A 72089-nucleotide genomic window follows, 5' to 3' on the forward strand; every position below is an offset into this window, starting at 1 on the left:
TGTTTTCAATTTGAGTTAAAACATTCAACAGTAATAACATATTAAATTTCAAACAAAAGAGAAGATAAATTAAGAGAACACCACATTATGCTACACATAAAACAGAGCTCAATATATGTGTTTTGCACGTGTTAAAAAGTGATTAGATCAAAGAACTGTAGAACAGAATTACCTAATACTTTATCAATCATTAAGTAATGTGATAAATTACAAAAATAAAACGACAAATGCTTTAAAAAACATTAATAAAATTTGGTTTAATTAAAATTAAATACATCTACAATGAAATTTTAAGTGGAAGATGAAACAAGAAAAATGCAAAACAGAAGAACCAAGAACTAAATTGTATTTAAGTTGCCCTTAGAGCAAACAAAGTGGAGAAAACAATAGACAAGATGAAATTTTGAGAGAAAGAGTTTTAGAGCATTAATATTCAGGTTTTTATTAAAAATATACTCGTAAAGAATTAAAAAAATGTATGAATTGAATAAAAATTGCTTCAAGTTGCAGTGTTCCAAAAAAAAAACTGAATGTTACACTATGACATTCCACAACACATACATGATTATACTAATTTTTGTATCAATGTAATTTTACTTGTTATAAAAATTATTATCATCACTAAAATATATTGCATTTTCAAGTCAATCTAAATGCTTATTGAACAAAAAATAACAATAATAAAATACCAAATGTATGCATTAAAAAAATGCATAAACAAGACTATATATGAAAAGTCAAAAATGAATAAATAAACAAAACAAACCTTGAAGCCCTTTTTCTTTTTAAAAGGACATGGAAAAATTTCGACATAAATAGTGTGTGCATATTTCTGAGCAGTAAAATGACAATAGATGCTGTACAGTAAACACATTTTATATATAAAGCTAACTAGCACACCACTCTTTGGCACTTCAAATGGATCACCAATGATTTTCATAAATCACAATTATTCTTCACAAAATTATTATATTCTAAAAACAAAAAAACATATGAAATAGTGCTAAATTTAAAAGTTAAAACTAAAATATATCAACTAAAAAGGATAATTGTAGTACACATTAATAAATAAGCAAATTTCCATATCACAATATCAAAATAATATATTTATGGGTGTGCCTTAAGCAATTTATTATAAAAAAACAAACGTGACAACTAGCAACAGGCTCTAGGCCCAGCTAGGCTGATTTTATTTTCATTAGTCACCAATGAGAGATAAGGCCCTCTTAAAGCTATCTACCACCGTGCTCATTACAAGCTCTTCCGGTAAGCCGTTCCAAGTGCCCCCACACACAACCTTACTAAAGTAGTAATTTTTCCTAATTTCCAGGTTAGCCTGTGATTTAAATAACTTAAAACAGTGACCCTTCGTCCTACTTTCCATCCAAAACTGCAACACCTTAACATTTTTCATTTCGACAAATTTAAATAACTAAATTCAACATACTAAGTCTTATAAGTCTGGTATCTTAATTTAAATCTGAAGCCCTTTTTGGAACCTTTTCCCATAAAGAAATATTTTCTTGAGAAAAGAACAAAAAAAAAAATTATAAATACAAGGATTTTTTCATTTAATGTTGTTGTAACGAGAGAGATGTGGTTTTTAAAAGAAACACGATTAACTATGAAACAAATTTACTACGAAATAACAACTATGAATTGGGGATATACCCACTAATTCATGCAAAAGAGCAGATCAATTACGCAATGAAACCAACATCATAGCGAATGTGGACTGTAATGGAAAGTTCTATAGCAACCCTTTTTGGTGCGCTTGGTGAATGCGGATCCACTTTTATCATCCCACTGGCAACAACAATTGTAGTGTCAAAGTAACAGAAGTCCTTGGTTCTGTTTCTTAAAATTCATAACTTGAGAAACATAATCAAATTAAATATTTCAAAAGAAGACACACCCATAAAATTTGAATCTACGATTTAGAATTAAGAAAATGAAAGAAAAAGTATATATACTAATTGAAATATCACAATTGTAGCAAAAAGGCAAATTTAAGCTTTAATAGTACAGCAAACTCCTGATTATCCATAAGTGGCTTATCTGCGGTCTTTCACACATTCAAAAAAAAAAAATTACGATGATTAATTGAATGTGGTACAAGTTAAGATCAGGGTTCTCCGATATTTATCATGATATATATCACGATATATATCCGATATTTATTTTGAAAACATCATGATATTTTGATATTTATTTTTTCAACTACGATATTTTCAATATAAAAATTATATCAATCATAGTAATAATGTTCATTTACTATTCAAAATAACCAAAAAGTTATGCACTATATTTTTATGATGCATTAATACATCATTAATGTAACAAAGTAATATAATATTCCTTTTCATAAAAGTATTAGTAATGTAACAATTCTAATTCATATTACAAGAGCCTAATTAACTACTAAACATTAGTCAGAAAAAAGGAAAGTGTCTTATGTCTGTGCACTAATGCATATTTTTTATGTCTGAATCATGTAACTGTGTAAAAGTAACTAGCAGAAGAAAAATGAGTAAAACAGCTAATGCTAAATTAACTCCATTAAAATTGATTAAAATGTTAAATGAAATATTAGATATAAATAATGAAAGAAACCATAATTTGAAGTCTACATATTGTAAAAACAATATGAGAAAATAAATAGTGATTTGAGGATGCATTTACTTTTTTGAAGACTTTAGTTTGTGCTGATTAAAAATATTGGATATATATCAAAATATCGGACATTTTCACTTTTTTCGAAAATATCATGATATTTTTGAACCCTGGGTTAAGTTAACATGCAAATTAACTCAACAAGTGCAAAAAAGTTTTTGGACATTCCTATCACTTTCTTTCCCCTCGCTTCCAACAACTTAAAACTTTTTAAGGTCACCTAACTGAACCTGACTAGTTGAAACTTGGTTTTTAGATCTATACTATTTACTGCTTTAGGCTTCATTACTTGTTGATTTTTAGATCTACACTACTAATCTGCATAAACGAGTGACCAGATCCGTCTTTAAAAAAATCCTCTCCCCTCCCCTGTAATCTAGCTTGATTGTTGCAATTAATCTGCTTACACGATTTGTTCGTATTTTTGTGTAATTCGTCTTTAATAATGCGGGATCCTTTAATAGCATAATCCCTCTTTAATAATGAGCGATCCTTTACTAGCATGCACTATTATTGTAGTGTCTGCAAGTGTTATTGAATTTTTTAAGCTATTGCCATACACAAGCATCATTTTCAACTATTTTGTGGATCATAAGGGACTTTGCTTATCCGCAGTTATCGTGCCACCCTATTTCGCGGATAATCAGTAGTCTACCGTATTTAAATATTTGAGCAAATTTAAGCTTCCCTTAACTCCCAGTCATTCTTTAGAAGAAAGGAAACTGTCTCTGACGCATCAACATTACGGTAATAGGTATTTTCTCATTTATTTCAAATATCTTTTTTACTTTGCAAAATACCAATATGACACAAAATATGCAAATAACATGTTTTGTTAGAAATAAAAATAAAACATTATATCTATCAGCAAGAACAACTAAAAATAAACAAGGACCAATTTTTATGCTTAACAGAACGTTGATCGGGATTTTTTTTTTCTTTTTTTTTTTTGGTAAGATTTAAATAATGCATATGGCTGACTTAATTACTTTTGGTTATTGAAGGACAGCATACGACGTTTTTGAGCACAACAAATGATTACCAAAAGATCTCATATTATGTTCCCGGTCAACAATGTGTTAAAGTATCACAGAAATGATTCAAGATCAGTACAAAATATTACAAAAATACAACTTATAATTACTCACAAATAATTTTGAAATTAAAAAAAATATATGACAGGTTCAAGAAATTACAAATTTGGCACTTTTCCCTTGATATTTGAATTTAAAATTGTAAAATATACCTCTTTAGGAGGAAAAGATAATAGGATTATGTGTATTCCTATTTTCAGATTAAAATTCATGATTAAAATGAAAAAAATAATAATAATAACTATTATTTTCTGTTTTTTGGTTGACCTTTTAAAGAATTTCTCCTACAAGCGTTAAAAATTTACTAAATTTCTTCATTTCAATGCCTACATAATGCAACAATGTAATAATTAACGATTCCATAACTTATCATGATTTTGCATGATAATTACATGAATTCAGCAAGTTTAGATTAAATGCAATGCAAAGTGCATGAAAAACATTTCTAGTCATATATTGATCACTACATAATGTTGAATATAAAATTCAAAGTAATTAACTCTGTCCAGAGTTAATTTGCTTGGAACTGCATATACAGTTTATATACCGTAAAAACAGACACAAGCATACACAAGTTGTATTTGTGAACTGCAGTTTCTTATAAAAATAAAAACAAGACAAAATTAATGAGAAATTATATAACAAGAAAATTAATCACAGTCAAAAGCAATAATATGGTCAGATGAAGTAAAATACTTCTGTAATAAATGGCTTTTTCCTCTTTTCATGTCTTCAAAACCCAAGCATAAAATCATCTCTGAAGGTACCTTCTCTTATTCGATAAGTAAATATGATTTTTATTTTTATTAAACTTCAACTTTCCATACATCAGGGCAGATCCATTACAAACAGGCTCGTTGTTTTCAATTAGTGGACTACAAAATAAAAGCAATTTGTTAGAATTTGTATGAAAATACATATAGTCACATTAATCACAAAAAAAAGAGGAAAAAATCTTTTTTGTTCAGTAGATAAATAGTTCAAAGAATGTTTATGAAATGTATATAAATGTTTTTATGACATAATTTTCAAAATATGAATATAAATCAAAATCTTCACAACTGATACAATTAAGGATGAATTGCACAAAACAGTATTAGCAGTACACAATCTGTCATGCAAAGACAAAAGTAGAACAAGTCCAACACAAAATTCAAAAACAAAGAAACTAAATAAAATTTGAAGTGCAAAACATAATTTTTGACCAGCTATTGGAAATAATAGCAACCAAATACTAATAACAATAATAATAGTAAAATAATTAACGAACAAATTTTACCTTTGAAATAAAAATCAACATTTTACAATTAGAAATGCAAAACAACAGTATTTACTCAGAAAGTATAATCTAAAAGCATAAATCTCATGAAGCAAAAATCAAATAAATCATTACTTCTACAAAGACTATCAAATAATTAATCATAAAAAACTTTTCTGGCTTACTGAAAAGTAAATTTGTTAATAATTTTGGTGAAATCAAACTTTCGTATATTTCGGATTTAACAGAGCTAATAGCCACATTTGAAATCCTTTCAAATTTTTCTCAAGTAACTTTTAAAAATTTTAAATTTACTGAAACTGCTTTCATCTAAAGCAGCAGCGCCCTACCTACAACCCGCAGGCCACACCCAACCCTCCAAGCCTAAAAGTGTGGCTTGTTGTTTTGTTCTATGTTGCGAACTGAAAAGCGTGATCTATCAGAATGTTTCAAACATTCAGAAATAGGGATTTGAAAAACAAATGCATTTAATAAAAGAAGCATAGTGTTGATAAAAACAATTTATGACTTAATTTTCTTTTCCATGTTATTAAGAAAAAATTTTAAATATTTTGAAATTTTATAAGTCTTCCGGCTTGCAAGAATCATTTAAATATGAGGTGTGTCCCTCTGGTAGAAAAAGGTTGGGCGCCACTGATGTAAAGCTATTGAAATAGGTACGGTTAAAAATACTTCTTATTGTTAAAGCAAAATTTGGAAAACATGGAATACAAGTGGAAGAATTACTCTGCCTCAAATGTTGCAATTGTAGGGGACCCCCATGACATAACGTTCCCAAAAAGGATCTTATACTGCATAGGAAAGAATTTTTATATTAGGCTAAGGGGCCTCCAAAAAGTCGGTAAGACAGACCTCCAAATGTATAAATCCACCACTGAGTAATGAGATCATTTTGAAACTTTGTAGTATCACATGTTGTAATCAAATTTACTGGTGAGTATTTTTCTTTTGAAGTGGAAACAAAAGCATAAGAATAATGCAGTTTGATAAATAATTTAAAGCTGATAGGTTCTGATTCATAGAGCTAACTGATACAATCACTCTGCCAAAATTTGGGATGCAAAACAGAGACGAAATTATGCTTTTATTTCAGACTTGTGGCACCTGCAGGGCTTTGCCCGTAATAGAAAATTAAAAGGTCTTTTGGTTTGCCTGTATATTTACAAATAATGTATGATGAATTTCTGGCCAATTGGCTTGCACATGTTACGGTTCCATGTTATGATTTCTTGGTAATTTACTCGTTCATCTTATGATAATTTCGCTCGTGAAAATGTTCTTAAAATTGGAATAGAAAAAGGAAAAAATCGAATTTTCAAAAAATCGCTTCGAGGTGCACACCCTCATGCTACAAACTAATTCTGTGCCAAATTTGGCCGAACGGTGTAGGCGCTATGTGCATCACAGAGATCCTGACAGACAGACAGAGATCCGGACAGATATACAGACAAAGAGACTTTCAGCCTTATTATTAGTAAAGATGGAAGTTTGTATTTCAAACATTCCTGTTGTAATAATTTACATGTATATGAGTGCCCCTACCAAAACATTCAGTTATGTAAATATATTGAAGCAGTATGAACTTTTAAGACAATAAAAATATACAAAAAGAAAAAGATTTAATCATAATATTTAATGTAAAAATAAATGAAAAATTAAACTAAATGTTTGTTTTTTAAAATGCAAGTATTTTATTTAAAGTTTTTAACTACTAGCAATTTATTAAAAGTTTAAATTTAAAAGGAGTAGTAAATTTAATTTTTAAAATTATTTTTAAAAAAAATGATGTAAGGTTTTCTTGTTTCTTGAGAAACAAGAGATCTGCAACTTTTGTAACATAAAAGGTATGCTCCATTTATCATTTTGCAATAAAAATTAAATCACCCATGCATTTAGGGGACTAGAAATAAATTGAGGAAACAAAACAAAGACTTTGTTCATCTTTCATCCATAAATAGCTGAGAATATATATATATATATATATATATATATATATATATATATATATATATATATATATATATATATATATATATATATATATATATATATATGTAAGACCACCGCTCGGTTCTTATTACGAATCTTGATTTTCGCAAGTTGCAGTGTTGTGCCGTGATAATCTACCACGTAGGAAGAGGACAAAGCTACATTCACAATATTCATATCTTTATTTTTACATAGAATATACCAGCAGGAACTTCTCTTAACCCACTTGTTTAGTTGTGCCACGATTTTTATATAAGGAATATCATTAAAAGATTACAGATAATTATCCCTCGATCATGTGATCTCACGTGATCTATATAGGAGGAGCAGATTGCAATAACGAAATATTATTGGGCTTTGCGCCGCAGACAGAGGCTGGCTTAAGTCTGGAGGGAAAAAAAGTGTCTGGTAGGTACTTTAAGGGAAAACACATCTGAGCCTAGAACATAACCATATATGGTATGAGAAGCATTTAAGTGTGTAATAAATAATGTCTGTGACTCATACGCCCTGACATATAAGTGAACAGAACTTAATATGGAAAAGGCCTAGCAAAGGATTTTTCTTATTACATATATATACTATATATATACCACTATGTAGCAGATGCATTGATGATATATTACATATTAAGTTTTCAAATTTTTGGCAAAAAAATCAATCACAACTCCTTACACTGAATAAGATCAGTTTCAATCTTAACTTTTAATTTTTGGACATTAATGTCGTATTGATTCCTTATGCAATACTACGATTTATGACAGAAGACGTGAATTTCAATTTAAAGTTAACTGCCTTCAAGATTTTTCCTCATGCCTAAGTAAAAATGTTTTTATTGGTACTATCGTCTTTGAGTTTGTAAGAATCAAAAGAATTTTCAATAAAATCACAGCCTTCAACCAAGAAATTTCTTTGCTTAGAAATAAACTCATTAAAAATTGTTTTCCAATTACAGTAATTTCATCAAAAATATTTTTTCAAGTATCGCCTTTAGCGAGCATTTTTGCTTCTCTGTAACCATGAAACTATTCAAGACTATGAAATAAACACGAGAAACCACACACATAGATTGTGATTATGGATAAATCACATGATGCTGTTCTCAGGGATGACCCAGCTAGTTTTAGGAATGTTTTTATTGGATTCTGCTTTTTTAATGATATTTATGTTTTTTTAGTACAACTGGATCGAAACTCTATATGTTGACTTCGGATTGGATTTGTTTACTAAGAATTTCAGGTAAAATTTTACATTTATATTGCATGTGCTGGTGGGTTCAGTGGAGTGTTATCATTGATATCCTCTTGGCTTCTAATAACACAGACTAAATTCCCAGCTTTACTTTTAGGTATGAGCTTCCATGAATTCATTTGCAGTGTAGCAGTTGGTTAGTTTGCTCAGTGCTATTCTGTTGTACAGATATATTCTCGGTACTTATACACTCTTCTTTTGGTAAATAGTGTTAAAAGTGTTTGGTTTTCCAACCATAAGATGGAGTTTTCTATTTACTTTGTATTGCTCTCTTAATTTTGTTCCATTTTCATTTTTTGTTTCTTTAGAACCCTATTTGCCGTAAACTCCTAATTATCTGTGGAATAGGGTGGCACGATAATTGCGGATAAGCAAAAACTTCGAAATAGTTAAAAAATATTAACAACACTCTCTCATACATTTAAATAACTAAAAACATTGCTACATTGCATTTACTAACATTTAATATGAAAAATATATGCAAAATCTAAAAGCGAACAACAACACAATCTTCAGTTTTAAAAAAAAATATATGAAAAGACCCGCCAATAATACGTCCACTGGTAATTGTAATCGGGAGTTTGCTGTACTTAGCTTATTCGGTTGCCTGCTTTCGTGCATTTTTAAGCTTTAGGTTTGGAATTTTTGGAACTTTGATTTTCTTTTTGTATTTATTATGTATATAGACAAGGTGTCCACTAGCGGTCAAGGAATTTGGCATTTTTCCTAGCATTTTGGGTGCCGGGAACTTTGGCCGCTGAGAATTTTGGGTGGCAGGAACATTGAGCGGAAAGCATTTTGGGGGCCTAGCACAAACAATGTTCCTGGCGCCCAATCTTCCGATTTCAGTCCACTAGGGTGGAGCAAAAAAAAAACGAATTTTTTTTTTTTTTTTTTGCGAGTTGCTATAGCGCGGAAAAGTTACAATTGGTGAGGACTTTTAAAAAAAAGCAAAAAATTTTGAAATCGGATATCTTTTGGTTGTGCAACCAAAAATTCGGCATTATCAATGATTGAAAATAAGCTCTAAGTTCTATTTGAGATTAGAAGGGGTTATTTTATTTTATTTGCTTGTTATTTTGTTTTAAGAAATATCTAATTTTCATACAAGAATTTGATTGGAAAAAAGACTTTGCATCTCAATTTATGTAAAAGGTTATCACTGTATTTCAAATTACAGTATACTGATAGAGAAAAAAATAGTATATTTAAAAGAAAAGGAAAATCGTAAATGTTTTAATTATTTAGAACTTCTGTTATGCTACTTCAGCCGGCAGACTATATTTTTGTAATGCTAAAAAAATGTTTTTTATTTGAATTTACTAGGACGTGAAATTATATTTTATAAAACAAAGCAACAAAACTATAGTCATGTATTTCTTTACTAATTAGAAAAAAAAGTCTCTAAAAGTGTAGTAGTGTTATGTTCAATTCAAATAGCGTTATATACAAAGATACATTTAGTTTATAATAAAATATTGCATTATTATTAAAATTAAGTTTATACACTTACTAAGATATACTGTAGAATACATAATAACAGAGACAAAAGCCTCCCAACAGCAATGAACCAACAATTATGCAAACTATAACAGGAACAGGCTGGATCTATAAAATGTTTCAATTTTTCAGTTTAATAAATATTTTTATCATAATACTCAACAACAATAATAGTAATGATAAAAATGTTTAACAGGCGGAACCAGTGGTTGGAAAAACTAAATTTTTTTGGTAGCGAACTACAACTACAGCTACTTTCTTACAAATGTAGTTAACTACAACTACAACTACTTTTTTTAAAAAGTAGCAACTACAAACTACTTTTGAAATGTAGTCGCTACTTCGCTACTTTTCAAAAAATAAGTAAATAAACAAAAATAAAAAAAATGAAATAAAATAAAATAAGTGGGTTTAGTGTGTCCCACAAAAAATGAGTCGATTTTTCAAGTCATACCCTCTTATATTTTTCCAGTTATGTCAAAACAATTTGAAAAAATGTTTCATATAATTTGTTGAATAACGGCAACCCGTGCCGACTTGCGTCTGAAAGTGTAAACCAGCACTTGTATGCTAGCTCACCCCCCCCCCCCCCCCCCCCCCCCAAAGAAAAAAACTTTTTAAAAATTCGAAATTCCTATTGATAAAACGTTGTCCCTAAACCGTACTCCCCACATGTACCACAAAAAATATTTATTCAAATAAAAAATCATTTGGATACCCCACCCTTGGCCTAAAAACTATAATTTTCTTCAAATAATTGATTTTTTTTCCTATTTATCTTTTAAAAATTTACACATGAATTTAGATAAAAAATCAAGTTCAAAAATTATTAGCGAGCTCATTTTCAGATCAACATTTTTAAATGAGTAACAAAAAAATAATACATTTAAAATGAAAAATTCAACTTAACCTTGAAAAAATCCATATCTTTGAGTACTATGTGGAAGACTTCAATATTGCAGGAGAGCAAAAATTTCTATTTAACGCTAATTACCTACCTTACTGTTGATATTTTTCAGCTTGGTAATTTCGTAAAATTTACCATAATTTTTAAAAAATATGTATCGAAAAAAAAAAAAACAATTTTTTGAAGAAAGTTATAATTTTAGGCCAAGTGTAGGGGATACCTTAATGTTTTCTAATTTGAACAAATGTTTTTGTGATGTTGTTGCAAATCTCCGGTGTTTAGCAGCGCTAAACCAGGTCTATGAAATTCGTCACTCTCAAAAAATCCAACACCAACATTGGATCAGCCGAAAGATCCAATCTTGAAAGTCCCAGACAATTCAGTATATGTTCGGGGGTGGCCTGATGGTCGGCACACTTCACACAGATTGGAAAAGTCTTTTTTCCATTGCAATAAGTCAATGATTTTAGGTGCCCACTAATGAGCCTAGTGATGGTCGTCTGATCTCGCCTACCACACTTGAGAGATAATGCACCTCCCGGGCACTTCGCCTGGGTACCAATTATGGGTAGCAGGGACAGTTCAGGAGGACTTTGCATCTCTTTTAGCCTTAGAAAATAGCTCCAAGTAAGTCAAAGAATCAGGTGTATATAATGGTTCACCAGTCCCTTTTTTAGCCAAGATATCGGCCATCTCGTTACCGTGTACATCAACGTGAGATGGAATCCACTGAAAATGCACCTCTCAAAAAGAAGAAATATGCTCCAGTTTGTTAATAATAGAAACACCAGTACCATCACTCACTTTATGATGCATGCGGGGTATAGGGGGGGCAACGTTTTATCAACAGAAATTTCGAGTTTCTATTTTTTTTTTTTAATTTGGTACTGGTTGCAGTTGTTCAAATTATATGAAACTTTTTTATAATTGTTTTGATGTAAGCGGGAAAATATAAAAGGGTGTGCGACTTGAAAAATCAATTTTCGATTTTTGGCGGACACCCTAATGCAAACACACAAGGTAAGACGATTGAACGAAAAAAGGTTTAGATTGACAAATTAGCTCATTTGAACATTGAAAATTACTAAGAATTATCTATTCCCCCCCCCCCAAATGTCCGTTATTCTTCTCTTATATAACACTGTAATTCTCGTATTCATTGTAAGCCGGCAAGGGCAATTCAATATCATCCTCATCTATAACATTTACAGTAGCTTGAAAATTTAAGCTTCACGAAATATAGATATTATATATATTTTTCTTTTCAACTTTAGGTTTGTTCATATAAAATTAATGAAAAATTTTTAATTCGCAAAATCATCGATATCTTCATTTTTGCGAAAATAAATGTTTTTGCAATGTTGGATCTCTTTGAAGTTTAAAACGTTCATCCACGGGACATTCCCGACAGTCAGAAAAAACAAAGGAGTTACTAAATTGACGGTTATCGCTAATTCATATATACTTTTCTTTTTAAGTCAAGCTCTATTCAATACAAATTTTGGCGAAATATGAAAATTACAATTGCAAACGAACTAATGGCGTCAAACAGATAGAACATATGGCGTCAAAATGATATGCCAGAGGTCATCTCGTATTTTTATAAGTTTTATTTCTCATTGCATCCATTGATGTACTCGTGTAAGATTTGCACGAGTCAAATTCGTTTGAACCGAATTGTTTCTTAAAAAAAAAAAAACTTTATTAAAAAGTAGTTTTCAGAAATCACTACAAACTACTATTTTTTGTAGTGAACTACTCACTACACTACTCTTTTTTAAAAGTAGTGCGCTACACTACAAACTACTGAAAAATGTAGCTACTACAGTAGCGTCGCTACTTGTAGCGCGCTACTTCCAACCACTGGGAGGAACACATAGGTACTTGATTCATTTCGTATTATTTACCATGATTTTGAAGAAAAAAAAGCGACATTTGGGTAAATTAAATAAAAATAGATAGATCATTTTAAAATTTCTGGAAATTTTGAGGCGGAAAAAGAAGTTTTTTTCCCGGTTTGTATGAATAAAAAGTTTGTTTCGAATAGAACACAGCAAAATCAAAAATTAATTTAAAAATGAAAGCTATGAATTACTTTAAACATAAGGTAAACAGTAAAGAAAAATCGGAACAAATATTTTTAAAGTACACACAGTAGAAATTTGCACTGCAGACAAGATTTACAAGTCAATGAATTCACATTGTACATTAACTTATTTTTATTTATTAATAAATATATGTTAACATTTAACATTAAATAGTGAAATTTATGTATACTACGCAAAACTTTACATTATTGAAATTTTTTAAAAATCAGTATAAAAGTTAAAATTTTAGCAAAAACAATGGCAAAGTTTTGTAACTTGCAGAAATATACTAGAAGTAGTAATCCATTTTATGACTTTGTTTGATAGCATGTCATTTAGGGAGGGTAATGGCACACACTACATCATTGAAATTTTTAACGGTGGATTTTAAGGGGTACTTTCCTCTTATTGGGGGGGGGGGGGAGTTCTTGCTTTAAGGATATCCTCATGTAGTTTGGGGGTGCACCATTTCTCCTGGGGTATGGTTGGGCAACCATGAATTACAATATGATACAGTGTAAGCAAAAGTTAGGTACATTTTGAACAGCCCTCAACCCACATGAATGCATATTTACAACCCTTACAGATGGCAGGGGTTTAAGGAATATTTCTTCCAACACAACAAGAAACAGAACTTTTACTGTCTGAAAGGTAACATGAGATATAAGATAATAAGGGAGGGAGGGGAGGGAGCATACTGTGTAGGAGGGATGAGTGTGTGGGGAGGATAGTTTTAGAGAAAGCAGTCCATTAGTTGAACTTTGAGCACTTTCTGGAGAAGGCTATGATTTCATCATTTCGATTTCACATGCACGGGCAGCAGCGTTTTGTATTTCGAATCATTTGCTACTTGGATTTTTCTCTGGAACTAGTTTACTCTCAAAGTGTATCAGTGTCCAAATGGATAAAAATTTACTAAAATAAAAGAAAAGTGAACGATTCTGAATCACAAAATGCACTAAATATTATTAGCACACCTATAAACTCCTTGTTAAGTTATAAAATCAATTATATATTGATTGAAAAATTAAGTGGGGTATAAAAGTTTTTATACATAAAAAATTATCCTCTGAAAAAGAATATTAATCATAGCTAAGATTTTTCAATTGCTATGAAGTTTAACAAGTCTTAATGGGGATTATGTCCCACCGGGCCACCGATAAATGTTTCATTGTGGGAATGGGACTTGAGCCATTTTAAGAATCAACATTGTGTTCTTTTGATGGTATGTATCATTCTTCACTATTATTATTTCAAATTTTAAAAATTAATATTAAGCGCTACATTGGTTGCAAAACGTTAGGTTAAATTTGAAATTCAATTATCAACTGCAAATGAAACACATTAAGGCATCTAAGAAGATATGAAAATGTATTCATTCCCCAAAATATTTTAGCACTTTGCTAAAGCTTTTTTCTCCATTTTAGCTTTTGCTAAAGAACTTTTGAACTCAACTTAAACCCTGCTTTAAACACTATGTCATGGTTTGAGTATAAGCATGTTTAATTTCCCATATTTACATGCCTGTTTCAATAAACTAGCAAAATATAATAAAAATTAATTTTATTTTATTAAAATCTTTGGTCAGCCTGGTCGGAATTAAGACAAAACAGGAAATGCGGACCAAAATAACTTCTTTGCAGAGCTGCGGAGTTTCGTTATTTTTGCGGAGCAACTCCACAAAATGAGGAGCAGCTGGCAACCCGGCTGAATATTAAGTAAAACCAAACACTTGGGAATACAGAATGTTGGGAAGTTTTTTAGAATGTATAAATATTCAGCTGCTGAATAATTATTCCCCCCCCCCACCCTTTACTTGCTTCCAAGGTAAATATTCTTTTTAACTTTCTAGCAAGATGCAAGTATATTCCTGACTTGTGTCAAAAATTCTTTAAAAAGAGGGAGAAAAACATGAAATGTTTGTGCATTTAACATAACTCTTTCAGATTTGAATCCTATTATTTGATCTTAATGTTTATTAATTAAAAAAGGCTTGTTGAACAGGGTTTGAGGGGGGGTCTCTTTCTTTCTTTTTTTTTTTTTTTTTGTAATCAAAAAAGTAGGATTATTTTTATTTGAATCATATTTTTTTAATTGAAACTAATTTTTTTTTTATCTTCAAAAATTTGTAGTCATTAATTACTTTATACAGTGAAACCTCCCTTAACGGACACTCCCGAATAACGGACACCTCTAATTAACGGACATTTTTGCAAGTCCCAGTCCCTCAATATAGGCCATTCCATGTAATTCACTCTGAATAACGGACACTCTGAATAACGGACAGTTATTTCACAAAAAATTTTCCTTGAGATTGTAGCGCTTCTGTTTTTTTTTCTTTTCACAGAATATCTTAGTAACTGCTTGCCTTACAAAGCTTTTCATCCTCCACAACTGATATTCCACCCCCACCCCCGTCATTTCCTTATCACTGTTTCTTGGAATTAAAAAGGGTGGTAAGGGGCAGCGGCAGCGATTGGGGCTTAAAAAATGGGGGGTGGAAAAAAAAAAGAACTAAAAGGCATGGTACTTTTTGCGGGCAGCAAAAAATCAAAAAGAAAAAAAAAGTCATAATTTTGTAACGGCTAGTTTTGAGAGTATTGAAGCAGATAAGTGAAAACTCATGTCAGCCTAACAATTAACGTACGTTTTTCTTAAGATTTTAATGAATTTTTTTGAACAATAACTATTCAAAAGTTAAGATAAAAAAGAAGAAACTGGGCGCTTTTTCTAAGTGGGGCGCCGGTAGTAGTCGGCTTTATGGCGCCGTGGGTTCGTTGGGTTGTTTAATTTTTAGACATGAAAAAGATTTGCCCATATTCAAGGTCATATTGCCAACTGTATATCATGCAATAGTGATACTCGAGATAAAATAAATAAATTAACCATAAAAATTGTGTGTGTGGGGGGGGGAAGGTGGGTTGCGCCGCCGAATCGCCGCCGTTGGTAATGCAAAAAAGAGATGTCAAACTGTTTTAACTGATTACTTTAATTGATTAAATGCTTTTTAAGACAAGTGTGTGCTGTCAGTATACCTTTATTAAGAAAAAACAGATTTATTACACGACGTAAAATGTAGTAAACCTTTCGCAATTGTTTCGATTGTGTTCTACAAAGGGAACAACAGCCCATTTTGAAAAAGGTAAATTAAGTAGTTCCTCCTAATAGCGGACACCTCCCAATAACGGACAAAACTTTTAGTCCCTTGACTGTCCGCTATTGGGAGGTTTCACTGTATTTATAAACATAATAGATTGACAAAGCAACTTTTTAGCTATTTTCATTTGATGGCAATAGCTATATTTTTTCTAATAATAGGTATAAGTAGACCGTTTTAATACAAATACATGATTCAAATTAAATTTAACATTTAACCAACTGATTTTAATCAATGAATTTGTTACAAAAATCACTTGATACAAATCTATTGATTTAAATCAAAGGTTTAAAAAAAATCACCTGATGTAAATCATGGTTTTAATTATGATTTAAAATAGGATTTCAATCATGGTTAAAATCATGATATAAATCAATGAACCCTGTTGTTGAACCATACAATAATTAAATTTTATCAAAATGTATGGCAACTGTTACTAATTCATACCGTCATCTGTTTCTTCAGTAAGCTCTCATTCACCCTAAGGGTTTGAGACAGGGGGGTTTTCAATAGGTTTTTGACAGTTTAAACCAGTATTATGCCCTAGTCACTTCAAAACCCAACAACAGTATAGTTATAAAGTAGAAATCAAAAACAAAACTTACTATTTAGCTCACATATTAAGATTGAAATAAATGGCTAAACAAACATCGTTTTATAAATAAAGTATTTCTTAAAGCTTCAGTGAACAAAAGGCAAAAATTATTAGGGATAAGATGTGAGCTCACCGTTTGTAAAGATCCATCTAAGTATTTATTGCAAGTTAGGTATGAGCATATTGCAACATTGATTTCATCTGAAAGGAAAACAGAAAAAAACAATAATTAAACCAAAAACAGATTTCAACAAAATAAATTTCTGTGATTTAACTAAAATAGAACAAACACTTCCATAACAGTAGTCAACTTTTCACATAAAATATGCAGTAAAATACACTTGAAGTATGTTTTACCTGAAATTAAGTTTCAATAATTATAGTTTATATAAGAGTAGCATTAGTTAATAAATTGAAATGTAAGAAAGAAGGTGTCAGGTTCTTATTCCTGAGCTGCAATTGCTGCTCATTATGTTGCATAGCTTTTATGAATTTATCCAGCTCAATATACAAATTTAGGGCATACATCTACCCGAAGAAAGCAATTTTCCTTCTGCCAAGGTTTTTTTTTTTTCTTTTTCCAATGGCAGATTACAACATGATAATAACAAGAAACAAAAAAGAAAAGAGGAACAGAGAACAAAAAATGCTGCAACAAAGTTCATTAATCCATTTTGACACTAGCCTCCTTATAGCGCTCAGCGAGGGAGGTCTTGCAAAGCGCAGTACAGTGCAGTAGGTGGGCACGGTCCATGTCCTCTCCAGAGCCACACAGATTACATGATGAGGAAGGAACAACTCCGATTCTGAAAAAGTGTTTTCAAAGGCAGTCGTGGCCGGTGGCCAGGCGGAATTCTGCAACTGCTCTGCGTCTTGGGCCATTACGTAATATCAGAACAGCATCGCGCCAGTTTTTATGGAGTACACGGGTATTAAGTTCGTCTCGTGTACAGGCCTTAATTGCATCCTTAACAAGTTTTTACTTCCTTTTACAGAAAAAGAAGTATTGTATGCACCTGAAAAAAAAATCTCACTCAAAAATCTGCCTTAATTTCCATTTTGCTCACCCCCGAATGAATGTGAGTTTTCGACCCGACCACACGTGAATATATGCCTAGAAACGTACAACGTACGGACATTCAAAAAATCCATTTTGACGATCCTCGAGTTAATTACAATGAGTTTTCTCCTGACATGCATATTGTTACAAATTCTGTAATTAGTAATTATTGTAGGAACGTAACCTGTAAATAGTTTCCCGTAATGAATATACAACCCCTTAACATATGGCTAAAGTATACAACCCCCTATTCTTTTTTTTTTATTTCATTCACTGATTTTATCACTGGAAGTGTAGTTGTAAAACGGTCTACGCATTTCTGGAAGCAGAAAGAATGTTGTGGAAAATTCTTCGATGTTTATAAAAGCCGTTAGCGATGGATAAACGGGGGAGTTTCGATTGATATGTCGAACTGATAGCATTTTGCTCTGTTTATAGCGAGGCATTTCGCTGTGTTGTTTTCGTATTTGGAAGTAAATACGTGTGTAAACGTTGAGTTTACGGTGTTGTGTGATAATTGCTGATGAATAATTTATCAGTTGTTAACGGTTTCTCCTGTACATAGTGTAAATAAATTTCCTGTGTTTTTATCAAGAACTGTGTCTTCATTTCAAGAAAGTGGAAGTCGCACCGAATCCGTTACAATTGGCGCCCAACGTGGGGCTTCTTCTGGACTTTCTTGGAGTAAGTGTGACTTTGGACATTTTTTCATAAAGACTTTTTTTGAATTAGGACTTTATTTTTATGGTGATTACTCGCGCAATGGATGAACAATTAAAACAACTTCTTGACGCAATCACCTCTGTGAAGAGTGATATGGCGGCTAATCAAGAACAATTAAAAAGTGACTTGACTGCAAGTTTTACAGCCAATCAAGAACAATTAAAAAGTGACTTGACTGCAAGTTTTACAGCTAATCAAGAACAATTAAAAAATGACATGGCAGTTAATCAAGAACAATTAAAAAATGATATGGCAGCTAATCAAGAACAATTAAAAAATGATATAGCAGCTAATCAAGAACAATTAAAAAATGATATGGCGGCTAATCAAAACCAATTGAAAAGTGATTTAACGGTGCTGAAAAATGACCTAGTTTCTAACCAAGAGGAAATTAAAAACGATCTTACTTCGGTAAAGACTGTGATGGAAAATAAATTTAATGAGATAGAGCATCGAGTTGATGCTATCGAAGAGAAATTTGAAGAAAAATTAAGTTCCGTGGAAGGCCGATGCAATGCTGTAGAAAATAAACTGGAAGAAGAAGATAGAAAATTTCATCAACTTAAAGAAGACATCTTTAAAGACCTGGAAAGGAGATTGGTGGCGGAAAGCAGCTCTGTACAGTTTGGCGCTCCCACATCGGTTGCTCGACCGTCCATTAAACTTGCCACATTTGATGGGAAAACTTCGTGGCAGGTTTACAAAACTCAGTTCATGATAGTGGCGGAAGCGAACGGATGGGACTCTGCTACCAAGGCCTGCCATCTTGCAGCATCCCTGAGAGGTGACGCAGCGGACATTCTTCAGACCCTTCCGGACAGCCAGCGCCTGGATTTCGCCGCCCTCACATCTGCGTTAGAGCTTCGCTTCGGTGAGAAGTGCCAGAAAGATTTCAGCCGACTCCAGTTGAAGTCCCGTTTCCAGAGAACCGGAGAAACCCTGCAAGAGCTCGCGGCGGACATCGAAAGACTGTCTCATCTTGCTTTTTGCGACTGTCCTGCGGATGTTCGGGACAACCTGGCACTCAACTACTACATCGACGGGGTTCGAGATCCGGAAATCCAGAAAGCTCTACGGATGGCGGATGTCAAAGACCTGAATTCTGCTGTTGTGTATGCGATGAGATACGAGGCCGCCCAAGAAGCAACCCGTGTGGATCGCCATCTAATCCGGACTCAGGAAGCTGTTGAGTCCGATTCCAGGTCGTCCCACCTCGCTGAACTTGAGAGACAACTCGGTGACTTGACAAGACATCTGAGCAGCATAACAGCCCAAAAGAAACAAGAGCAGAAGTGCTGGAAATGCGGTAGTGAAGGACACCTGCGAAGGAGTTGTCCGGCTCGCCAAGCTACGCGAGGGAAGGAAATCACCACCACTAGAGCTCTGCAGATTTCCTCTTCTAGTAGTGGCAGTGATGGACTTTTCATTTACGCACATGTAAATGGGAACCCCTGCAGACTGATTGTCGACACTGGAGCCAATGTGACAATCATTAGGACAGATGTGGCTCGTGAATTTGGATTGAAACTGCTGTGGACATCGCCACGCGTAAGTCTCCAGACTGTGACAGGTGACAAAATTGAGATTGACGGTAAAGTGGACTTGGAAATAGTGTTTGGGAATGCCACCTACCATCATACGGCATTCGTCGCTAATATCACGGACCCCTTCATTCTCGGATTGGACTTTTTGAAGAAATATGACTTCACTCTCGACTTCAAGACTAATGAGCTGCACTCGATGAGAGAAGACATAGCCGTTTTCCCTGCAGAAAGTGATGTAAAATCCGCTCATCAAATAATAGCCCAAACAGATTTATCGATTCCCTCAAGGTCAGAATCATTAATACCTGGCTCCCTTGAAGAAAGCAATAGTTTTCGATTTGGACTCATTGAATCCCCCAACTTAAGCAATAGCCTAAAAGGAGTGCTGGTAGCATCTACGCTTGTGGACCTTTCTAAGGATGTAATTCCTGTAAGAGTCGCCAACGTGAGTGAAAGGCCAAGGAATGTTCGGAAAGGTGAAGTGTTAGCAACTTGTACTCCAGTAAACTGCATCATTAGAAGAATCAATTCCCCCGAGACTGTGTCTTCTGAGTCCTTGACGTCGAAGTTAATTGGGAGTGCGCCATTATCGAAAGATCAAAGAACTGCTGCGGAACAATTGGTGGACGACTTCAAGCATCTGTTTTCATCTACATCGGAGGATGTTGGCCGTACGAATTTAACGCAGCATAGGATCTACACTGGAGAACACCCCCCTATTAAACAGCATCCAAGACGACTACCGTTCGCCAAGAAGGAAGAGGTTGAGACCCTCCTGAAAGAGATGCAGGAGAATGATGTCATCGAACCCTCATCCAGTCCTTGGGCCTCTCCCATCGTCTTGGTCCGAAAGAAAGATGGCTCCACCAGATTTTGTGTCGATTACTGACGGCTGAATGAAATCACCAAGAAAGACAGCTACCCTCTTCCACGGATAGACGACACCTTGGACACTCTTTCCGGACACAAGTGGTTTTCGACCCTGGACTTGAAGAGCGGCTACTGGCAGGTTGAGATACACCCTGATGACCGAGAAAAGACAGCGTTTACAACTGGACAAGGCTTATGGCAGTTTAAAGTGATGCCCTTCGGCCTCTGCAATGCACCAGCTACTTTCGAGCGTCTTATGGAGACAGTGTTAAGAGGACTTTCCTACGAATCCTGTCTGGTCTACTTAGACGATATCATCATCGTGGGACGCAGTTTCGAAGAACATCTGGCAAATCTTAGGAAGGTGCTGCAAAAGCTTAAGGAAGCCAATCTGAAGTTAAGCCCGTCCAAATGTAATTTGTTCCGCCGGGAAGTGAACTACCTTGGTCACATCATCTCTTCTGAAGGTGTACAAACCGATCCAGAAAAGGTATCTGCTGTCAAGAGTTGGAGTCGTCCCGAAAACATCCATCAGCTGCGAAGTTTCCTGGGGCTCTGCACCTACTACAGGAAGTTTGTAAAGGGTTTTTCCAACATTGCACGACCTTTGCATAAGCTGACGGAGAGCAAGCAAAAGTTCGAATGGTCCAAAGAATGCGAAGATGCATTTCTACGACTGAAGGAGGCTTTAACATCAACGCCTATCCTCGCCTATCCTCAGCCTGAAAAATCCTTCATCCTGGACACTGATGCGAGCAACGAGGGCATCGGAGCTGTTTTATCCCAAGAAACCGACGGGAATGAACATGTCATCGCTTACTGGAGCAAATGCTTATCAAAGTCGGAGCGAAATTACTGCGTCACCAGAAAGGAGTTACTGGCCATAGTGAAAGCTGTAGAACACTTCCATCATTACCTCTACGGCCGAAAATTTCTGCTTCGGACAGATCATGCCTCATTAACTTGGCTTTTGAATTTTAAAAATCCGGAAGGCCAGATAGCCAGATGGATACAGCGGCTCCAGGAATATGACATGGAGATCAAGCATCGAAAAGGGTTATCTCACGGTAATGCTGACGCTTTATCAAGGAGACCCTGTCCTGAGAACTGCCACTATTGTTCCCGAATCGAGAAACAGTATGGAACGACTAGCCCTACCGCCTATCAGGTGACAGTGACTCCAACATCATCAGAACCTGATCCATGGAGTGATGACCAAGTTCGAAAAGATCAACTTGAAGACCCCGACATAAAACCAATTTTAGAGTTCATGGAAAGTGACAGTCGACGCCCTAGCTGGCAGGACGTTTCCATCTTCAGTCATGCAACAAAAAGATACTGGGCTTTATGGAACTCGCTCCATTTACGGAACGGCGTGCTACACCGAAAATGGGAATCTGACGACGGCAAAACATCTGGTGGCAGTTACTACTTCCCCGATCAAGGATTTCAGATGTTCTGAAAGAAATGCATAGTAGTGCGACTGGAGGACATTTTGGTGTCTTGAAAACCCTCAATAAAGTTCGGGAGCGCTTCTTCTGGAGCAAGGCGAAGGATGACGTGGAGAAGTGGTGCCATTCTTGTGACGCCTGTGCTGCTCGTAAAGGACCGAAGAAAAGAAGCAGAGGGAAGCTACATCTGTACAACGTTGGAGCTCCTTTCGAACGAATTGGGATCGACATCCTGGGTCCTCTACCAAGAACTGCTGATGGGAACAAATACATTCTTGTTTCCATCGACTACTTCACCAAATGGCCGGAAGCATATCCCATTCCAGATCAAGAGGCTACCACCGTAGCAGAGACTCTAGTTCAACATTGGATCTCGAGATATGGAACACCTTTGCAGATTCATTCCGATCAAGGGAGGAATTTCATCTCTGCTGTGTTTAAGGGCCTATGTCAAATTTTCGGAATTGAGAAAACTAGGACAACACCACTACACCCACAATCGGACGGCATGGTGGAGAGATTTAACCGCACAATCTTGAATAATCTCTCACTTATGGTATCCAGAAATCAACAGGATTGGGACAAGAAGCTACCTTTGTTCCTGCTGGCCTACCGCAGTGCTGTCCACGAGACTACCGGATATGCCCCATCTCAGATGCTCTTCGGACGAGAGCTTCGGCTACCTTGTGATCTCGTCTTCGGTCGTCCTCCGGATGCGCCTGCATCACCTGAGGAATACATCCAGGATCTCCGGGCCCGGTTGGAAGACGTTCATAACTTCGCACGAGAGCGAATCAACATCGCGGCGGAGAAGATGAAGACCAGATACGACACAAGGTCAATTCAACGAAGGCGACAAGGTTTGGTTATGGAATCCCATCCGACGGAAAGGTCTGTCACCCAAATTGCAGTCGCATTGGGATGGACCCTACAAAGTCCTTAACCGACTGAATGACGTCGTAGTGAGGATCCAAAAATCACCTAATGCAAAACCTAGGGTTGTACATTATGATCGGTTAGCCCCATACTATGGCCATAGTTCATGAGTATTACGTAAACAACCATGGTTGATAACATAAAAGTTGTAGATAATTTTTTTTTGCTTTTAATGTTTAGTAATATTTCTTGTTATTATTGTGTTTCCTATGCATTATTGGTTATTATTTAATGTGTGTATTTGTGAACATGTGATAGAAGTTTGGCACCCTTTCTGGAGATTGTACTGCCCGGGACGTGCAGTCCTTAGGAAGGGGGCAATGTTACAAATTCTGTAAATAGTAATTATTGTAGGAACGTAACCTGTAAATAGTTTCCCGTAATGAATATACAACCCCTTAACATATGGCTAAAGTATACAACCCCCTATTCTTTTTTTTTTATTTCATTCACTGATTTTATCACTGGAAGTGTAGTTGTAAAACGGTCTACGCATTTCTGGAAGCAGAAAGAATGTTGTGGAAAATTCTTCGATGTTTATAAAAGCCGTTAGCGATGGATAAACGGGGGAGTTTCGATTGATATGTCGAACTGATAGCATTTTGCTCTGTTTATAGCGAGGCATTTCGCTGTGTTGTTTTCGTATTTGGAAGTAAATACGTGTGTAAACGTTGAGTTTACGGTGTTGTGTGATAATTGCTGATGAATAATTTATCAGTTGTTAACGGTTTCTCCTGTACATAGTGTAAATAAATTTCCTGTGTTTTTATCAAGAACTGTGTCTTCATTTCAAGAAAGTGGAAGTCGCACCGAATCCGTTACAATATGTAGTATGTATGTACACATGTGCATATGTATCTCGCATAACTCAAAAACGGTATGTCCTAGAAAATTGAAATTTGGTGCGTAGACGCCTAGTGGGGTCTAGTTGTTCACCTTCTGTTTTGGTTGCATTCGGATGTTCCTACGGATGTCTTTTACCCCTTTTTGGGGAGAAATCAGTGTTAATTTCAATGATAACTCAAGTAGTGTTACAAGTTGTCAAACACTTGGCGATATATCGTCAAACTTTTGGCCGGCACATTTTGTCGCCAACTTGGCGAAAAAGTGGCGATTTTTTTTTTTTATTTTTAAAATCTGGTTTAGTTTGGCCAATGTTGGTGATATTTAAAGAGTTAACCACTGAATCACATTAAAATTGCCAATAATGGGGAAATAAATCTGTGTGAAACATTTTTTTGCTTCAGTTCACAAGAAACTAGGAGTGAAAATATTTAGTGTTTCCTTGCTTACTCCAAGGCGCTATTATCATTAAATTGGCGTAAAAGAAAGTCATGTGATGCACACATCAGCTCCTTTAATAACGCAAAAAGTCATTGGTCGGGGAGTACTCTGTGTGACCAAAGCACCTTTTTTGGCCAGGTAATCTGCAATCTCATTACCAGGTACTCCATAGTGAGCAGGAACCCACTGGAGGATGATAGATTTCTTGATAGTAGCTAGATTCTGAAGGTGATGACGACAATCCAATACGTTATGTGTCAAGGGGTGGTTATCAGACAGTGGCGGCGTTAGGCGTCGGCAACTGCCGACGGCCTCGCGCAGATAGGGCCTCACAAAATTCTTAGAAGTAAATTCTCAAAAGTTTTAAGAAATTTCCATGTTTTCAATTGAAGCTCTTATTAAGTGCAACAGACACAAAAGTAATCAAAATAGTGCGTGCAGCGGAGACTGCACAGAGCCAGTCTTAGCAAATGCGGGGTCCAATTCTGTCGGGGCCTGAATTTAAAATATTCAGTAGCTACAGCTTATTGATCAGCTAACTCTATTCCCCCCACCCCCATCCTTATTTCTTTTATTTTTCTCTTGCTTCCTAAGTTCGTCTAAAAATAAGAAAATATTCAAAATGCTGCTCCTCCGAAAACACCCCACTCCCCCACCTTCCTATACACACCCCTCCATACACACTCACACCGAAAGCATTATGGAGCACCTGAAATTTCGTTTCCAGATCTTAAATTTCGCGATATCTCCAGCCTAAAGCCTTCAAATATAAAACAACATCAAAAATCGCATAAAATTGTGTTTTTGTAGCTTGAATTTCAAAAATTACCGAGCCTAATATTACAAAATATGGCCTTACAATCGCATTTTTAAGGCTTGAATTTCAGAAAATATTCGGGCAAGGGTCCCCATACCGCCTTTCTTTTATATCATTAGCAATTAGGTTTTTTAAACCTCCTTAACAAAAAGTTTAAGTGGACTGACTCCTGAATATAAAATATTGCTAAAGTTTTCAGGACCGTAATTTTCAAAATTTTTCGAGGGAAGAGCTCCCTTCCTTCCCGTAAAATCTTCAAAGTTTGTCTAAAATTCTGTTTTTGAAACTTCAATTTCGAGAATTTCCAGGGGATTGATTTTGATCTTTTTTTTTAAACAAAAGAATCGATCTGGGACAGTCTCTGACCCTAAAGTCAATAAATATGGCCTATAATTGCGTTTTTAAGGCTTCAATTTCTAGAAATTTCCCCCGAGACCTCTGCAAATTTTTTCCCCGAACATCAGCAAAGAAAGCCTAAAATGGCGTTTTTAAACTAAATTTTAAAATTTTTCCGGGGGGAGGACCCTCGGACCCCCCTTTTTATCAGGTCATTTTTTCCGCTTCAATGTGCTGCCCTCTCACTCCACCACCAAAATAACTTTTTGATTGCGCTACTAGTCACGAAATGTTTTTGTTTCAGCAGTTAAGTGAATTGGTGCCAATAGTTAGTACAAAAATTAAATCCATGAATTCAATGATTTGTCTGAAAATATTTTATGATTAAAAGGGCCTCCCAAAACTGCATCGCCGACGTCTACTTTTGCTCTCGCGCCGCCACTGTTATCAGATACAATGGCCATCAGGGCAGCTCTAGAATCAGAGAATGAGCTAAGGCTGTACAGATCGCAGCAACCTCTCCATCAAACGCAGTACCTTGTCTCACAAGGACATAAAATAAGAACAACTCGCAGTAAACTCTGGTACCTGCATTTTTGCTATCAGGCAGAAGAGACCCATCGGTGTAAATTCATAACCACTCGGGTTCAGGGAAGCAAGTGCCCAACACTTCAAAGGCCAGAGCTCTAAGTATGGAAGGCTCCATAATGTTTTTTAAAACACTTTCACAGAGTCTGAGATTGATTTAAACTGGTATTGAAACTGTTAGACAAGAAATAGAAAATTAAAAACCCAGATGGGTTTCTGCCAAGGTACACTGCACGAAAAAGTCATAAAAAAACTTTACCTGGAGCAGCATAACTCTTGAAACACTAAAAAAAAAATCTCAATATAGATTTACTTATTATTTATTAAAATTTGGAGAGGGAAGGGGGAGAGAACCAACTTCAAAGCAGAGCTACAGAAAAAAAAAACCTAATTACCATTCATAAATTTTATAACAAGTTTGAAAAAATTATTCTTTAAACATTACTGGTTCTACTTTTTAGCAAAATTTTCAAAATTGCCACTAGACTGTGAAAGAAAAATAATTACTGCTACATTAATATGTTGTAATGAATTTAATGTTTGTAACATCTAATTGAAGACTATAGAACAGCCAGAAAAAAAAAATTCTGAAATGAATATAGTGAAATACTAGAGGGAGATATGATTAGTTTTAGTGATTTTCTATGGTCAAAAAAGAAAAATTTCTCAGTTTCAGAGACAGATTTATGTTTAATTGTTATAACATCACTGTCTCCCCCCCCCCCATTTTGTAATTCAGCAGCTGTCTTTTTTTTCCTTTCTTTCTTGTTTTTTGCAAATTTTTTCTTGCATAAGTAGATGGTTTTCAAGAGATCTTTCACTTCTTGCATTTTGAGTAAATGAAAGCTATGATTTTTTTCCCTTTTCCTTTTTTTTAAAAAAAACTAGGGGGCTTCACCATGTGCTCCCTTACACTCACCAACCCCTGATTGGTTACTTGATCATTGGCAATTATTTATAAGAGGATACTTTTTTAAAAAAAACACTAAAGCCAATCTATTACTATACCCAAAGTTAAACTTGATAAAAATAAAAATAGTTATATTCCTTCAAAAATAACTTCCATTTTACCACTTGGGGAAAAAAATGGCAAAAAGGTATTTTTGCCAGACAGTTTTACCAGTTTTTCATGTTTTTTTCCTTGTATGGCAAAAACGTGCCAACACTATTAAAGAAGCATTAAAAAAGCTGCATTTACAGCATTTTTAACACATAATAGCCGACTGTGGACGGACATTTCGGGTTGGTTAGCACTTTAAATTAAAAAAATAAATAAATAAATAAAAAATCCTTAAAAAATTAACAGCCAAGATTTAGGTTGTACCATTCATGCAATAGAGTAGCTTTCAAACTGGCAAGGGAAGAGCTAACATCTAATCACACCTAATCTGTTTGATGCTCAAATACGAACAACATACTGATTACAGAATACTAAATTACTTTTCTTGGAGTAAAAATCTTAAAATTCGTTATGTCTGCATTTAAGTGTTAAACTCAGGCAATGATTCAAATCAGGCAGCATATACCAAATGTTGGTGCCAATAAGATTGACAATGAGATTTTAACAATTAATCAAGTGACGAGTTCAATTTTTATCAATATGTGGTATAAAATAACATGGAAAAAATAAACAACTTAAAACTTACGATGCACAGAAACTGCTGGGTTGATGGGAAAAATTCTGATTGGATATTTGAAATCAGAGTCAAAAATTACCTTGGGAACATAAATGTTTTATGTGCCAAAATTCTTGTTTACCAATGTTATCTTTTAATTAACAAACATTGAGGTCTTTAAATAATATTCAACACTGGTTTCATCATGAAACTAATTTCAGTTTTCTTTACTTTTTTAAGCGAAAAAAGTTAGATATATTTTTTTTTAATCTGCAAAATTATGAAACAATATTATATATATTTGCAAACTCAAAACGAAATAGAAGTCTAAGACACCTGTGATTTCCATAACAAAAGCAACTACAGACCAATTTTGCAATGAAACTAATTTCTGAAGTGATGATGAAAGTTAAAAAAACAAAACTAATATTGCACCAAAAGTAATAATTATTACCAACAACAGTGGAATCCTGCCATCTGTCCACCTCTCTATTCCTACTACTAGCTATTCATGCATTTAAGTTTTTATTTACTTAATTTGAGTACAGTATATAATATTTATTGTTTTTATTACGTTTAAATAGGCAATTATCTGTGGTCTGGAACAGGTTAATCCTATTTACATTATATCTTACGTGCAAAAATGATTCTCGATTCTTTCAAATCGCCATTCGAACTACCTTTCAGAAAAATTCTGTACAAATAGCGAGGTTTCACTGCATCTAAAATCATTTTTAAATTTTCACCAGCAATGGAAATAACTCCAAAATGTTTGGGCTTAGAAGGTAAAATAACCGTTTTACCTCTAGTATACCTAAAGTAATAATGTAATTCAAAATAAAAATGTAATAAGCTTAACGAAAAGCATTTTTACATAAGTTGCTAGCTTATTCAATGGAAACAAACAATTCATAGGCAATTTTACATGGGTAAATGATTTCGTATTTTCACTAGAAAAAAACTAATTCTATATACATAAAACCTGAATGGTAAGAACAAACATAAAAGAATATTCATATATATATATATATATATATATATATATATATATATATATATATATATATATATATATATATATATATATATATATATATGTGTGAAAATAAACAATTAATTTAATAAAACACAATCCAAAACATACCTTCGATATCTTGATAATCTTTGTCTGACATTGAGGGTAACATATCAAGCAAACACTGCCTCATTATAACCTAAAAGGTAGGAAATTTCAAAATAATTGGAAAACTAAATGGTATAAAGACACAAATATTAAACAAAGTGATATAACTTGAAAACTTCCAAGACTGTAACTGTAAGCTGTAACTTGTAAGTTACAGCTTTTTGCTTTTTGAACACAATTTTTCAAAAAAAAAAAGTTATTTTTAATAAAAGTTTCCAAGCAGGGGTGAATATGTGCTGGAACTCTTACTTTCTCATAAAATTGGCCACAACTTAGAATTTAACAATTTTTTAACGGCATTTCAGCACCGAAAATTTACGAGATCACACTTGTAGACAAAGCTAAGTATTATATTGCAAGAAATGAAATGTTATTTGGGAACACAATAAAGGTTTGGCTCAGAAACACATAGCAAAAATCAGGCATTGCTGTCCTGATAATTATAAATGAAGAAAGATTTGATTCTAAAAGGTAAACAAAAAATATGAAGCATTCTATTTAAATCACCAAAAATCCTGCCTAAAATTAGAGCAGAGGATTAACTGTAAAGAAATAAAAAAATTATAATGCAATAATACTTGAAACTAACATGCGTCAAAATAAAAATAGAAAAAAATAATAACAAATACAAAAAAGAAAGTTTGAACAAATGAATAATTTAAAAATTTCATAACGATGAAAAAAATATTTAAATTCATGCATGCAATTTTCTTAAATTTTGTCGGAACACTTTAATGTATAAAATTTCAATAATTTTCTGTAGGTTATACAACATTTCAGCCATATTTACAGCAGAAGAATATTTTTTGTTCTTACATCTCTTTGAGAATAGATTTCTCAAACTTTTTTAAATAAGAAAGAAACTAATGTTTGAGGTAAACCTTTTATTCCATGAAAATTAAACTTAAAAAATGGTGAGTGAATTAAGCTCAGAATTTTAAGCTAAAAAATGTGAATGATGTATATATGCGTCAACTTGTACATTGCAAAAAAAAATTTATTACATATGCCTAACACATGAAAACTTGTAATGGCATTTTTACTTTTGCCCATACATAATAATATATCGAAAAAAGTCTTGGATTCGATAAAAATTTTCCAATTTTGATGAAATTACTTGTTTTGAGCTGCCCTGAGTCGTCACTCCTAAGCATTTTTGGAAAATATAGGTCTGTGTGTGGGCGTCTGCAAGTGTGTGATAGATATTTTGTGATCATTCTAGCTGAAAAACTGAACAAAACCAAACAAAATTTGCCATCTAGCCTAATAAAAACCTAGGGAATATTTATTTATGTTTACCGACTGGCAAAAAGGGTGGGTATATGGTGCCTTTTGCACAGTATCCTTACCAGGAGAGGAGGGGGAAGCCTGCCTCAATGACACCTATCCAAGGGGTGGTGCCCAAATTTGATTTAAGGGTCCATAAAAATATAAAAACTTCAATTTTGAAAAATTTCCCTGGTATATCTTAACTTTTATTTAATATATTTAATTTCAATGAAAATAGAGCACAATATTGTGAGGAGGGGACAGTTACATATATATATTTGGAGCAAATTTCAGATAAAATGCATTTATAATTTATACTTAGAAAGATCAGATGTCTAGAAAAGGTTCATACTCAACTTTAGAAATAAAATGAAGGAGTTTTGGAGGAGTTTTGAAGGAGTAAAATGAGATTATTAAGGAGTACTAATGGGCTGTCATTAAATGTCGCACTTTTGTTTAACATATTTGACTCGATTCTTCTTTGTCACAAAGTGCCATACTTCACCTGACTCCTCCTCTTGTCACATGTCATATTTTTTGTAAACATTGTTACAATAACTGTGTGATGTCACTTTTTGTCACCCTCTCTCACCCCCTTGTCATAATTTTAGGAAACTGTCTCTCCACAAGGCAGGACATGACATCACTTGCGGATGACTCTCTTTACAATATCATAACTGTGATTTACTAAACAATTGGTTTTCTAACACAATCACCCAGGGGCGGACAGGCTGACTTTGGACCAGTCGGCAAAAGAGTATTTTGGCCCACCTCTGTAAATTAAAAAAAGTTGAATTAACCAGTACCGGATCTCGATTCTTCCGAGCCGAGCAAAGACATTAAACTACCGCTATAGTTCCTATTTCCCTTTAAGTTTCTAACTCAAGTTTCAAAGTTTAAAAAAAAGAAAATTGTGAAACTTAAAATAAAGCTAACACTGACACATTTTTTATGTGCCTTCAAAGGATTCTAATGGTACGTATAAGTCTGAAAAGGCACATCTTTAGGCTTCTACACTGCCAACATAGGAAGGACATGATTAAAAGGAGGAATCAGGTAAATTCCCCCGGAAATTTTTCAAAATTAGTTGATCTGTATAGGCATAAGGCGAAAAGAATTGGGAGAAGGGGTTCTAGAGTTCCCTTCCAAGCGATATTTTCAAAATTAATGTCAAAAAGCGTAATTTTACAATTTTCGGTAACATTGAAAACAAGAAAAAGAAAAGGTTTCTCCATGATTTTGTTTTCTTAACTTTTTTTTCTTTTTTCAAAATTAAAGTCTATTTTTGGCTATCTTTGTTTACAATAGAATGTTGAGGGCTCTTCCCAAAAATTCTCCAAAATGGGAAGTTTTAGAAATACAATTTTAGGTTACCCTTGGTAAAATTAATGGAACAGGGAAGCATCGGCAACGTTTCGATTTTGAAACATTAAAAAACGAAAAACTATCATTGGTCACGCTTGAGAGAGAAGGAGGCTCAGTGATCTCATTTGGAAGCATTTAAAAACTGAAGTATACTCTATCCAATTTTAAACTGCATTTAGTTACTATAGGGAATCCGGCGACTCTGCTTCTTAAATTTTTGACATTGGAATTTAAAAAAAATAATCTTATAATGTGTTTGAAAACATTAAAAGGAAAGGGGACAGGTTTCTCGAGTGTTCCCCCCCCCCCCTCCCCAGATTTTTTAGAAGGACGCTGTGCCCTTCCGCTTTTAAGCTAACTTTTGAGCCTTAACTTCATCATCCCACCTTGCCCCTTAAAAGTTTGGACAAAACTGCACAAAAGCTAATTTTTTTTTCAAAAGGTAAAGATTCACATAAGCCTGTCCTTGAAACGTCACTCTTTCGTTTCAATAACTTATCCACAAGAATCTGATTAGAATATATCTGAATATTTTTTGCATTACCTTTAAAACTAAACATCAAAAAGCTTTTCAATATTTTTAAAATAACTACTATGGAAAACACTTGAACATTGTATGAACCTAGAAAACCAAAAAGTAAAAGAAGCACCTTTTGTGTTTTACAAAATTTCTCTAAACAGTACCCTTTTATCTGAAAGCGCACTGCCCCTTTTTTGTTCTGGGGGAAACACTGGTTCCCTCAGGGCTTTTTTTCTGAAACTGAAATTAATATTTGGCTATAGTACTTATAAAAGTGTTACATAGCTCTCCCACGAAAATTTCAAAATGTGAAATTTTAGGCTATTTTTAGTGACTTTAAGGGAACGACGAAGGATCGAAGACTTTGTCTGGCAATTTTGCGATATTTAAATCTGAAAAACACAATTGAGGGCCTTGATGCAAGAACCAAGAACTAAATAAGTCCAGACTTATTCATTTTTGGTAAGACCAACAATAAACATCAGTGTCCGGTAAAAAAGGCAAATATCTTTCCCAAATTATTTACTAGAAAGCAGAGGTCTGATCTTACATATTGTTCCCGTTGTAGCACTAATCGAAACTTCTATACTATCGGCCACACGCAAAAATGAATTTTAAAAAAATGTTTGGACTGAACTGGTTCTTGCATCAAAGCCCTCAATTGTAGACTTAACACTAGTATTGTCGGTGACTTTTAGATTACAGAGAGACCTTATATCTGAAATACCTTAGGTACCCCCCGTTAAGCATAAGTCTGGCCCTGATTACAACCGAGGACTACTTTATCAAAAGGGAACACATCCAGTTTCCAAAAATGTTCAGGGGGTGAGAAAAACGTATTAAGGTAAGAGCAAAATAGTTTTATCAACTTCTCTGGGTACAGAATTGAGCACAAAAGCACAGCAAATCAAAGGGCCAGAGTAAGAAATGTTTTCGTAAAAAAAAAGGAGATATCGCCATCTTAATTTTGGATATGTGCCCTTTTGAACGAAAACCTGAATGTTGAAAATTCTAATTTCAACAAAACTCTTAATATTTCACCTTCTCATATTCTCTTATCTAAGTACACGAACCTAAAAGTAGTGGATTAAAATTTGAGGATTTTGGACATGTGTTCCTTTGAATCTAAAAGTCTTCGTACTACAGATTCTTTCAAGATATGTCCCCTTTTGTTCAAAATAAAAACGTGCAGAGGATGGATTTGTTATTTTTTGATCAAAAAGCCACAGTTTAATCTTAAATAAAATAGGATTTTCCACGTTCCGACTTCTTGAGAGCAAGTGATTTGATAAAGATCGTCTGAAAGATTTAGAAAATATCATAAAATGAATTTTTCAAAAAATTTGACATGTTCCCTTTTGATAAATTACTCAATTAATGTAGCTCAAAAAAAAAGAAAGAAAGAAAGAAAGAAATAAAGAAACCTTGCCCTCCCCCAGGACCCTGGAACTCAGTCCTAAATCCGCCTGTGTTCAGGAGCTCTCTCGGAAGTCGAAATTTTATTCTGTTTCAGATTCAGTTTATCGAAGTCCAGACTTTCTTTAGCTCTCCCGTATGCGATTCAAAGATGAAAATACTTGCATAGCGATAATTTACAATAGAGCAGTGAAATATATTGCCAACTGACAGCATTTAGTTGAATCTGTCACAACCAGTGAATACAGGGGCGTGCACAGAAATTTTGGGGCACGTCACAAATGACTTTTACGGGCTTCTATCTTGTTTACCCCCTACGTCCCGTACATATATTTCACCCCTCATTTAAAAAATCTCATGCCTTCCTCAGGATCGGAACCTGGCCAACAACTGTCCCTCTCCCCCCCCCCCCCACGTGTATGCCCCTGCTCGTGCTCATGTATCAACACCCGAAAGCATGATCCACACATTTATAGCAGCGACGGGGCCGCTTTGTCTAATGGTGCAAGTCCCTTCAATTTTTGATAACAGAAGTACAAATACGAGTTTTTAACCCGCTTATTTCGTCCCGGGCGCTTTTCCAGGCCGCGTCGGACCCTAATTTCTCTGGCCCCCTCCCGTTTCCTCAATGTGGGAGCCATGGCCCCCAGAGCTCTAAAAACTAGAGAGAAAGTTGATAAAAGAGAGGAAAGCGTTCGTACATGGTGAACTTCGGCTATTTACTTCAGTCCCTGCTTAGGGTGGAAATAAAATAAACCTGTTTCCAAACGCTTTTTTCTACATAGATTAAACAAATTACATGTTTTTGTTTATTTATTTTTTAAGGACACTCTAAAAAAATGTTAGGTGTGAATTTAAATGTATGAAGTTCAATTTAAAAAAATGCTTGAAGTGGCCCAACGGGCGGTTGGCCCAGTCGGGGATCCCCGACTAGCCGACCAGGCCAGTCCGCCCCTGCAATCACCTAATATGGTACGTCTACTTACGTATTTTTGAATCACCCTTGTGACAAAGTTAAGTAGTCAATTGAATTATTTTAAGTTACTATCATAGAGGAAGATTCTGTAGTCTTGAACTAAAAAAGGAGTTTTGAAGGAGGTTAAACCAAAATGAAGGAGTTTGAAGGGCCCTTAAAAAAAATTTCCTAAATGAAGGAGTATTGGAGGAGTTTTGAAGGAGCGTACAAACCCTGCTAGATTTTGGGGGAACAGTCCCACTTTTTGTCTCACAGTTCCGCTGCCTGAATACTCTGCCAATGCATCCCGCTTTTTTGTTTAAGTGCCGCAAAAGTCTCACTTTTCTGCTAAAGTTCCAACAAATGAGGAAAAATATAAATAAACTGGATATTTCATTATTTTTTTGGATATTCATTGTTAACTTAAAATTTTTTCTGAATAGCTAAGATCAACCTTTCATATCCATGCATGAAATTTTTAGAAATTGTTTCAGGGTCTGTCCATTAATATCATTTTCTTTTAACGTTTTTGACCCTCTTCTCCCTTGTGACCCTCTTCCCCTTATCACAAAGTGTCAATATTTCTTTTTTAAAATGTGTATTGTTACACTTTTTGTTACCTTTGATTTTGCATATGGATCAGTATGTAAAATTCTATCCTTTCCTGGATTTCATCATGAACCCAAAGTGCTCTGAACAAGATTCTAATCGGTTTTGAATTACTATGAAACCTGTGTAAGTTGACCACTCGCGGTGCAGTACTTATGGCGGTCAACTTAGACAGGTGGTCAACTTATAAAGGGCGGTAATAATTTTTTTTAAATTTTTTGTCATTTCCTGCACCAAGTATTCATTTTTTGAAGAATTCACCCTTACTCTTTCTGTTTAACTCACTTTCATTGTTTAACATTATTGAAAGTAAAACAATAATTAAAAATACTATTCAAATAATTTGTTAGTTTTTCCTTGTTTTTAACTACAACAGACACTTTAGTTTTAGAAATTCCATATATGTCAGCTAATATTCTCTGGCTTTTTCCATTTTCAGTTAATATTAATATTTCCTACTCTTTATTAATCTCAAGTTCAGCTAATTTTCTTTTTGAAGCCTTTTTATGTAAAACTTATAGCACAAAGAGCAACAAGCTTGACTCTCCCAGTTCATAAAGGCAAAATCAAAATGTCCTATCTCTTAATCCCTTGCACCAGAAACATGTAACTTTACTCATTAGCAAGCCCAGATCTGCGTACCCGCAGTGCGAGAGGCCTACGTCCTTAAAGGGGCTAACGGCCCTAGAAATTGAAGAAAAAATAGAAAAAACTGACTCTGCTGGCCACTAGAGAAGGGCTTTACATATTTTGCAGGGGAATCAAAATGTATAGATCCGGGCCTGCTCTTTTTAGCACAATTCCTGTGTTGTCACAACATATTGCAACTGAAAGAAAAGACTTTGAACTTTTCTACTGACACCTGTTTTCATTGAACAGAGTACAAAAAGCTATCTCAAATAGAAAAACAAAAGAAAATCAGGTTTGGAGAATAAAGAGTAGCATTATGCTGCTGTTTAGTTAGTAAAATGCTGTTCTGTCATCAAAGCATTAAAAACATTCTTGGAAAGTTACGAAAAAAACAATAATAATAATAAATAAATAAATAATAAAATAAAATATTTTGCTGAAGAAAGTTAAAAAAATAAACCAAGTGGTCAACTTATAAAGGGTTTTTTACAATACTCCAAACCAAATTTGGTGAGCATTAGTGGTCAAGATAGACAGGTGGTCAAGTTACAGAGGTTTTCCTTCATTATATGAGATAGGACTAATTCCGTTCCTGACAAAAGCGGTCAACATAGACAGGTGGTCAACTTTACAGGTTTTACTGTAACTTCAATATGGTTCTGTTTTAACTTCAATACGGTAACATAATGCAGAAATACATTACTGTGAAATATTACAGTATATTTGGTTAGTGTTTGAAACTCCAGCACACATGCTTTTCAGCATGCATACCTGCCAACCTGGGAAACATTAAATATGTATGAAAAAAATACACAAGTGACATAGTGCAGGCTGAGGACTGCTGATGGCCTTTGAAAAAAGTAAGAAAGGTGACAAATTTGAAAACAAAGGTGACTAAAAGGTGACAAAAAAGCAACTAAAAGGTGACCAAAAGCAATTTGTTAAGAACTCAAAAAACAGAAAAGGATTATCCCTTTTTACTGACTTTTACCAAAATAGCCCTATATGCTTTTTGTAAAGATTTCTACAGTTTCACTTTCAATATATGTTTTAATTTTTTCCATTTTCTTAGTTTCTTCTTCACAATCCTTTCTTTTTTGCTCTTCTTTTTGCTTCTGTTTCAATTCCAAATCCTTTTTCCTTTTACATTCATCCATGTATGTTGTGTAATTTACGCGTGCTTGTTGTGCACATTTAATTATTTCTGGACCAATTGGTAAAGAAAGCAAATGAGGATATTCTTTTACAGCCTCTTTAACTATAAGTATGCTGTTTAAAAATCTTTCAGTCCTTGCTGTCTTATTTTCACCAAAAAGGTGCTTTGAAATAGAAAATAGTCTTTCAATGTCAGCATTACCTTGTGATAATGCAAGTGAAGCTTTTATCACCTTAGAAACATTAGATCATTGGAAGTCGAGTCCTTTTTTGAAATGTGCTGCTGCCAGTAGATATCAATGGCTTTGTTTTCGGATGCTTCATCATCTTTTTCCAGCTGCAAAAGTTTCCATTCATCTTGCAACTTATCGAGTGGAACATTAAAAGGCATGATTTTGGCAACTTTTATCAAATCCTTACAGCTTCTAGATTTACTTCTCACTTTTGGATCCAAAAATTTAAAACTTTTCAGTAACCCGTTTGATATGCAACTTTTTCCTATTACATACTTGCATGCAGTCACACAATACTTTTTAACAGCTCTTAAAAACATAACCTTTTCATTTTCTTTCAGTTTTGACAGTTCATCTGTCACCTCTCCACTAACAACGAGATCTTCAAGAGGTAGTCTGTTACCAACTGCAAACAGTTCATCCGTGTCTACGTTTAAAAAATCAACTTACTTTATGACAGAGACTTTTATAACTCAAGCCATTAAAGTCTGAACAATGGTCTCTATTTCTTGGTACAATTTATGAATCATAGGTGCTTGGCATTGAAAGCGTTTCGTGAACTGCATAAACAAATCAGCAGATGAAAAGATAAAATGCAGCTCAGCTTTTATAGAAGGTCTTTTTAAAACATTTGCAACAGCTTTATATGACCTGCATTGCATAGCTGAATTCTTTTTTAAAGGCACATATTTAAAAAAATAATACTGAAGAGCATCCCACTGTTCCAGTAGTCTGTTTGCTGAAGGTCCAAGGTTAGGCCAATGGGTAGTTGTGTGTTTCAGGAACTTGCGATGAGGTGCATTTAGTTGAGTTTGCACTTCTTCGAAGTCCTCCTAACGGGAAGGCCAACCATCAAAATAGCTATAAGTACTAAGAAGAAGTTTAGATGCTTCTTCACCTAAATATTACAATGCTTTGACATACGCATTATGCATTGTATGAATACTGCAATTTATTAGGCTTTTTTCTTGTGTCTCAAGGATAATAGTGTCAAACAACCTAAAAACCTTTTTATTAACATAAGGACCATTCAAAGTAAAGCATGAGACATTTATTCATGGATAATTACTCTCGGTAAGTGCTTCACATAGCTTCTCAATCGAAATTTCACCAACTGCCTTGCCCAAGAAGAAAGTTTTGAGATGCATTGTTGTGATGCAACGTTGGCTTTCAAACCAATATTTTATTGTTCGTTGCAGTTTTTTTTTGTCTTTGACATTGGTAGTTTCATCAAAGCTTAAAGTATAATAGGATAAACATGTTTACTTTAACATACATTGCCGAAAATAAGGAGCAAGTCTATCTGTAGAAGGGATAGAAAGACTGGTTCTGCTCATAGGGTGCAATTGCAAGCGATAAAAAAAAATTCCCTGATTTCCCGGTAGCATTGCTATTTTTCTTAAACAACAACAAGGTGTGGGGGGGGCATATTTAAGGCTATTTTTTAATTAATTTCACTGTTAAAGCTATCATTCAGATACTTTTCAAAGATTTAATTATTTGAAAAAAAATCCTAAGACGAATTTTAAGAAAGTTGAGGAAGGTGACAAAAGTTCCAAAAGGTGACTAAAAGTAACCAAATTTTCAAAAGGTGACTAAAGGTGACTGAACTGCTTTTAATTACATGAAATTGAAAAAATGTCAATCAAACTGTTCAGACCTAGCAAAAATGTATAGAAAAATGAATACTCAACAAAAAAGAAAGGAAGACTTTTCAGAAGAAGTAACTTTCAAGCAGTAAAGTACAGTAAATGTGTGTTTCAAACTTTTTTTGGGGGGGGGGGGGGAGGGGGGAGCGAAAGCACTAAAAAAACAAGGAGGGCGAAAACATAACTTTGTACGGTGAACAATTCAGGCAATTATCAGAAGATGGCCAAAGCAGAATCAAGCGATAAAAGATTGCTATACAAGTGCGCAAAATGTGGTAAAATTGCATAAGCCTACTTTCCTTGTATATATATCAAAAAAAGATAAAAATGAGTTAATACAGTACAAAAAAAGGCCTTAAACTCAAATAATGTTAGCATTAATCTGTCTAAAATCTTATTTCATGATTTTCATAAGTAAGTTTTGTTTCTAGCAGAGCAATAAATACTCATTTAACAATAATTTTTAAAAAAACAGTAATTTAACATTTCTACAAATACAACAATTTTATTTTTATTTATTTATTGATTTTTTTTTTCTTTTGCGGGTGTACAAATTTTATAAGTACATTTTTTGTGAAAATACCAATAAGCATTACGGAAATCAGAATGTATTCGGCTGGGGCTTACCAAATGTTAAAAAGTACATTAAAAAGTTGATCTGGTTGTAAAAGTGGACAAAACCCATAATTGATTATACAAGAAAGGGCATAGGTCCTATTTTTTGCAAAATAGAGTTAGCCCTGGTTTTACAATATTTTTATGTAGAGAAACCTACTAGCGTGGAAGGGAAGTGAATACTTGTACAAGAAAGCACTTTATTAAGGGACCACAATTTTTGTTTAGTGCAGAAAGGGCCTAAGTTGGGGACTTATGTTATTTATGTTCTCAACGCGAACTAAGGAATAGCAAGACACAATGTGAATACGGCATAATGAATTAATTTTGGAAAAACAATTGAGGAGTAAAAAACGTTTTTTTTTTTTTTTTTTTCATTTTCAGACTCTTTAGTATTAACCCTATCGACCCATGAATTTCTTTCTTCTTGAAGTGGTTTATATCTACTGTTAAAAAATGCGTAAACATTGGTTTTACCACTTTAACTGCATATATCCATCCCCTTATTTCTCGCCAGATCTTTTACAGCAAAGTGGAACTCATCCCTTATTTACCGGTATCTACTCATTCACTTTCATATCAAAGGGGCACATATCCAAATTCGAATTTGCCACTTCCAACTCAAAAGCAGCTCGCAAATAAAATAGCGGAGTGAGGCACTGGCTAAGCATTTCCAATCAAGCATGATACCTGTCCGTATTAAAAGATTGCAGCAAGTTGCCCTTGCGCCTTGTGCAAGTCTGTAATCAGTTAGGCAAGCGTGATCTCGAATTGTGATTACTAAATAAGTATTAAATAATTGATATTGCTATTAAATTGTGATTAATTAATGATTAAATTGTGATTAATTGAAAAATTGATTGTTGAATATTTTGTTTCAATTTTAAAGTTTATTTCTGAAGAAAGTGAGTTTTTTTTTTTTTTTTTGCAAAAGTGATGATATCCATTGTTTTACACCAAAAAGGAATGTATCCAGAATAAAATTGGCAATTTAGATCTGATAAAATTAAGGAAAAATTCCTAGACTTATGCCAATAGTCACTTGTTACTCTACCAAAACATAGTGAAAATTTTGAAATTCTAACAGTTAGTGTTTGTTTGTAAAACATTTTTTTCATTTTGCCAAAAAAAAAAATAAAATAAAACTGGATATAATCCATTTTGAAAGTTAACTCCTCAAGTCATCATGTTACATTCTGCAAGATGACAAATGTATCCAATTCTTAACAATTATAATGTTTAAAAATGATAGAACACCAAGGAACGTATTCAAGCTAGCTATTTTGTAGACGTTTTTCAAGAGCATACTTTTGTTTCTGCTAAGTAGCGCTTGTCAGTTGAACTACCTTTGCCAATACTGAGTACAAAGGAAATTTTTTCACAATGCAGGAAGAAATAACCGATATCAAGATGATTATTCAGTGCAATTTTGAACATAATCATATTAATATGTACATCAATGTTGGTCCACAAAACTAGACAAGAGAAGGATTGAAAAAGAGTATTTTCAAAGGGGGGGGGGGGTGTATTTTATGAATAGTTTTATACACATATGAAACTTCTGCTTTTTTTTCAGTTTGTTGGTTTTTATTTATTATTAATCTTTTCACACCAGACTTTATTATTTCACAAAAACAAGGCAAGAGAAAGAGGAAAATACAAGATATATTTTCTTAAGATAATGAATTTATGCATACTGATTTCACTTATTATTCTTGTCACTTTGTTGTATTTTTTTTAATGATCATAAATCAGTTTACAATAAATTTGTTTTACTTGATTTACATTTTCATCACTCTAAACTAGACTTTCAGGTTACAGAAAGGACCTAGGTTAAAAAAAATTTTAAATTTCAATTAATTTCAGGGACAAAATGAAACTAGATTTAAGGTAAGGTAATGATCCAACTTATGTCTAGTCATAAACATTCTTGTAGAATTTAGTTCATTTATGAATGAAATAAACACTTGAAAAGTTTCATTAGTGGGTCTTATGTACTTCCTGAAATAATCGATTCACATATTTTTTACTTGTAATGAATAAAAGTTGGCAGGATTTGGTATGTGCTGCTAATTGAGGTTTATTTTAATTGGTTAAAACTTTTTCAAAAAGCTAGTAACATTATACTCTTTTACATTTGACAAACTTGTATCATGAAACATTCAAATGATTAAAAATTCACACAAAATGAGCAAATCCTACAATTGTACAAGGTAATAAAACCTCGAACATAGAACGAAAAAAAGTTGGTTGATGTACAAGTTGGCAATTCTGCACCAGAAAGGTTGTAAACTCCGGTTAAGGCATAAGAGCAGCATTAGCAATCATTTTTTTAAGTGATATCATGCACATAGTCTGTGAAGCTTTTTCAAGTCAGAGTATCCTGCCCAAACTACTTTCAAGACAGGTATCTGAGAAATTTCAGATACTAAACTGTTAACTACACATAAAATTGAAAATTATCACTAATTTTGAAAAGGTGGAAAGTTTACACAAAACTGGAAAACAGGGTATTTGAAATTCTCTACCCATGTTGAAATTTAATGCTTAACTTTTAAGTTTCGTTAATGAAAGTAAAACAAATCATTTGGTGCAATATCTATTTGAAAGAGACATTTTTTACATGCAATTGTTAGTGAAATGAAAAAAATACCTTGCACTTTTTCTGTAGGACGAACATTTTTCGTTCATCACATTGAATTTTATTCTGGTTATAATGAATGCTGGGCAGACCATCAGATGAAACCTTCAGCTTTTCCATTTCTAAGGCAGTCAAAATTACTTCACAACGAAATATGTCACAGAACCTTGCTAAGCAAATAGAATCTTCAGTCTATAACAAACATCAAAAATGTAAGAAATATTTTTCATTTCTTTTATTTTAGAAAACCATTTTTCATTTTTTATGAAAAAAAAATTTATTGCAAAACTTTAAAATTCTAAAATATTTGTAGAAACTTTGCTTTAGTCTCCCCCTCCCCACCACCTCTTTTTGAGGAAGGGAACCCCAGTTTTTTAATGTATTTTAATGAATATAGCTCACCCCCTCTCTAAAAAAAAATCAGAATGGCACCATAAAGGAATCAGCAATTACGTTAAATAGGAGAAAAAAGAAGAGAGGCATTAACTTCTTTTTAAAACCCATCTAGCAATCAAATCAAAATAACACTAAATAAATGACTTGTGACAATCATGACAATCCTTTTTTTTTTTTTTTTGAAGTACAAATACAGATGTTAATGACCAGCAAAAGGCTCTGAGCGCAGCTAGGCTGGTCCCAGTCAGTTTATTAGTGTAACATTGTGTTTTTTCACTTAATAAAAGTTTAAAATTAATATTTTGATATAAAAATATTATTTTCTTAAACAACAAAAGCAACATGTTTACTTGAAAAAAAAATTTTGAACAGAAAAGAGGGACTCTTTGCTGGTTTTCCTTTCTCAAGGAATGCAGATTTTTGCAGTTTCAAACACCTCCTTCATCATTTAAGACTGGTCATCTACATTGGCTCATCTACATCGTTTTAGACTGGTGGACTTTCCTAACTGCATTTTGTGTGGCAAAGTAGTTGACATGAATGGCGGACACCTTTTTGACTGCTCTACACTCCGGAAGGACCCCAATTTCTCCTTTTTAAGACACTTTCCCCTCCTGGAGATTTTTCATTTTTATGCTGGACTGCAAGACTTCTTATGCTCGAAAGAGCAAACAATTAAATAATTTACCACTTTAACTATTTGAAGGAGGTCTATTCAAAAAAAAAATCATTGTTTCAAACATAAGCTTAAATGAATTTCTGCTGAACTTTAAGCCCAATATGATTTGTTGTTGTATCATCTGAAAGCTAGTGAAATGGTTCAGTTTTTAGTAGATTTGACCGATTGTAGTTCATACGGTTGTTTTTGAAAACGTCGATTGTAAACATTGGCACCATTTCAAATCTAAGTGTGTCCAATGTTTCAAAGCTTGTAGCTCGCTGTAAAATGCTACTATCTTGATGGAAAATGTGTCATTTTGTAGAATTTAGTCTGCTCTTTCCAAATATTTACTCATTTTGTGTGTAGACCTTACAGGAATTTCAGAAACTGATCGTTTTCTCAGAATGATGTTTTTCTACAGCCTTTATGCAACACCAAAAAAGAATGGTAGTTGAAAGGTCCGTATATAACAAAGGAGTTCAAGAGCAAGGTGAAAGTTTAGAAGCCTTTTATACTGATTTAAGAAAATGAGTGAAGTTGTGCAAGTTTGGCGACCAAGTAGATATTGCTGTCCGTGATCCTATAGTTCTAGATATCGTAAACAGAGTTTTGTAGGAAAGGTTACTGTGAGGGGAACTATTCAAGGCTAACTGTGAACTTTCACTATTCAAGGCTGCAGAACTTTCTTGATCAGTTTGATTGGGAAGGAACAAGCTTAACCAATACAAGCTAAAAAGGTTGACAAAATCCAGAAAATAGAGCTTTGAAGTTATTACTAGCAGTTCAAAAGCAAATGGATTTGAAGAAAAAATCGTACAAATTGCTAAGAGTATTACTCATAAATCTGGAACAAATAACATTTAAGAAGCTCTATTAGAGCATAGAAATACTCCAATTACTGGAACAAATACATCACCCGCAATAGCATAGGACGTAGCCAGGATCTCATTTCGGACGGGTTACAATATATATTATTCTATCTGTTTAACTTTGAGTTTTTCGATGGCTATGCCACTGACCACCTGCTAAAATATTAATAACTCTATGTCTTCATACAAAATTACCAACAAAACTCTCCTTTAGAAAGTCGAAAATAGCAACAAATTGTAAAGAGAAATTTGAAGTATAGAGATGTAGTAGTATATGAGAAAGAAAGCCCAATTGTTTTACAATAAGAATGCTAAGCACAGGCCAGAATTTGCTGAAGGGGAAAATGTTCTTTAAAGAGTGGGGATTCATTGGGAAAAAGCACAAAGTGTTTAAAAAAATAGTTCACCTAGGTCATAATTAGTTAAAAAAGAAAATGGTAGAATATACAGGGAGAGTTCTTACCATTACCACATAGGGAAATGTAAGAACTCAATGTAAATTTCAACTGATTCTAGCTATGCTAGAATCGGTATTCGATCTGATTGACACGTACATCCCTCAAACATATTGGTAAATTAATATAGACAAAATGTAACTCAAAACTCATAAGAAAACCATCTATGTTACGCATAGTGGGAGGGTGATTAGACTTCTTTCTTACTTGAGGGACTATGTCTGATGTAACACATTGATTTTATGAACATCAACTGTCTTAAGAGTCTAATCTTAAGAACAAAAGATGCTCGGGATAATAAATATTATTATCTATGTGTACGTATTATTAGTTGGTTAAACTGATGCTGATGACAGATTCAGTTGGCATTTTTAAGAAAACATAACTTGTTTCTGAGATGATTGGCAGTAGCCACATTTCTGTGGAAGGACTATAATAAGTTATCTAAGCTTGCATAAATCAAAATAACTTCCATCACTTAAAATGATTGACTAAAACATTGACAGGATGTAAGAGGATTGAAATCTTAAACCAGAAGGCAATTTTCATACAAATGCGTTCAAAAAAAATAGGTTTTTACCCATACAAGTTAGGAATTATGAAAACTCAAGAAAAATACTTGAGATGTTCTTCAGTTTTGCATTTTTGTGCATAAAAAGAAAAGGAAACTTTTGTAAAAACTTCGACTTAAAAAGAGTACATTCAAGACATAGACATAATTTTGTATTGTAAACACTAAATTATTTTGGGAACAAATTAAGTAAAGAATTAAAGTTTACATTTTTTTCTATAAATTTTTCTTTTGGAAATGGGCATCAGTATGACTTTTATGTGTACACAACTACTTCATTGAAGTATTTAATACTTTTGATCTAAAATACACTTATGTACAGGTCCGACGAGAGGCCATGAAAGCCTAGTCGGAAACTATGGGCCCAGGCCTTTGTGGGGGGGGGGGGTCGACACAAGAGAAAAAAAAGAAAGAAAAGAAGAAAAGAAAAAGGGGAGAAAAAACACCGAATAAAAGAAAGCATTAAGATTACGTAAAATTTATTATTTTGCTATTTACTGTTGTGGCACTTAAAATAGAGTTAATTGTCTTCCGGTAAGCAGTTTTGATTTTTGTTTTCTTCCCCCTCTCTCTTTTTTCTCATTTCCCTTTTTTTTTCTTTCTTCTTCGTCTTTTATTCTTATTTTGGGGGGCGGGAGGGGGGGTCCCGGCAACATAACTGACAAGGAGCCCGCCTTGGCTCTCTGCAGCCCCTATGATAACCCCCTAAAATACATATATACTATAATATGTATTTTTTCAAATAATTAGCATATATAATACAGTAGACCCTTGTTTTACGTGGGCGCTACATCCCACGGAAATGCCCCGTAAATCCAAACCGCGTAAATTGAGACCTAAGACTAGTGTTAAAATAGGGGTTTGGTTCCGTAGATAACAAAATACTTCATTCCAGTGATGACTAATTGTATAATAAGTTTGATGTGTACTTACATAGACTTTTATGCACAATATGCATAAAGAAAACATAAATTTAATTTTGTGTCCTGTTTATAAAGAGGAGCTGGCTATGATAGTCATTAATAATTGGCAATCATTAAGAATTTTTTCTGTAATTCTTTGCAGAGCATTAACGCATCCATGATTTCTTGCATCATTTCCATGAAAGAATCTTCCTTCACTTTCAAATCAGAAAGATCCTTTCTATTGTCTAGGAATGGCTCAAATTTTTCAATGTGAACATTTTTGGTGGTGCATCACTGACGTCGGTATCCTCAATGGTTTTGGCCTCCTTGGTCACTCCTAAAAGCTCTTCTTCCAGTGACTTCTGAAATGAGTGAGTTTAATGACATAAAGTAAAGTTATGCTCCGGAACCAATTGCATAAAATGTCTCCAGTGGCCCAAGCTCAATTATTAGCACGCCAAAATGCAGTTGATTATGCATAATCTGCATTCTTTAGGAGTTTAAATTTTGAAATAGGGGAAAATTTTATCTGTTTGCGTTACCGCATCCGCGCAAAACCGAAACTCATTCACGTAAAACAAAATAAAGATGTCAAATCTTAAACCGCGTAAAACGAGGGTCTACTGTAATAGCAAAATTAAAATGCTAATATTATTTAAATGCCATATAAATATTTAATTACCTGCTCTGTTATAGAATTAACAATATAGTCAGACAAAAAAAGCTACACGTGAATGTACCAATACTTCCATCCACAGTGGCAAAAAGTTTTGTAGCTGTCTGCGACAAGCTTTCAGAACTTCATAATCTGTCTGCAAAATTTCGAGCGTGGTTTCAATAAAAAAAAATATATAAACGTGTCCTTTTTTAAATAATTATTTTTTAAAATTAAAGCAGGAGGTGAACTCCCCCCCCCCCCCAAAAGACGAAGTCTCCCTCCAAAACTAAACCCAAAATCTTTCTTAAATTACCTCCTAAAAGTTTCAATGGTGCAATCTGATGACTCCCGCCCCCCTGTCCTTGGTGAGCACCTGACATTTGCAAACATGTGTTGGCTATTAAACAGGGGTCTGTTCAGGATTTTTTCACAGGGGTGCTTTTTTTTATGTGAAAACTCTATTCATTTTCTGAAAAAGCAAATTATTTTGCATTGGGGGGGGGGGGGGGCAGAGTAAAATGAAATTTCAAAATGGGTGTTTATGTGAATTTTTTTTCTTTTTTCCATTATCATATTAATTTCTGCTTAATAATTGAAAAAAAAAAATCAAGCAGTGGTTGAGCATTTAACTCTTTGAAACTCTTAAAGATCTCAGAATTTCGTTAAAATCATCTAAATTTCATGATCTCAATAAAAATAAGAGGAAAAATTTATTTGTTTACCTCTTAACAAAGCATACTAAACATCAAAAATTCGAAAAATCCGATTCTCAAAGCGGATGCAAAAAGATTGCAATTCGCAAAGTGAAGTCTCCAAAAGTATAAAAACGGCTCAAAAAGAATTAATTTTTTAAAAATTATTATAGAATTGCGTTTTATAAGCCACAGAGAAGCCAAGATAAACATATCATTAATATCTATCGACACAGTAGCAGCAAAACTAAAATTAAACCATCTATTCAGCATTTAAATTTTTGACTCATACACAAAAAACGGAGTTTCGTTTTAAAATCTTGAAATGATGGTTTTAATTTATTTGCCTCCATATAAAGCAAAGTTAGCTTGAAAAAAAAAGTAAAAGTTCGATTCTCATATCGGATGCAATTTTCAAAATGAAAGCGTTAAAATTAAAAAACTGTAAATAAAAAAAAAGTAAAATAATTTTAGAATTGCCATTTAGCAGGTCTACATGATGAATATTATTAATATCACTAACACATTCACCGAGTCGTGAAAAAAAAAGGAGGAGTAAAGGTTTAACACCAGACACTAAATGGCGATAATTTTAAAGCTGGTAACCCTATTTGAAGCGATCACATTTCAATTTGCTGATAAATGCTCTTTTTAAAGTCATTAGCGGGAAGAAAAAGTCTTTATGCTGCATTTTCAGAGAACTTTGTAACAACACTACTGCTAACGATTTGATGAAACAAACAAGCAAAATTCTTCACTATGTTATTAGTTAGTTATCGCTTGTGCATCACAGAATTGTGCTGACTCTTTTTTTTTTTTTTTACGCAGAAATATGCGTTATTTTTATCTCAGATTTGCTTTTTCAGTAAACAATTTGAAAAAAGAGAAAAAATTAATTTGAATTTTTGGCATCTTGAATTCAAATTATGTTTTCCGCAATCACGAGCGTGTGTGTTTGTGTAGGCGCATGTGTGTGGGTGCGTAAGTGTATGTATGCATGTGTGTGAGTGAGTGTTGTCTACCTGCGTGTGCGTGTGTGTGTGTAGGCGTTCGTGTGTGTGTCTGTGTAGGCGTTGGTGTGTGTGTGTAGGCGTTCGTGTGTGTGTGTAGGCGTTCGTGTGTGTGTGTAGGCGTTCGTGTGTGTGGGACATGGACGCCACCGCCCAGCAAAAGTGGATTTCGGGGGACAGTGCTCAGGACCAGCCGCGCCGCCGCCGGTGGACGGTGGTGCTGCAGGCCTGGCCCAAGCTGAAAAAGGCACGGACGCCAAAAACGGTCAAGTGAGAACAATAAGCAATCATGATTGCTCAAAAATCGTTTTGTTTGGGGTTATACATGCCACCGTGGGCGGGATTGTTTCGGGATTTTTTCCTCGCCGCGTCAGCAGTTCATTTCCGACCATCATATGAAATAAATGTCATATGAAATAAATGTCGGACAGTTGCAAACAGCTTTTATTTTTTATTTTTTTCTCTGTAGACAACCTTTTTTTTTCTGCCGACAACTTTTATTTTTTTAGTGCGCACAGAACTGTCCGTGATTTTGTTTCGTTGTCCGTGAAGATGCCGCCGTGTCGCGGCGTTTCTGCCACTGGGCTTCCATCTACGTCTATAACATATAGAGTAACAGCACCAGTAACAGACATGCTTAAGACATAGCTCTCAGTATCTCAATAACTCAATTTTCTGGGCTTTTTAATGTATTTCGACTTTTAAAACTATTTTCCTCTCATGCAACTACATCTCATCTAATGTTGGGCTGCTTCTGAATCCTCTGAATTAGGTAATTCTATTTTTATTTGCTCAATTTCGAAAATAGGGTCCGACCCCCCCCCCCCCCCCAGTAACAAACGCCGATAATTCTGATCATACGCAGTATCAGATAGGATGAGAAAATTATGAATAATGGACAAAATTCCCCTTTTCTCTACAAAATGCACGAAAGTTTTTCATTTTTAGATCTTAAACCTTATTAAATTTAAAGGAACATGAAACACCAGCAGACCTCCTGGTGGCTGTTCATAACCATCCAACACTGCCTTGTAAACACCAACAGGCTCATAAAATTTGCTCTGGTAACACTAGATGGTTGCACCGTATTCATGAATTGCAGCAACATCAGTTTTATCTGACAAAAACTCTAATTATTTAAATCCAAACTTTCAACTGTCTGTTACTGGGGCCCTTTTCTGTTACTGGTGCAGTTACTCCACTATTTTTTAACTGCCACAAAAAAATTAAATTTTTCTCGATCATAAAAAATGTTTTAACGGCATACAATAATCTAAGGAAAGGTATTAGAAAATGTGTCACAAACACTCATCAAAAGAAACAAAATATTCATTTAACTTTCAGGATGGAGGAAGTGATGGCTTGGGAGAAAAAAATTTGATACAAAAAAAACTTGCATTGGACATTCCTTAGTCATTAAAAGAAGTAAAGAGCTCTTTTGGAACATCCGATTGCAGGCAAAAATGGGAGTTGCACAATTAAAAATTCTACAGGTCAGAAATTTAATGCTTCTATGATTAACTACTTTTCTGTTATGCAAGATTTTTTTCATGCACAAGCACATTAATGCAAGTGTTATGTCAAAACTCATCAAAATGGCTTTTTTTTCTAATTGTCCAACATAGACATCACGGAAAACCTAGAGAAAATTGATTAATGAATGAACGTTCTGGTTGAAATTAAAGTATGAAATTTTCATGAATTCGACACTTCTTCACTTTGAATAGTAAAAGTAAAATGTTTATGTACAAGATGGCATGGTTATGTACAAGAAGTAAAAATGTTTATGATTTAATTTTAAAAAAAATTTACTAAATACATCAATAAACTATTGATCTATGATGTACCTCGTAATGGGTATGTTTTCCATCCCAGTGATTCATTACTATCTCTTCTGAGGAAAATGCAGCACCACAGAAAGGGCACATCCAACTTCCATCGAGGAAATCGATTTGCACATTTGGCCACCACAAAACATCTCGTTCATTATGAAATGGACAACTAAGAGGTAAAGACAGCTTGTACCGAAGGAGGATAGGTATGATTTTCTGAAAAAAAGTAAAGAAAGAAATATTATTTGAAGAAAGGTATGAAAATTCAAGTTTCAGAGCAGAGTAATTTCATTTCAATAAAAGCATCAATTGTTACACAAAATAACCTACAAAGACTTTAAATATGTTAGATCCTTGTTTTGTTGCATGAATTTTATGGAGAATATGAACTCTACTTCTATAAAAAGGGAAAAAATTCTGAAGATTTTCAGTAACAGTATATGACACGCGCGCGCGTTTCTTCTCTCAGTAACAGACTTATCTCATGACCATCCATATCTGAACAAATAATATTATTTAATTATTAATTCTAGAAATCTCGAAAACTTAATTGCATAATATAGAAGCAGAGTTCATGTTCTACATAAAAATTCATGCAACATATATTTCTACTCTTTCAGTTACAACTTATATTTTTTAAATCATTATTACACATAGTATGGTTCCCTAGTCTTCAAACTAAAAGGTAGGGAGTTTTTAGAGAAAACGGGGTACGACTATCCTGTTCTGTTTTCTTAAAAGGCTTTGCCAAAATTTTTCCAACTATGGCAAGTACAGAACTAAGTTTTTCCCCCTCGGTTTAGATGATTTTCCTTTTAAAGATTTTTTTTTTCTTTTCTTGAAATCAAGAAAAGATAACATCATGTTGTTGCTGTTGTGTTGTTGCATGCCCCCATGGTCAGCAGAGCTAGAAAAGTCCATGAGTTTGTTTACCCTCAAAAAATTCAGCACCGTCAGTAGGTCTCCAGTCAGATCCCTCCTAGAGAGCCCCAGGCACGACAGTATATGGTCAGGCGAGGCCTGCTCAATGGAACACTTGGAACAAGTCTGAAAGGTCTTCGACCCCTCCGAAAATTTTAAAGTTTTAAGATGTCCACTACCAAAAAGGGCAAGAGTTGTTTGTTCCTGTCTGTCAAACCCAGGGGTCAGGGAGCCACCAGGTCGTGAACATCTGTACCAATGGTGTTCTGACTGGACAATCCAAGTGATATTATCCCTGTGTTTAATCTTTGAGTGGATCTCCTGAAAGGTGAGTGATGCCATTGGCTCTGAGACCTCAGCAGCACCAGCTTTCGCCAAGGTATCCGCGATCTCATTACCCTCTATTTCCACATGGGAAGGGATCCACTGCATGTGAATTTGATGAGAGAAGGAAAGTTGTTTTAGTTTGTTGAGTATTGAAACTCCTACACTATCTCTCACACTTTGCCATCTGGTCAGGTGCTGTATTGCACTTCTGCTATTGGATAGAATCCAAATTTCGGTTCCGTGGTGGAAAAGCTCCAGAGAGTCTAGGGCTTCATCAATGGCTATTAGTTCACTACGGAACACAGAGCAGTAATCAGGGTTTCTCCTCTGAATCCTCAAGTCAAGGTTTTGCAATTTGATGTAAATTCCACTACCAGAGTGATTATTATCGTCTCTACTGCCCATCCGTGTATACTCGAATAGCGCTAATTGGAATCTCTCCAATTCTCTCTAGAGCTACTTGTCTTAAATAGGCTGGAAGATCTGTTTGTTTATTCACTTGAACCGGTAAGTCAAGATGGAAAAAGACGCCGCACAGTGGAGTATTTGACTGAAAATCCTGGCCAAAAGTCCAAATTTAAAAATTTACCCGATTTTTATGAAAATTTATTCCATGATAGTTGACTAACTGGTGCATCGATCGGCACCTGTTTTGGAAACTTGAGTCACATACAATTGCTCATAGCCTCAGTGAAAGATGAGATTTCTATAAGAATTTTCGCTTTTTTGTTACGTTTCAGCTCAATTATTACGTTTCAATGTAGATTTTTTTGTGGCTTTCTAAATGAATGGAATTGAACCAAACTAATTTTACGGTATAAAGAAATGTCAGGGCTTAGTGCTAATTATAAATCAAAGTAAATATTTTTATTTTCTTTTAGTGAAAAAAATAAAGAAAACTTGGTACGTGAGATTTTTAAAGGCTTTTCACCTTAATTTATAACTAGAAAAAGCTTTTTAAATGGGTGTCGGGCTTGGTCGGGCTGTTTTGAAAGTTGCATCGTATTTGGCAAAGTCTCTAGTGGTAATTTCAGCAAAAAAATCTTCCGCCTACAACTGCCCTTTTTTTAAATGATTTTTTTTAAAAAAAAGTGCATAATCCGATCTTTTTGTGACAAGTCATGATTTTAAACTGAATTTACCTACAAGGATTTAATAAATTTGCAAAAAAGTTATCATAAGTACTACTGAATGAAAAGATCGACATATTTGAGCGCACAAACAACAATAAAATTTCAGACACGAGTTTCATGGTTATGAGAAACCGCTTCATCAATGTGTAAAGATGTAAGTTATGGAATGAGAATCATCCAATTAATTTCGAAAACGCTAACCTTTATTCATCGCTAAAGAGATTCACTGCACCCCTAAAACATGTGTTTGCGTTCAGTTATGTTAATTTTCTCATGTACGTTAATGAGTTAATAAATTAAATTACTTTGTGATCTCGCTAAGAAAATTTGCTCTTCCTTAAAATTGAGATAGATTTTAGATAAAATAAATAAATATTTATATTTTTTCAGATCATTGCTGTAAATAATGTGCCGGGGGAGGGGGTCTTTCCCCTTTATACGTAGCAAAAGGGGGGAAATACCCCCCCCCCCCCACACACACACACACTTGCTAGCGTTGACAATACGTGGTGGTAGTTAGGAGACAATTGTAATTGTCTCCTAACGTTCCTACGCTAGCGAGCTATCCATATTTAAGATATTTTACCTACTCATTGTGAAATTAAAGTTATATAAAATTTTAGTTCCAAATTTGTTCGTACAATTTTAGCGGGACACATCACACGATGTAAAACTAAGGATCGACCCAAGGTACGAGTACAATATATACAATTCAAAAACAAAGAGCTTTTGAATATCCATTTTCGAGTGTTTTTACAGTTATAATATCCTAGTTCATTTATTTATTTATTTATTTTTTCAATAGAAAAAAGGTTCTTTGTAACCCCGAAACCCTAGTCTTTAATTCTTTTTGTGCATGATTAACTCAGGGTTTTAATAATTGAAACCAAACGAAATAAATAAAATTGATTATTTTTTTGGTTTCAAATTAGTGTTTTGTACAGAATACTAGGATTTTTTTAACCGCTTTTTGCTCTTTTCCCCCCTTGAACAGTGCACTTAATTACATATCTTCAAAGGAAAACAGCAATTCGCATCGAACATGTTTACTTATCACTTGTCTAAGCATTATTGGCAAAGAGCCAAGCGTGGCATTCATTTCGGATCGAGTGAAAATTATTGAAAATTTTTATTTCAACTCATTGAAAAAAAAATCATTATAAATCAGTGAAAGAACATAACTTCACCGTTTTCGCTGTAAATGAAGGTAAGGTGTTTATATTATTTCCTTAAAAAGTTTCAGAGCCATAACATTATTAGAATATTGGATGCAAGAATTTTAGTTTACATGGATTGAATAATTGAAAAAAAGTCGAAAAAGTGACCTCCCTTTGTAAATTCTTAGAAATTCGGTTAATTGCGTTAGAACTTCAAACAAACCATAATCTTGAAGAAAATTATTTTTCCTATCTAGTGATGCATTGGGTTTTTTTCTACGTTTACTAGGATCGTTTTTACGGTCGTAAACATGCAAAAGTCTAAACTGTGGATAAAATATTAAATATTTCATTTTCTAATTAAAATTTTAAAAATCGAGTTTCAAATTGTAACATTAGACATTTCAGACAACTTGTATACCAAGTTTCATGTCTATAAGTGGGATAGCTTCGCCATACAGCGCACAAACGCACACAAGGATGTCGCCTTCAGAAGGATGAAAATTTCAAACTAGTTTTGGCCAGGATTTTCAGTCAAATACTCCACTGTGCGCCGTCAAGATCATCCGCTGGGTCTAGACATTGTATCAGATGATGTGATTCCACGGTATTATCGATTATATTAAGTGAGGCTAATTGGCTGAAGGGGCTGTTCTTTCTGAGTCTTTGGTTATTATGCCAATTTTCTAAGTAAATAGAGGTACGATTTTGTGTACCAAGAGCTCTGAATTTGTTGTAATATTTTGTTAGGTATGCTCGTCTCCTAAGACTTAGCGGCTGAAGGTTTGCCTCGTAAAGCACAATATCACTAGGACAAGTGTTTCTCAGCCCGGTAATAATCCGGGCAGAGCTGAGCTGGACTTTTTCGAGTTTTTTCAGATTTGTAGCAGAGGCAGAGCAATAAATTGGGATGCCATACTCTAAGATTGGTCTGATTAGTGAGATATACATGTTTCTGATTGTTCCAGCATCAGACCCCCAATCACGCCCAGAGATGTACCTCAAGATGTTTAGTCTCTTTCTAGCCTTAAGCACAAGATGATCAATATGACTGTTTCCCAGTATTTCAGGGTCCAAAACAAATCCCAAATATTTTGGATGTTTATCCACATTCAGCCGTTGACCATTCAGTAAAATATTGGGATGGTAATTATACATCTTTCTGTTAGTAGTAAAGAAGGTTACCAAAGATTTAGTTTGATTAAAACACAGTTTGTGATCATCAGAGAAATTCCGAATATCTTCTAAGACTTGGTTAATGACTCTCTCCAAGCTCTTCAAGTCAGAATCGGACTTAAAGAGGACAATGTCGTCCGCGAAAGCACCAACTTCACATTTTTCCTTAATAATTCTTTCAATGCCTGATAAGTAAAATGAAAACAGAGTTGGGCTCAGCACTGACCCTTGAGGTACCCCTTGAGAGATCCTTAAACTCCTGGAGAGGGAATTGTTATACTTCACTTTGAAAAATCTATTTCTCAAGAAATCGTATATCCAGGGAAGAGCTTCACCACCAATTCCAAATTTTTTAGATAGTTTTATAATTAGTAAATTATTCCAGACTCTGTCAAAAGCTTTTGACAAGTCCAGGAAGACTGCGATTGAATGATTAGTTGGTTTCCTGTTTTGCGCATCTCTAATCCCCTGACAGAAGTAAAGTAATTGGTCAGTAGTGCAATGTCCCTCTCTGAAGTCGTACTGCTCCTCTGGGAAAAGATTGTGCGAATGTAGGTGAAAAGTGAGTCTTCTCAGAACCATTTTTTCCATGATTTTGCATGCAATACTGGTTAGGGCTATAGGTCGATAGCTCTCTGGGGAGTTGTCGGTTTTGCCAGGTTTCTTAATAGGTATGACTGTTGCTCTCCTCCAGTCCCTAGGAAGGTGTCCCTTATTCCAGGAACAATTTATAATATCCAGGAACCTTTGCCTTCCAAATTCACTAAGATGATCTAGCATTTGACCATGAATGCCGTCAGGTCCAGGTGATTTATTCAGGCTAGTTTCTCTAACTGCAGCCTTGAGTTCACTCATGCCAAAATCTTTACTGAAAATGTTGCTTTGACTATGGTTATTGCTGTGGCAGCCATGTACAATATCGCTTGTCTTGATTTTGACTTTTATGTCTTTGTCAGTAAAGTTCAACTTACTTATTCGTTGATAATGCAAACCTAACAGGTTGGCCGCTTGTTCATCATTCTTGGCCATTTCACCACTGTCACTCTGGACAGCGTTACTCTGCTCTACCTGTGGTTGTTCTTTGCTAATATTTTTAACCAGTTTCCATAGTTTTCCATTATCTGTTCTTGAGTCGAGTCCTGAGCACAATTCGTTCCATTTGTCACGTTTAATATGAGCATATTGTCTTTTAATTTTTGCGTTGATTTTATTCAATTCAGTTCTTGCGAGATTACCGTTGTCCAAGCCCTTAGATTCAAGGACTCTTTTACGTTCCTCCAATAGAGGTTGTAGTAAGGGTGATTTGCTAGTTAAGTAGGGTTTTTTCCTCCTCAATTGACCCCGTGGTATATATTTCCGGGCTGCTTTTAATATCGCCGATTTAAATGAGCACCAGTTCCATTCTACACTGTCTCTGAGAGGATTCTTTTTTAACTCATTGTCCACAGACTCTGAAAATAATTGCCAGTCCGCTTGTTTAAAAATCCATTGTTTTTCTCTACTGGTGGTCACTAGTTGTCTCTTTTTCAGTTCAATTAATACTGGAAGATGGTCACTCCCCAAGTTGTTCAAGACCGTCCAACTACATCCGGGACTGATATCTGTGCTGACGATTGAAATGTCAAGAGCTTCTTTCGTGTTATAACTATATGAAGAATGAGTGGGAGTGCCATCGTTAAGAATAGTAAAGCCTCTGTCATCAATCATGTCAAGTAATTGATTTCCTCTTGTATTTGCTAAGGAGCAGCCCCCTAAGGGGTGTTTGGCATTAAAATCTCCTAGACAGACAGTACCTACATTTAGTAAGTCTTGCATATCGATTGGAAGATTATTAAGGTCAAGGGGATGGTACATATTGAAGATATTAAGTGGTCTTCCTCTCCAGAAAATCCTTATACCTTGAATCTCGAGATTGGATCCATCAATTAAATCTCGATTTATATCCATACTCCGATATTTGATGTCTCTGAGAAGAAAAGCCAATCCTCCGCCACTCCTGCTCTGTCTATCTACCCTATATATGTTGTAACCCTTGATTTTGAGGGAAGTGTAAGTCTTCAGCTTAGTTTCCTGCAGGGCTATAATTTGAACTCCCTCATTCAGTGCAATTTCAAGTGCCTGATCAAGTTTAATCCTTGTTGCACTTGATGAAATTCCGTTAATGTTAAATTGCATGATCTTTAGAGTATTTGGAGACCATCGATTACTTATCGAACCTGGCCCTCTGCCTAAACCAGGAACGCGGGCCTTTTTTGACTGCGCGACGACCGATGCAGCATCAACAGGTAAATGTGTATCACTCATGGGTGGGGAAAGAAAGCAGCCTCCGTTAGTTGCAAGAACTTGAGCACCAAAAAACAGGTGGAGGACTGACTTAGCTCAGATGCCCTAGGCTTTAGCTGAGCATATTGGAGTGGCCTTCACGCCTTGGGTGACCCTACCAGGAGAATACTCTCCCGACGTTCTTCACCCACTCCGCCCAGGAACACTCCCACGCCGGCAACTACAGCATGAGGCTGCTAGTGCACACTATGAGGCAGCCTGTAGGACTTGAGGGACATGTGAAGCAATCTGGTGATCATGTGAAGCAATCTGGAAAGACTTAGAATGCAGAATATTTTTACTCCTATTCACTGCCTCCCCCCCCCCCCCATTCTAGATGTCTTTTGAGGAAATTATCCTTTTCCTTTTCCATTTATACAAATACTTAGAATAACTTACTAGTATTTAATTTCAATCCAACCAGCCAGAAGTTTAGCCAGCATACTCCCTTTCAGCAGGGCAAAAAGTCAAATCTCTACTACTATAAACAACTACACCCAATAAAACCATAAAACCTTCAGTGTTTGCAAAAAAAAAGGGGGGGGGGGAGTCTTTCCTCAGTGAGACTACTATCAAGACAAACTGAGACAGCCCTCGCCGTCACCCAATTTTGGTTAATCATCGGACATGATTACCTGCAAGTTCATCTCACAATCATATCAAACTTCCCTAAAATATGCCCTCTCTGCAATCAGAGCGAATGAAAAGAAATAATTTGAAAGACTATCAAACATTAACATCCCTTAACGAACATGTTATAGCTTTCTACAGTTGGACCACAGATTATATGGAATTTGCAAACATTCAGTCGACAAGGCTATCTGAATGAGGGGGGAAAGTAAAAATATGATATGCTGTTCCACTCAATTGAATGGGATTCTGTTTAATTTAAAGGCTAATATACATCTGCAAAAGCGGACATCCCTGAAAATTAATAGATGCGTCCATTTCCACCAGCAAACCAGATGTTTGCCTTTCCATCTAATTGGTGGTCAAACAGCATTAGGAGGGTTGGTGTCAAATGATAAAAAATACAACTTAAGGACGATGCTAAAATAAAGTAAAAGTAACATTAAATTTCATACGAATCCCTTCAGTTTTGCCGTGCAGAAAATTATAACCTTGTTTGAAATACATATGTAAGATTAAAAGAACATAAATTTAAAATATTTACCTTGTGGATTATCATACGAACCAAGTGCGATTTTGTTCTGGAACAATTTAAAACTGGATAAGAAGGATTATTCCATCCCAAATAATACAGAAGTAGCAAAATAAGTATCTGAAAAATCAATTCAAACAAAAATTAAATCTATATGCGGAAGGAGAAATTATTTAAAGTAAATTTCGATCAAGAATTACTTTGGTATTAACATAACGAATAAAAATATGATAACGTCGCTACATTTTGCAAGAATAGTAAATGCTATACAGTAGAAGACCGTTATAACGCCGACCTATATAACGCAATTCTCTATAAACCGCACTACTTTTCAGAAGTAAACAATAGGGTTTGAAGTTTAAAAATCCCTCTGTTTTGCTTTGCAAATATAAAAATTGTTAGGCAAATTAAATTTTGAAAGTTTTTCATCTTTCCATCTTATTTCAAAGCTTTTAAATTTTGATCTTATATAACGCAAAAACCTGTATAACGCAAAAGCTGTGGTCCCAAGATGTGCGTTATAATGGTCTTCTACTATATCATTTGGTTGTTGTAATTGAGCTACAATATCCTTTGACTGTATTACTTATTTATATAACATGCATGGTTGGGTTTTGCCAAGACATTTGACAAAAAAAAGTTTGCTTCTGATACAGGAACAAATGATAGAAAAAATTAATCTTTTTTAAACGCATAAACAGTTTTGGGAGATTTTTAGATACAGACTAGGTACAATACATTTGCAAAAATATTTATATTACTCACATAAAGTGTACAAAATACCCAGTGGCGGATAAAAGGGGAGAGTCATTGGGGTCATGCCCGCCCCCCTTAACTGTCGACAATAGTATCCGTCCACATTGTGTTCAAACACTCTATGAATAAAATGTAAAAAATTTCAGTTGCCTTTCAATTCATTAATTATTTTCGAAAAAGTAAATTTTTGAAATTTTTTCTTTTATTGCGTATGAAATTAATTTGCAATGCTTGACAGATAGGTTGATGAAATGATGAGTAATGGACAGAATTCCACTTTTCTTTACAAAATGTACCAAAGTTCTTTATTTTTATGCTTAAAATCTTATTAAATTCAACTAAACATGAAACAATGGCAAACCTCATGGTGGCTGTTCATAACCTTCCACCACTGCCTTGTATAAATACCCCCCCCCCCCCAGACGGCTGACATCTTGGGCGGACTTATGCACATAATCATGCATTTTTTTGAAAATAAAACTAACAATTTATTGAAAACAAACCTTTTATAATTCTTTAATAGTATTTCTCTTATTTAGTTGGTTTTATGTGAGTAAGATAGCTTTATTTCTTGAGAATACTATGTAAAGTTAAATAAAGATACTAGTATTTTTCTTTTTTGAGAAATAGACTGTCAAATGAAGTTAATAAGACTCAGAAAAAAGAATTATTAGCGAAATGGTCTACATTTTTTCTTTTGAGTATTTGTGTGTGAAAGGGCAATATGCTCTTCACTATTTAATTGAGCTATGCATAGGTGGCTGGTGCACCAAAGAAAAAAAAATGGGGGGTCAAAATAGATGCGAAGGGTTGGGGGACTGCTCCGCTAAAACTGATTTTTACCCTTCATTTAACATTATTGATTAAATATACCAAAATATTGGGGAATATTGCCTCAAAAAACAGGACAGATGGCTACCGTAGACTCCTTCCTCCAATTTTAAGCGAAAAAAAAACATTTTACAATCGATTGTATAGGTATCTTCAATTCTGAAAAGTGTTTACTTATTAAAAGTGAGGGGCGGTTGCCCCCTTCTCTAGTAGAAGCCACCGATAGAGCCATGAAAGTGTAAAGTTATAAAAAAAATAAGTAAAAAAATGCGGTGGTGCAAGACAAGAAAGTACAAACTGCAATTGCACAGGGTCCTGCAGGGACTAGCACCCACGCTACAAAGATTAAACATTATTTTCTGTCGACTTAAAGTTATAGAATAGAGTGGTTATCTTCCAAAGCATTGTGGGCCCTGAGCCACACTTATAGTTAGTCGGGCCCTGTTTACATTATATAGCTCCAGAAATGTATGATTAATTCCCAAGATTATTCTTTCCTCATGTGGAAGGAACATTCAAAGATACGTCATTAGAAACAAAATATCCCTGAGAATGATACTGTAAAAGTCAAGGCGAACCTCAGCAGAGTAAAAATTACGATGCATGAGCAAAAATGTCCAGCAGTTCCTCAGAATCTAAGAATCATTTTTTCAAATTACAATAGTTTCATGAATGAAAAATGCAATTCAAATGTTTTTTCCAAGTACTGCAGTTGGTATACATCCGAAAATTCATGTCCAAAACACAGTTTACAAAACATTAGAGCTCGACGTTTTAAATTTTCTAAGGGAAACTGCCAGAGAATGAGCTTCAAGAGTAAACGAAAACATTTACTTGCGGTCACAGTGAGAAGAAACAACCTATAGTTACAATTACAGTTATAAAGGTTGCGTTCGACGGCCTCAACTGGTCGACCGGTTGCTACCGATGTCGGAGCCTCACCGCAAAAAACAACCGAACGACCACGCTACCTTGCGGTGATTAACAATACTAAAGAAAAAAGTTAAAACATTCCATTCCACGTGTTTTCTTTGTGGTTAATTACAGGCTTCAGACAATTTGTGATGTGATGTAATTTCAGAAGAATAGAAAAGAAAGCTTACCCACAAACACAATAAAAAACTACTGTCATTCACGAAGCGTCAAAGCAAGTTGTAAATTACGGCATTTGTTTGATTTACCTTTTTCATCCGCCATTAGACATTGGCGGCAGCGCCCCTATAGTTTATTGGAGTAGCGAATACATATGTTTTAATGACGTTCAGTAACAAAAATTATTCTGCAATGAAAATGTGACAACATTTAACCTAGCATATCATGCTATGTACTGCCCTGGGAAGACATACAGAAGTCTCTGCACATTTTTTATTTTTTTTTTTTTTTTTTCATCTACTTGTTCACTTCAGGTATAGTGTCTAGAAGGGGGCCGGAATGGGGCACTGAAGTGTAGTGCCTTCTAGGTACTAAACTTCAGGTTTACTGTAAAAAAAAGTAACCGTTGAAAATAAAGCACGAAAATATTTAACTTCAAATTCTAACAGTTAACAGTGTTTGGAGAGAATGAAAAACACGTTTCTTCAAATATCTCAAACACTCGTTTTTTGCAGAAGCAAGGCCTAAGTAGAGTCCCTATATGAAAATGTCATCCGTTTTCATATTATCTGGAGCCAATCCTCGAACAACCCCCCCCCCCCCCTCCCTAGACACATATAGAATGGAGGGCATATCATGGAAAAGTACTGAACTTTTTTGCTTTTTTTTTTTTTTTTTTTCAAATTACAAAAGGGAATACTTCAAGCTCTAGAACCAACACCACATTGCGAATTCCTTTCGTTAATTTTCCTTTGCATGTTCCCCTTTATGAAGATGGACGCTTCAGAAATAAGGCGGAGTCAAGAACCAACTCTTGACAGCTGGATTATAATTATATTCGACTCGCTTTTTAGTGTTCAGACGTATCGAAAATCTTTACCCTTTCTTTAACCGTCAGAAACTCTCTTTTTTCCTTTCCATTTTCACAAACGTTAGATAAATGTCGTGGTTAAGCTAAATTGTACTTCTTAAAATTTATGTTCAGAATGAAAAAACAGTCCGATTTTTGTGTGTTTATATGTTCGAGGTAATCTCCGGAAGCAATGCAACTGTTTAAAAAATTCTTTCACTACATAAAAGTTTCATTCTTACTGAGTGACATAGGCTATAATTTCTGCATATATGTATTCATACTATTTTTTAAACCAATAATTTGCCTTCGCTACCAGTTTTTGGTTCTTCCTGTTTTGTTCTTATATGCGTAAAAGCGATCCCTGATTGCCTCGCATCCGTAATGACAGAACGGTTAACAGTTCTCTTCGAACTGAGTGCTGAGGGTTGAGAGCGCGTCAAAGAAATAAATATTACGATGCCGACATGAGAACCGTAAAAATCTTTGCATGTATTTGAGGCTGCAGAGGATAAGGTCAGTGATGTTCCCATCAAATTTTCTGAGTGCATACTCCCAGTAATCATGTCATCATCAATCCCAGTATGCTGCGCAATATGTGTATACGATCATATACCAAAAATGTCATAATGTGAAAATTTTTGAAGCTTTATGGTATACGCTATATGTATAAAAAAAGTTTGAGAGTATACGGCGTATATGGAGTATACCTTAATGCAACAGCACTGGATAAGGTATATAGCATACTCTTAGTACTTAATATAGATATTTTTTTACCCGAACAGGGTCGGGACTGGCCGCGAGTTGTATAATAAGTTTAATGTGTACTTATATCGATTTCTATGAATAACTTGCGTAAAGAAAACATGAATTAATTTAGTGTTTATGAAAATTAGCTGACTATGATAGTCTTCTGGCAGTCAAGAAATTTTCTCTGTAGTTCTTTGCAGAGCATCCATGATTATTTTCATGATAGAATCTTCCTTCCATGATAGAATCTTCCTTCACTAACAAATCAGAAAAATCATTTCTATTGTCAAGGAATGGCTCAAAATTTTCAGTGTTAACGTTTTGATTCTGTGTCATCGATATTGGTATCCTCCTTGCTTTTGTAATCCTTTGTCGCTCATAAAAAGCTCTTCTTCCAGTGAGTTCTGAAAGGTGTGATTTTAATAATTTAACATCTGGAAAAAGCTCTGAACCAATCGCATAAAATGTCTCCAGTGGCCCAAGCTCGATTATTAGTACTGCAAAATGCAGTTTATTATGGGTAATCTGAACTGTTTAGGAGTTTGGATTTTGAAAAAAAGCGAAAATTGTATCTGTTTGCATTGCCGCATCCGCGTAAAACCGAAACTCATCCGCCTAAAATAAAATAAAGGTGTCAAATCTTAAACCGCGTATAACTGAAACTGCGTAAAAAAAACCCCCGCGTAAAACGAGGGTCTACTGAAAATATTTTAAATCGAAAAACATAATATCGTCGCCTCAGAACACTAAGGCATCTAATCCCAGAAATAACACTAAGATATCCTACTAATGCTTTGAGGCGACGATATGCTGAATAAAAAATATCATCATAACAGCTATTATGAATATTATCATAACTGCAATTGGCGATATGAACTGCAATCTTGTAATCAACTCAAGAATATTGTCGCCAAGTTATGTCGTACATGAAACATGACTTATTCTTAGCAAGAAATTACGCCTTTCTGAACTTTTCTTTTCTAAATATGAACAAATCAGGCTGGCATAACCTCATGACATTGTGGTTACACTTTCGTCCTGGCTTGTCGACTTTGGTGACAAATCAGGTGGAAACTGTAAGTTTAAAATTAACTTACAGTGTAATTTAAATTTAGCGCTGATATTTTTTTAACACTTTTAATAACATGCGTATCTTTTTTCTGAAAAAAAAAATATTGAAGTAATGTACATGCAGCTTCACTGCAGTTTAATGTAATGAAGAATCATTTCCATAGGATAGACGAGTTTTAAAGACATTCAAATGTTGTGCAACAAGAATATCGTACAAAAAGGGAAATCGTACAAAAGGAGTTTAAATTAAACTCACGTTACGCGAATAACACTGCGCGGCAAAAAAAAAAAAAAAAAAACCTTCAGAACGCTTTAGTCATAATGAGGTTGTTTCCTTCAGTCAAAAGTACTACTTTTAGTCACAGAAATTGATAGAAAAATAAAGAAAAAACACCTGTGACCCTCTTCCTCCAATCAACTCTAATTTGAATTCTGAAACTTTGAATTCAAATTATGTTTTTCGCAATCACGAGTTGCGACAAGACCCTACTCATTAGAGTTATTGTTTCTAGAAATGGCTCCCCCCCCAAGCATGTCCCTCCTCCTGGGTGGTTATGTGTGTATAGTTGTGTGTGTGCAGGCTTAAGTGTGTGCACGTAGGCCTGTGTATGTGTGTAAAGGCGCGCGCGTGTAGGAAAGGGTGTATGAGCATGCGTGTGTAGGACATGGACGCCACCACCCAGCAGAAGTGGATTCCGAGGGACTGTGCTCAGAGGACCAGAGCAGCCGTGCCGCCGCCGGTGGGCGGTGGTGCTGCTGGTCCAAGCTGAAAAAGGAACCACAACGTCAAGGACTGTCAAATGCGAACAATAAGCAATCGTGATTGCTCAATAAGCAAAAAAAAAAAAAAAAAAAAATTAATTTGAATTTTGACATCTGGAATTCAAATTATATTTTTCGCAATCACGAGTGTGTGCGTATGTAGGCGTGTGTGTTCAGAGGCGGATCTAGAGGGGGACCATGGGGGCCATGGCCCCTCCCAAAGCCTTGTGATTGCAGGAATTTTTTTAAGAAAAAAAAAAGAAAAAAAAAATTACGAGAAGATAACAAAATTTAACACACGTGTTTTACTGAAAAAGAAGCATAGGCCTTAATTGGGAGATAAATTATATCCCTACCCTCAAAACAAAACGTTTATTTCCAAAAATTTTCTCCATCTTTTACATTATTTCTTGATTCCAACTACAGACACTTGGACGATCTCTAAATGCTGCTGTTCTCAGAGTATACCTATTGTTCATAAGACCAAAGAGAGCCTAAATTTTCGTTTTTATGGCTTTAATTTCGAAATTAGGGGGAGAACCCGCTTTTCCCATGCCCTTTCACAAATGCCTTGATGTGTAGCAAAAAATTGAATTTTAAGTCTTTTATTTGGAAAAAATGTGAACGGAAACTAGCTTATCCATACCTTATCAGTTAACTTGCTTAAAAGCAACTTAAATGAAATTTTTTAGCTTCAATTACAAACGATCTTTGATAGGACCCCCTCCCTCCCTAGTTTATACCGTGATGATAGCTTTAAAAGGAGGTTTTTGGAGGAGCTCACGAATTTTCCATCCCTTTCTAAAATATGTATAAATATAATTAAAAATCGAATTTTTAGAGACTAAAATGCAAAATATTTACAGGAAAGAAGGATTCTAAGCACCTTCACTCTTCCTTAAATGTAAGCAAACATTACCTAAAGGTGCATTTTTGGGATGGACAGCTGAAGAGCTATAAGAGCATTCATAATGACAGAATATTTTGGTTTCTAAGCTTTATTTTCAAAAACTATTTTGGGGCCTGCATCTGAAACCTGACCTTTCTCGGTACATCATCAAAAATAGACAAAATGCGTTTTTAGTTTCCTAATTTTCAAAACTTACTCGGCAATTTAAATTTTGAAGCATTTTCAAGGGAGATTCCTAAATCCATAACCTCATCTAATGTCTCGATACACCAAAAATTGAGTTTTTAAAACTTCATTTTAATAAAATTTCTGGGAAGTTCCGAGTTAGTTCAAAAATTTTGGATGGCCCCTCCCAAAACAATCGGCTGGATCCGCCACTGTGTGTGTTTGTGTCTGTGGGGGTGGGGTATGTGTGTTTGTGTGTGTGGGGGGGGAGGGTATCTGTATGTGTGTGTAGGCATGTGTGTTTGTGTCTGTATGCAGGCATGAGTGTGTGGATAGTTGTGTGTATGGGTGTGTGTAGGTGCGTGTATGTATGCGCGTGTGTGTGTAGGACATGGACGCAACCTGGAGACGGTTTTCGCTAGCCAGCAGCATCGTGAGGCCGGCCGCTGCGACGGTGGTGCTGCAGAGGGTGCTGGGCGTGAAAATAAAATGATAGGATTTCAAAACCCTCAAGTGAGAACAATAAGCAATCGTGATTGCTCAAAAAAAAAAAAAAAAAACAAGGACCCAGAAAATACTTTTATTTTCCAAACAGTTATTTTTTAATTATTTTTTAATGTCCAATTTTTCAAACAAAGCGTGGTCTTTATGACGTCACAAATGATGTCCTTTGGCGCATTTTTTTACTGCGTTTCCACGTTATGATAATCAAGCAGCGAATTAAAAATTGCCTCTACGTTTGCTATCCACCATATCGTTGCCAGTACACGTGAGTAAAGATGCGAATTAAATATTGTGCTCTTCTGAATGGCAACAGTAAATGTCATTTCATCATTTGTGATGTCATCGGCAGAAGCGTTCAACAATGAAAGCGCACCGATGAAAGCATTTTTTTTAAAATATTAAACTTAGTCAAATTATTTAAAAAATGGTCAGATACTATGTTTTTAAGCATGCTCTTTCAGAAAAAAATACTTTTAAAATTTTGGAAACGATCCCATTCTTGCTCATTCCTGTATAAGTATGGCCTCTGTTTCCTCCCATCACCCACCAATTTTTGTAGACATCGCTCCCCCCCCCCCCCCCTCCTCCTTCATTTTTCTCCCGACAGTGTTTCATTACTTTTATTCAGAGGGAACGGAACATTATTTTAACCGTTAATATTCTGCTGAGGGTCCAGAGACGTTAAAAGTTCAAAAGCATGAACCATGGATTGCTCGATTTCTGGCCTGGATCAAAAAATCAGAGCTGTCTTCTTAGGGTCCCATCCAACTGGTTAAACCATAAAGAGTGGTAGGCACAGGGGACCCTGAAGTGAAAAGTGCCTACCAACAAAAAATACTGCACACGTATCCCGGCTTTTGCGATTATTATTATTATTATTGTTTTCTTTTTCTTTCTTTTTTTTTTTTTTTGAGCAATCACAAATTGCCTATTATCCTCACTTGACCAATGTTGATGCTGCTCCGTTTTTTCAAATTGCCATGACGACGAGAATAAGTCTAATTTTGTTTTAATGTTTTTGAGACGACAAAATTTCGTCGTCATGGTTACAAATCGTTTGCGTCCACTCAAGGTTGAATTTGAGCAGATTTTACTTTTAAAAAGAGGGGCGAGGGTGTGTATTTCCATTTCATTCCACATGTAGAAACAAGACATCCAACTAGTAGGTCCGTAATTCATGTTGCAAAAAACATAATTTAAATTCAAGACGTTAAAATTCAAATTAATGCTGGATGCTGGACGTATTATTTCTATGAATACCCTTTTCCCCCTTTCTTTTTTTTAAAGTTAATAGTAGTATTTAGAAAACGAGCTACTGTTGACTCTGCTATATGAATACCACGTACATAACGGCAATTTATAATATTTTATTTAAATGATAGTTCACTTATGGCAATATAACTGAATTAAGAAATAAATAAATACCTTTGTGCTAAATGATCAAAATAATATCAGTAACATTAAGGAAGCACAAGTTTTACAATAAATAAATAAATAAATACATAAATAAAATGCTGACGCGTTTCGGATTTATGGAGAGCTACATTTTAACATTAAAAGAAAAAAAAAAAAAACGTTCCTTGTAACCCCAAAACACTGGTATGAAATTTTTTGTAAATAAGGGTTTTGTAGTATTGCTGATATAAGCTTCATAATTCAATTAGTCCGCATAACGTACTTATGACTGGAAGATCACACAAAATAAGAATTCTTTTGCAGAACTAGTTAGTACATGAGCAAAGTAAATTGTAGTCAGTGTTGGGCATTAATCGGTTACTTTTTCAATTGCCTTGTTAATTGATTGAAAAAGTAATTGCTATTAAATTAATTGCAATTAAACTATGAATTGTACTTTGCAATTAATTTAATTGGATTAATGTACGTTAATTGCTTCTCACAATTAAAATAATTGCAATTAATTTTTTAAATTGATTTTATGAAACAATTAAACTAACAATAAACTTAATGTATAAATAGGTAGAGCGCAGGGTACAGAGTTCAAAGTATTATTCGATTTCGTATTTTCGTTCAGTGCTGGTTGATCGCTGGCCGTGTGAACTATTCTCGTCTTGGCCACACGTAAATGTTTGTGTTTTAATTAAGTGTTTTAAAATTATGCAAATCATTGTTTGATAGTTTAACCTGTAACAGGGGAGATGAGAAAAAAGGACATAACAGGGGACGTAAAATCTAAGAGACCGCTCTGTTTCAATTTTTTTTTTTATTTTTTAAATCGTGTAATTAAGATGCATTTCTGTAATTTCCCTCAGATGATTTTCGGACTTTAACTAGTACGAAACAATTTTTGAATTTTTAATTGAAATATACCTTTATTGAGGAAATTTTGCTGCAGCCATAAGATTTTTTGAGAAAAGTCATATGCTGCAGTAAATAATTTATTGCTCGTAATAAAGTTACTGATATTTTATTGATATTTTATTTGTTGCTAACATGTGTATTTAAATAGATAGTAATATGGTACCCGTCCACGCCCCAGGTAGATCTGTCGCCTGTATTATACAAAACCAGTAACTTTTTTATGAGTTTTAGTTTCAATTAAGATTATTAAAATTCACGGAGCAATTGACAATGGTTAGTTGTAGTAAACTACAATTAACAATCAATTAATTGTGGTAAACTATAACTAACAATTAATTAATTGTTAACTGTAGTAAACTAAAATTAACAATTAATTAATTGTTAGTTGTAATTTTCCACAATTACAATTGATCAATTGTTAGTTGTTGTTAATCTTTAATTGTCAATGCATATAAAAATTTGCCTAACTCTGATTGTAGTACTATTTCCCATTTTCCAGTTTCGTTGTGATATTGCCCCAACGTGACAAAATTTGCAACACAAATTATCCCGAGATTAAAATTTAGCTGTACCTTGTCAGTGTAACAAACTGCCCCTTCTGTAAGCGCGTGTTCTTTATGAGGACTTGCCAAAATAAATTATCGTCTGCGCTTTGCTATTTGTGTTGTTACTTTTATTACTGGGGGAAAACATCACGTGATAAATAAACACTCCACGAGAAAGCTTTCTTTCCTTTGAAATAAAGCATGTTCTAACCAACTGAGGCCTTTTATCTGCCTTTTCAGTTGTGTAGTTTTTTCAAAATGGCGTTTGCACACTATTTTACCGAGTATAATGGTCCGGGTTTTATCATGTTATCGGAGCGTTTACATGGACTTTTCAAACTTTATATTTTAAATGGGAGAAGAAGAGCACCTCCTGAATTTGAATTGTACGAAATGATCCCAACATTTCAACAAGGTGCAAGAACTAATAGAAGAGCATTGCAGAGCAAGTTTAAAAGCTGGGCGAAGCGGATGTGTGTTGAAAATGACAAGCTGAAGCTTGTGAACTCTGGAAAGATAATCATACCAAGAGAGCAATGTAGTGATTTGATAATGGAAATCCATTCTCCTAATCACAGTTCTGTTAACTGTATTTCAGCTAAGGTATGAAAATTTTATTGCTTATTTTCAAAGAATATCAATCCATGTTAAAAATCTTTGATTTGACAGTTTTAAACAGGGCCGCCGAGAGCCTAGGCGGGCCCCTTGTCAGTCTGATCGTCGGTCCCCCTCCCCTATATTTATATTACTTTGATTCAGAGCTCGACTCTCCAAAAGGCCGGGCCCCTAGTATCCGACTGGGCTGACATGGCCTCTCGTCGGTCCTGGTTTTCAACCCTCATTTTTACTATCTTAAATTACTGTGATGTTTTATTTGGAGTATTCCTCACATAATTTTTGAATGGAAGTTTTGATTTGCATCAGGGTTCAAGTGAAAAGTGTACCAAATCTACGTATGTATTTTAGTTAGTAGAAAAATTAATTGAATTGAAAAACGAATTAGTGAAGACTTTTTTTAAGTCTTCGTTAAAGCTCAATAAATGATGAGTTTTTGAATTTATTCCTCCATCATACATTTTTTTTAAACAACCACACACATAAATCAAAATGAACAGTTACCTACTTTGAATTGGAAAGGGGGAATCTTGTTTGTCTGTGTGCATTTCATGTCTTTAGCTCACACGAGCACATAAATCAGATGTGCACTGATCAGTACTGGATGCTAGGTGTGTGAAATCGATGTCGATGTTTTTGAAACATGGATGTTTTTGCTTTAACGTCGATGCTTTAGGGTCGATGTGTTTCGTTGTTTCTTCGATGTCGATGTTTTACAATTGAAACACACACATACACAAAAGGAGTGATTTTGTTTTTTTCAGTATAGGACCTCAAATCCGGAATGCTCGGGACTGCAACCACTCCGGATTTCGGAATTTTCCAGATTTTGGATTCTGACTCAAAAGATAGTGTGAACTCTCCTGCCGTGCGGGATTTGTCACGTTTTCCTTGGTTTTTGCTAATGTTCTCGCAAAATTTCTTTTATTTTTGAATAAATCTTTCTATAAATAAAACAGAGAATATAACATTTTACGTCTGATTTCGACCAAATTTGACAGGGAGGTACTAGGGTACCCCAGAAAAAAGGTACGGAGGTTTTCGAATGCCAAAAAAGTACCAAACCGTTCGAATTTTGATTTTAGAACCCGAAAATGGCATACAATAAATCTTTCTATTCGAAATAATCATCCATCCCCCCCCCCAGTCTCATTCGAAAGTTTTTTCTTTAGTTTATTTTCTTCCTTCGAATTTAAAATATCAAAACTGTAAAATCACCAGGAGAAAAGTTATAAGCATTTTTAAGTAATGGAATTTATCGTTAATGGTTAAGTAAAATGAAATTTATCGTCTGCCATGAGCTCAGTTTTGGTTTTAATTAGTGATGTGCCGGATCGTTAAAAAAGTAGATCCGCGGATCCGGATACGGATCCGAATCATTAGTATCAAGATCCGCGGATGCGGATACGGATCTCAAAATTTTTTTTACCCAATTCAACTATCCAAATGTAAAATTTGTTACAGAAGGTATTCCCGTCAGAATAATGGCAGTTTCTTCAAAAAATTGCAACTGCGGCAAAAAATATAATCAAGACTATGATTTACTCTTTAAAGAAATCTCCGTTAAAATTGAGGGAGAGTTGGAAGGAATGGGCCAGCTCTGCATTAATGCTTAGATGGAATGTAAAAATTTATTTCTAGCTTACTCGAGACATGTAGGATACAGGAGCAAGAGTGTAAAGCTACTTAGACAGGCTAGGAATATTTTTTCGCATTTTATTTCAGCATAAATGCAGCGCTGACCCATTCCACCGAACTTACTCCGACCGACGAAATACAGAGCCGGGAACGCCGTTACAAACAGTAAATAGAGAATTTAGTTTCACTTTTTTTGAAGGATGCCGAGAAAAACAAAAAAGAAGAATAACAGAAACCCCAAATCTCAATAACAAAAACTAATATTAAACTAAAAATTAAAAAAACAAAACTGTCCCAGAGAGCCGACCTCATATTAAGATGAATTTCGCGGATCAAATTACACATTTGTTAACAAATATGAACTGACAGCAGGTAAAAATTTTAAATCGTTGAGCTTTTTAACCGACTTCAAAAAGGAGGCGGTTATCCATTCATACCGTATGTATGTTTTTTTTTTTTTTGTTTGTCCACTCATAGCGTCTCACCTAGTTAACCAATTTTGATGATTCTTTTTTTAATGGATAGGGGATGGCTCAACTTAGGTCCCATTACTTTGTTTGACCATATTTGTTCTTTAGAAAAAAAGTTATGGGCAAAAAACAGTAAATTTTATGCAATTTCCCTATTAAATGATTTTGTAGCGAAGTTCGCAATATTCATCCGTGGATAACGGTGGCTCAGTGGTAGAATTCTCGCCTCCCACCCGAGCGACCCGGGTTCAAATCCCGACTAGGACAAAGTGAATTTTACTAAAATTTCGTTTCTACTGTTTCCCGTATTTTCTCGAATCTTCTATTAATTTTTGTATCTTTCCAAGTCTGGAAAGTTCCAGCACTTTCTCAAGTTGTATATAAGGAGATGTAACGTTCATTCGTGGTTCTGAATAAAGATCTCGAGTTGAGACTAACGAGTATTTGCTTCATTTGGCTTTCACGTTGTCTTCGCTGTCTTCATCTACACGACAATAGGAAACTCATTGTTATAAAACTTTGGTGCCCTATAACAGTAACATTAATAGTAATTGTAATGATAATTTT

At 34.6% G+C, this 72089-nt stretch overlaps 1 protein-coding gene across 1 annotated transcript; it reads right to left on the reverse strand.

The window, feature by feature from the left end:
* Window positions 1–9799: 9799 nt before the first annotated feature.
* LOC129233195 (uncharacterized) lies at window positions 9800–60436 on the reverse strand (the record flags this gene model as incomplete). The annotated part of the gene is made up of 7 exons (XM_054867257.1): window positions 60410–60436; window positions 58257–58364; window positions 50062–50262; window positions 42010–42189; window positions 28902–28971; window positions 16666–16733; window positions 9800–9894 (listed from the first exon to the last, which is right to left on the reverse strand). Coding segments are annotated over exons 1-7 (749 nt in total), but the record flags the coding sequence as incomplete, so codon positions are not given.
* Between the last annotated feature and the right edge of the window lie 11653 nt (window positions 60437–72089).

Source organism: Uloborus diversus, unplaced genomic scaffold (genome assembly GCF_026930045.1).
Source record: "Uloborus diversus isolate 005 unplaced genomic scaffold, Udiv.v.3.1 scaffold_240, whole genome shotgun sequence".
In the NCBI taxonomy this organism is placed as follows: domain Eukaryota; kingdom Metazoa; phylum Arthropoda; class Arachnida; order Araneae; family Uloboridae; genus Uloborus; species Uloborus diversus.